The 72,089-nt window shown below is 39.0% G+C and overlaps 2 protein-coding genes across 3 annotated transcripts in view; both read right to left on the bottom strand.

Annotated features, from left to right (window-relative positions):
• LOC105042271 (T-complex protein 1 subunit theta) overlaps nucleotides 1-5,295 on the bottom strand; it is a 14,272-nt gene extending 8,977 nt beyond the window's left edge. Inside the window, exons 1-5 of one of the 2 annotated variants that reach the window (XM_010919406.4) lie at nucleotides 5,261-5,295; nucleotides 4,931-5,178; nucleotides 3,740-4,002; nucleotides 3,500-3,646; nucleotides 3,257-3,418 (exon numbers count right to left, since the gene is read on the bottom strand). In XM_010919406.4, coding sequence (XP_010917708.1) covers nucleotides 3,257-3,418; nucleotides 3,500-3,646; nucleotides 3,740-4,002; nucleotides 4,931-5,078 — 720 coding nt within the window. In that variant the 5' untranslated portion in view covers nucleotides 5,079-5,178; nucleotides 5,261-5,295. Of the gene's footprint in view, nucleotides 1-3,256; nucleotides 3,419-3,499; nucleotides 3,647-3,739; nucleotides 4,003-4,930; nucleotides 5,220-5,260 lie in introns of those variants that run through there. The other variant, XM_073253595.1, reaches the window with a different exon arrangement.
• A 33,765-nt stretch (nucleotides 5,296-39,060) lies between these two features.
• On the bottom strand, nucleotides 39,061-66,588 carry LOC140856412 (uncharacterized). The gene is made up of 8 exons (XM_073253594.1): nucleotides 66,419-66,588; nucleotides 45,421-45,483; nucleotides 40,489-41,009; nucleotides 40,207-40,410; nucleotides 40,012-40,104; nucleotides 39,750-39,851; nucleotides 39,297-39,656; nucleotides 39,061-39,195 (listed from the first exon to the last, which is right to left on the bottom strand). Exons 3-8 carry the CDS (start codon nucleotides 40,672-40,674, stop codon nucleotides 39,118-39,120), a joined length of 1,023 nt encoding a protein of 340 aa, XP_073109695.1. The 5' UTR covers nucleotides 40,675-41,009; nucleotides 45,421-45,483; nucleotides 66,419-66,588; the 3' UTR covers nucleotides 39,061-39,117.
• Nucleotides 66,589-72,089: the final 5,501 nt, after the last annotated feature.

The raw sequence follows: 72,089 nt of genomic DNA, 5'->3' as shown, positions 1-72,089 counted from the left end.
GGGTCTAGTGCCTTGAGGCAAGAGGCACTAGAAAAGCGCTCGCCTGAGTGAAGTAAGGCACTAAAATTGAAAAAAAAAATAAAAAATATGATATATAAATAAATAACAACTAGAGATAACTATTGTAACATAAATTATCACATAATTAACAATTTAAGCATAAAATATATGTGAAACAGTAAAATGCTCAACTAGTTCAAAATAAAGTATATGATAACAAGCCATAGACAACTCTAAATTCATGAATGAAACAGAAAACATAACAAGCTCTAAAATTCATTCATGGAGTCTCATAAATAAAACAGAAAATATAAACAACCCTAAAATGGAATCATATAAATAAAATAAAAAAGATAAACAGTCCTAAAGCCTAAAGTTTATCAATGGAATCATCATATTTAGTTCCTCTTGCATAGTTGTTATTACTTTCATCTTCTCCTCCTTCATTGGATTTTATATACTTCAACATCTTCTTCCGTCTCATCTGAATCAACCTCTATCTCTTTAAAACTAACTTTGCCATACTAATTGACCACTTTACCCCTTATTAGTAATGGAGCCGAGAAGTTAAATGGATGGCCTTTTAAATTTTTACCACTCTTTAACCATTAAAAAAAAAAATTAATCGTAGAGTTTACTGAGGTGTAGTGCTAGAACTAGGCTCGAACCGGCTCAACTTCTGGCTGAGCTTCAGGCCAGGCTTGAAACAGTTCAGACCGGGCTTGGGCCTATTTATAGGACTCATTTGTCTTTCGAACCGGGCCGGACTTGGGTATACCTTTGGCCCGGCCCGAGACCGAACCCAAAGTCCAGCACGATTAAAGCCCGATAACCCACGGTGGATAGCATGCCATGTTATCCATTACGGTAATGCATCCACGATGCATAACATGCCACGTTGCCCCCTATATTTCACCAGTTCTCAATTGACATTGAGGGCACAACGGATCGGGGGGGCGGGGTGGGTGTGGCGTGAAGAAGCTACTGGTGTCGGGGGGAGGGGAAACGAGGGCGAAGGGAGGCGGAGGAGCTACAGGCATCGGGGGGGAGGGGGACCAAGTGCTGCGGCAGATGGGAAGGGCAGGGGGCAGATTGAGATGGAGTTCGCAAAGTGCGAGTGCTGTGGGTTGACGGAGGAGTGCACACTGACGTACATCGCATGGTTGTGGGAGCAACACAATGGGCGGTGGGTCTGTGGCCTCTATGATGAGACCGTCAAGGAAGAGATCTGCCGCATCGGGTGGGGGATTTCCACGGTGGAGGCACTCCACCGCCACATGAGCTTCTTACAGGACTTCCGTTTGACGTCCTCGCCGGCCAACCTGATAAAGATCTAATCGCCGTAATGTGCTACCTCCTCCGACGGAGCCTCGACTCACCGAGGGCTCTTCAGTCCACCCCCGTTAGTCCTTGCAAAAAGGATGACGACCGTGATGATGACTTTGAGATGAAGCTGCGAATGGGCAAAAGAGATGCAAGTGGCGTCGGGCGCGGGGTCGGGCGTGGAGATGCCGTAGATAGAGGGAGGCGGAGCCGCGGTAGGAAAAGATTAGGGCTCGGCTTTTTTATTTTTTATTTTTATTTTATTTTTTTTAAAGATAGGGAAGTTGTTGAAAATTGAGTTGGCCCAATCAGGTTCGAGCCTGAGTTTTTTACAAACTTTCGGGCCTAAGCCCGACAAGTTCGACAAAAAATTTCGAGCCCGACCAGCCCATTTCCAACCCTACTAAGGCGCCTAAGGCAAGCGCCTTGTCTGACTAAGAAAAGCCCTAAAAGGTGCCAAAGACATGCACCTGAGTGAAAGGGCATCGCCTGAAGTATCAAGGGACGATGACATCTTCTAGCGCCTCGCCTGAGCACCTGAGGCGTGCCTTTTGGCGCCTTTAACATCACTGACTCAAATACCAAAAAAATGAACCGGATCATATCTTTATATGCACATATGCATATATATATATATATATATATATATATATATATATATATATATATAATTCTTGATAGCTCACCCAAATTGTAGATCCAAACTATTGACCGTAATTTATATTAAAAAATTGCCTAAAAATCAAAATTTATATTTCTAGATTCCTAACTTATGCATCAAGTTAGAAACAAAAATGAATGATAACAATTGCACTAGTTCAGTAAAATATGTGATACGGCACAAAACTGAATATACACTTTATCAATAATAATCTACATATGCCGCAATAGGTATATTTAGATCCACTAGGTGTTGATGATTCGATCAAAGCAAAACATAGTATCATACCATTTAGACCATCCACTTTGACACCAACTTGAAGATTAGATCAGTAAACACCAAACACATTAATTTTTGTTTGTAGGCACTTTTTATATCATAGAGCATGTTCAACGGTTTGAATCTTATATTTGGATAAACTATTATTGGTTTTGAATGGTTAATCATTTTTCAAGGGGTTAACATAAAGCACATGGTGCAAACTCATACATGTGTTTGATAGGAAAATCTTGAAGTCTAGCATATGCATGCCCGGATTTGAGGCCTCCCATATCATGCTATAAGGTCAAGAGTCTAGTGCATGCTAGAAAGCCTACTACTTAAAATCAACAAAACATGCTAGATCACACCTTTTTGTTATTTCGCTTCATGTTTTTCCACAAGTATCATTGCAAAATAGAAGTCAAAGCTTTATCTTTCTATCTATAGCTAGACTCAAGCTCCACAGGGCTTCTTCCTTGCACATGCATTGCATGCATGGGACCCTACTACGAGTCAGGACTGTAGGGTTTTGTCCCATTCTTCACAAAAAGACTTTTTTGGAACTCACCTACAGACACCTCAACCCAAGGTCTCCCAAAATGCCAAAAAGAACCTCTTAAGGTTGACAGGTAAATTTCAAATTAATTGCACATTATCTGCATCATACAGCAAGAGCATTAGGTTTTGATTGTCTCTAAAAGAAAGTTCTCATAAACTTTTACATGTCTTGCACTCTAAAATGATAAAGTTATGTAGTTTTAGGATGTTATGTGTGTTTCAAGCTTTACGTAAACAAATGGAGATATTAAACCATTTTAATCAATTACTCTAGAGAAGGAAATGATCAAGTGACAGGCATGAATAGTAATTGTTGTGTTTGGCACCCATGCCCATGGCATGATCTCAGACCAATATCACCAGAAAATAAACCACATTTCGAGAACTGCTATATGTGTAACATCAACAAAAAAAAAAAAGCAAAATTAATCAAGAAACTATTATACTATTTACCTTTGCCTTTTCCATTCTCTTTATACTTCCGATGGCATCATTTTTTAGGACCATACCGCGAACAACCGTACAATTGTGCAAGCCACCTCCAAGCAGCTTTGCAACTCGAACATTATCTACATTAAAGTTTGCTGGATTTTTTGGACAGACTTGGATGCATGCCTAACATGCGATAGCAAGTCATTCATAATAACGATAAAACCAACAAAATAATGGATGAGCTCACGTTGTTGAGGTACTCACATCAGCAATAAGAGGACACAAAGTACCCTCTTGCCCAAACTGCTTGCTAGCAACAGCCGCTTTCATTCGAGAAACAACTTCATCTTTGTTTCTCACATCCATGGTTTCTGATCCTTTTTCAACCAACTCATCTAATAGTTCCACGGTCTGATCATTAAGATATAAAATGCACATATGAGCACCATGGTTCTTAGATATATCGAATTAACAGCATTAACATTTCATAAAAGCAGCAAGAACCTTGTTGATTGCTTTTGTATAGCCACTAATTATTTCACTGGGATGCAGCCCCATCCTGATAAGCTCCTCAGCATTTTGAAGGAGTTCACCAGCAAAGGAAATAGCAAGATTAGCTCCATCACCAATCTCCTCCTGTTGGGCCTTTCCTGCCAGCACCAAAATCTTGGCAGCAGGATGCTGGACCTCAAGCTCATTCACAATAGTGGCAGCATCATTTGTTACAAAGCGCTTGTCCAGATGATTGATAACCATTTTATTCATGCCTACACAAATTATTAAAGAATTGATGGATATAACCATAAAATCAACTCATAAAACATCCATAATCAGGCCAAGAATAATCACAGAACACCATCATACATGTGCATCCACACCAAGGATGAAACTGATCGTGAAATTTGGGAAAAAAATCAAAATAGTCATCAAACCTTTTCTGCTGTACATGTCACGAAAAATTCAAGAAAACAACAAATGCAATCTCACAAAACCACCAGCTTTCTTCCCAATCTTCCAGAAAAACAGGAAAGCAATAAGGTACACTAAACCAAAGCCAAGCGTGTAGAAGCAACTAAATTCCATATGAAATGCTTGAATTGGATATTAAAGATCCAGGAACAAATTAAGAAAAATAAACATTTTTCATCAATAATAAACCATTCTCTCCACCGGCCAACCCAACAAAAAGAAAAAAAAGAAAGAAAAGAAAAGCTCCTGAGGCATCAAATCAAGCACAACAGAATTCGTTCACTAGACAACCGAAACGAACAAAAAAAAAAAAAAAATCATGTAAGCTGTTCTCGTCTGAAACTCAAGTTCCACAAGAAATGCTGGGAAAGGAATATATATACAGACCCAAAAAACTAAAGCTTACGGTATCCACTCAGGTTTACAAATAGATGCGCCAAACAACTTGAAAAGATTGTGTTTTTTTAAGAAAATATAATTTACATTATTTGGTACTCGATTCTCCTTTGATTTATTTTCATATCTTCAACTGATTAAAGACAACAGAAACCATGCAGATTACCGCGACAAAGGTGAAACCTAATCACAGAACAACCACAATGCACTCAATAGAATCACTATGAAAGTACCAATGCGACCTCGAAACCACACAAATCACCAGAAGATCAAATCTTGGGCCAAGAAAGTTGAGCATTTAATGAGATTTTAAGCAGTGGAAGCCCTCACCATTGGGGCCGAGGGAGGTGCGAGTGATGACTGAGAGCTGCTTGCAAGCATCGATGTTCTTGAGCACCGCCTCGTCGAGCCCCGACAAGTGCTTGTGCCCTTCCTTGAGCATCGCCTGGATCCCGTACGGCTGCATCTGGATCACCATCTTGCCGTCCACTCCCCTACACGAATCAAATCGAATCGAATCGAGCCGAGACGAAGAAGAGGCAAATCCTAGAACGCCTCAAGAGGCTGCGATCAAAATCCTAGAATCGGCCGTGCACGATCAGAAGCGAAGGAAGGACAGAAGAAGGCCTGGAGAAAGGAGAGGGAGATGAGAAAACCTACCGCCTTGACACTGCCTCACTTGCAAATTGGACGCCGAAGGCGGGGTTTAAGTGCCACCAAAAAAAAAAAAGAGAGAGGAAGCTATCACGGGATCCACACGTGGTGACGCGGAAGGATCCACTCGTTGGGTTCAAGCCACCTGAGGGAATTTTCGCATCTGAGCTGACCCAATTTACTTAGGATGTGTTTGATTATATTTTTTGATTTTTAATTTTTAATTTTTAAAAAAATATTTTTTATTTTTTTAATTTTTATTATTAAGTAAAAATAAAAAAATAAAAAATATGTTTGATAATTACGTTGCTATAAAGCAAAAAACAAGGTTTGGGAATGGCAGATGAAGAGCTAAGAGAAGGGTTCAAGAAAAGAAGGAGAAGGGAGTGGGAAGATGAAGAGCTCGATGAAGGAGAAGGATTCGGACTCTTTACTTTTTAGTTTGACATTTTAGATGTGCGGAAGCAAAAAAAAAAAAGAAAATCAAATTTTAAAAAATAAAATATTTTTATTTTGCATATAAAATAATTATTTTGATTATTTTGATTTTTATTTTTTACTTTTTATAGTATTACTAAATATTGCTTTTTGATTTTTATTTTTTAAAAATTAAAAATTAAAAAAATTATTTTTTCAATGACTAACCAAATGTACCCTTAATTTTTTCTCTAGTGCCAGACATGAGGGTACTTTGATAGCCGTCCATTTTTAACTCGTGCTCCAAAGTCAACCCCAGTTACATAACCCACCAATGATACAATTAAAATTATACTAAATGCTCAATCAATCGTTACATTTGCATGATAGTAGAGGGCAGGAAGTAATAATACCGTGCACTACATGCATCATAGTACACCACACCAATAACGCATCTTGATTTCTATTGGCCCTATGTATTATATGCTTGTCTCACATTACTATCCTATGTATCTCGCGGCTTGTTTTTATGGTGATCGCTAAACATCATCCTTATAAAAATTTTGATTTGGAGCTATCTTTTTTTATAACTTACCCTAAAACATAGGGGTGAAAATAGTATGCATATTATCTATTCGGATCCATTTTCATATCCGAATCAATCTGGATATAAATAAAAATTTGAGGATTCGACTAATATCCGTATCTGCATCCATATTCATCAAAAAAAAAAAAAGATATGGATATGGACAGATAACTATCCGAATATCTGAATGTACATATAGCTCTATATAATTTTATATAGTACTTATTAATTTTTTAAAAAAATATCTAACTATATAAATATATTATTAACTTGATTTATCATCTAATTTTAGTAATATCTTAGATTCTATAGTTATAAAGTTTAATTATCTAAATTATATTCGTAACTATATCCATACTTTCAGTATCTGAATTATATCCGTATCCGTTTAAAAGAAATATGCATAGGAGTTTTTGCATTCAAATAATATCTATATTTGTATTTGTATTCACTAGATAAAATAAATATGGATATGGATATACTGGTATTTGATCCATATCCGATCCAGTTTCAACCCTACTAAAACAACATAACCCTAATATAGTGGACTTTTTGGAAACTAGGCTATCGAAAGTTCTCTTATCGGAATGGTTTGGATAATGGGACCAAGATGGTAGGTTTATATGGATCCATCGACAGAGCTCTCTTTGGTGGCATAGTGGTAGCCTAAAAGCTAGATGTTGGTAATGTTCACTTCACTTTCTTTGATGGTCAAGTATTTTTTAGGATAATCTCTCCCCCATCTAGTCAGACTTGGGTGATAGGTGTGGTCTATGCTAAAATAAATGGTTTATACAGTAGAAAGTTTTGGACAGAGATCTTGCTTGCTCAGTCTTTGGGATAGTAAATCCTTTTACGTAAATATGAATGTTAGAGAATTCCAAGCTTTCCTCCGTCAAGTAGGTATAGTTGATTTGGATTTCTCTGGCCTTAAGTTCACCTAGTGTAACAATAAGTTGGGCTTAGCAAGAGTTTGAGAGAGGCTAGATAGAGCCCAAGCATTCGAGTTATGGCTCGAGATTTTTCTTGAGTCCGAAGTAGTGCATTTGGCTAGGTTCACCTCCGATTACCATCCACTCATTCTTCATGCTGATAGTTTCAAACCTAGAGGGCCTATACTTTTTAGATTTAAAAAATTTTAGCTCTTATGTCTCATGGTGCAAAATGTAATTAAGCGAGCTTGGAACATTGAAAGACAATATTCCCCCAATGTTAAGTTAATCTTATTGATGTGAAAAACAAAAAAGGGCCATTAAAAGATGGAACAAGTATCTAGGCAACATTTTCAGATGAGCCCAAACTTTGTACGACCTAATTCTCAACTTGCAAATGAAAGAAGCAGATCAAGGAGGGCTTAGTAAAGGAGAACACAAGAATCTCCTAGTACTACTCCAACAAAATCAAAAATTGCTGTATGGGCAAGAAGTTTTTTTTGGAGACAAAAGTCTCGTATTAAGTGGATCAAGGAAGATGACTCTAATGCAAAGTTTTTCCACAGATCCACTGACTGTATCACTTCCATTACTAATGATCAAGGAACGACGGTAGATGATGATAAGGAAATTCATAACTTGTTCCTTCATCATTTTCGAAGTAGGTGGTTTGAAAATCTAGAGGTACAATCTTCACATCATCCTATGTTTTACTCGTCAATTTCTCAAGCCCAATATGAGGACCTCATAAAGGCTGTTACCACTCAAGAAATAGAGCAAGCTATCAAGGACATGCATCCTTATAAATCTGCAGGATGGCTTTCCACCTTTCCGCTTTCAATATTTTTGGCATCTCATTAAAAATGAGGTCATTGATGTAGTCAAATACTTCTTTAGAACAACCAGCATGCTAAGTTACTAGGCTTAAACTTATATCACCCTCAGTCCAACAAAAGTTAATCCGGCCTATGTGGGAGACTATAGGCCCGTCAGCCTTCACAATACAATATATAAAATTATAGCTAAGATTTTGGCTACTAGAATTAAGCCTCTTCTTCCTATGCTTATCTCAGAGGAATACGGAGCTTTTTCTAAGGGGTGCAAAATTGTAAAAAATATCTTATTGACGCAAGAATTATGCACTCCTTAATGAAGCCTCCACCTTCGAAAGTCTTACGATGATTAAGTTAGATATGGAAAAAGCTTTTTATAGAACTTATTGGTCCTTCTTATTCAATATGCTTTCTCATTTTGGTTTTCATAGCACATTCATTAAATGGATTCAGATCTATGTTACTCAATCCACCTTCTCTATTCTGGTTAATGGCTCTCCTTCGACTTGGTTCTATATCTCTTGTGGCCTTCCACAAAGATGCCCTTTATCACCTTATATGTTTATATTATGTGCTCAATTTCTCTCTGTTATGTTGCAGTCGATGGTTCAAAGCAGTTTGCTTAAAGGCTATCAACCAAGTTTGAGTCACTATACATGTTTCACATATATTATTTGCTGATGATTCTTTTCTTATGGGAAGGGCTACCATCAAAAATACAACATGGTTAAAAGTAGTCCCTTACCCTTATTGCTCACTATCTGGATGGGACATTAATTCTTCAAATCTCACATCCTATTCAATCTTATGACCCCTCGGAGAAAAAGTAGCATCAAAAGCTTGTTTCAAAGGGCTGAGAAGGAGGTGGCTTTGGGAATACTTGGGAGTACTTTTGGTAGGTGTATCTCTACGGCCAGCAGACTTTACTTTCTTGATGGATAAAATGGAGATAAGGATTGCGAGTTGGAAGTAGAAGGCTCTCTCTTTTGCTGTAAGAGCAATCCTCCTCTATTTTATTTTATCTTCCATTCCTCTTAATTGTATGGCTTGTGTCGATATCCCATCACAAATTATTGCTAGAATGGAAAAACATTTTAGAGCTTTTTTATGGGATCATCCAGTTGGGAGCAAGAAGCTGCACTTGATTTCTTGGTCGTATGTCTGTGTGCCCAAGGAGTTGGCCTTGTGTCGCTTACTCAACCAAGTCAAGCTTTGATAATCAAGTTAGCAACTCAAGTCATTCTAAATCCCTCTTCCTTATGGGCTGAAGTGGTAGCGGCCAAGTACAAATTTCAGGGGACCTGGTGTAATTATTGAAGGCCACGAAAATTATCGTCTATCTGGTCTACAATATCTTCTTTGGGGCCTCTGATACAACATCAGTTCATCTAGAATATAGGGAATGGCTCTAATATAAATATGATGCAGGATCCTTGGCTGATCATGTTTGCCGGGCCCCTAGCATGTTAAATTACATTACATCTCTTTAAAGGATGTTTATAGGTTACAGTGCCAGTCTTATCATTCAAATCCAATTCTTCATTTGAAATGGGTCTGGAAACTTGATACCCCCATGAGAATCCAAACATTCTGGGGAAATTTATATGGCTCAAGATGCCTTGCAAAATTCTCCTCCCTTAAAAAGGGCACTATCAGCTAGGAAAATCAAGGATGTGATTTTTGTGGCTGGCAAACAGAAGACTGGGAGCATGCAGTTGTGTTGTGTCCTATGCTGTGAACTATTCGGATGCTTTCACTGCCTTATGCAAAACCCACTTTCAACCTTGCTATTTACTAGCTTTAGTACAACTTCTAGAGCTAAGTTAGAAATGTGGGTGAAAGCTGGATTTGCTTACATGGCTTGGTTACGGTGGAAGGCACGCGATGAATGCATTTTTCAAGGGACCGCTACATCTCCAACTCAGCTGGTGAGACAGGCTTATTACCTGCAAATAGATCGGGTTAATCCATAATCCCACTCAATTCGATTCGGTTAGATCTGATTCGGATCTATTTAAAAGACTCATGGAGCCGAGTCGGGTTTAAAAATTAGACCCATTCCTTTTTTCGGATCAGATCTGAATTTTTTGAATTTAGATCCGATCCGACCCGACCCGACCCGACCCAATCTGATTCGTAAAAATTTTTAGATTAATTTGGATCTTAAGATACATGATCTGACCCGATCCGATCCAATCCAGACCCAAATATAAGACCCGAACCCAGTTAGAGTGACTCACCCAAATAGAAGTTTGGGCTTGGACCAAAATTTTTTAAACCTTTCGGTCTTCTCCATCCGATTCCTAAATTAAAAATCTTCAAAATTAAAAATTTTTTAAACCCTTCAATTCTTTTATTCTTACTGTTGTAACATGTATAACAACTTAAGGAAGAAAGATTGGATGGATTTATGATAATTTAAATAAAGGGCATCTTGATTATTTCTTTTGGCTTCTTACTGGGCTGGATTTTCTAAATCTTCTGGTTTATGTTTACCATACCATGAGGTACAAAAACAAGAGGGCTTCTTGAATTTCAATTCGTTTTATTGACTTTAAGAAATTTTAGAGCATGCTCTAATGTGCACAAATGTTGTATTATTTACAGTATATACGGTCTCATTTTTAATCATGTATAAGTATTCCTCTTGTATGATATTTTATATTGAAAAAATTATATCACTATATAAAATTTATATTTTTTTTTATTTTGCTTCTTTTGTGTGGACTTTTGGAATCTTGACTAAAACTGCTTATTTTCTTCTGCTATTCAATAAAATTAATTATTAGAAGTTACAGTTGGAGAATTGAAGGAAAAAAAAGAAAAGAGGCATTTTTTAGTTGTCATCCAGTATTAATATTCACTGATGGTAGGTTTCAAATAAATTAAATTCATGATCCGATCCAATCCGAACCGATCCGAACCAGTTTCGCATTTCATGGATTAGGATCGGGTTATATATGGATCCGACCCGATCCGAATAATCCAATGGGTCAATAAATTCAGCCATGGATCCGATCCGATTCGATTTTTTATCGGGATGGGTATGGGTCCAATATCAAGATTCGATCAAAAAATCAGATCGAATCGAGATCACTCAGGATCTGATCTGATCCAATCTATTTGCAGGCTTATTATTATCGGTGTCCATTGGCTTCTAGTGCTCATTTATGGAATTGGCACCATAAGAATTCATCTTTTCAGCAGCAACTTTTTTATGGCAACTCATAGGAGTCATCACTAAGACACTAACATTGTTCTTTTTATGACGACTGTGTGAAAATTGTCATTAATAAGAATCTTTTTTATAGTGGTAATACTTTTTGTCATAAAATATCTAATATTAGGAATGACAACCTATGTAGTTATAAAAAAATCATCGCTACTATCTCATTTATGTTTGGTAGGTAAAAGAATTTTGATAGTAAAACCACTTTAAATGATGAATATAAAATAATAATAATAATATTTTTTTAATTATGACTTGATTTTTTATCATAAAAAATTATCATAATAGTGATAGCATTGCATACATCATTACTAATACATACGTAATAGGTTACAATAATAGCATCGTCACTAATACCGTCACAAATACTACATGCATTTGTGGTGATATATATGCATCATCACAATTTTCAAAGTATCGATGATTCATTTGTCGCCTCTAATATAATACTTAGAAGGATTTTTTTTCCTTTCCTTAAATATAGTATGCATTAATATAAAAGCATTAGTATTAACTATTATATCTTTCAATAGTATGCAATATCCTTTTGATTATGAAAACTTGTAAGAAAAAAATTATTTTCACATTGGTATAATAATCATTTTTAGTTGACATAACAATATTTATAAATCATAAATATCTTTTAAAATTTTAAATAGTTTCTTTTTTTGGATAGATCACATATATTTTATCTTATATTTATTGGTACAAATTTTTTTAGTTGATACGACTAATATGATTACTAACGATACTATCGAGGGTTCAACTAGAAAGTATTATAATCAACTAGACAATGTCAGCATTATAGGAGACAGTTGATTCACGGCAGAATTTTCAATAAGTAAATAATTGATTTATTCATACTCGCTTATAGGATTCAGAGGTTTTTATTTGATTTTCTTATTAATTTTCCACTAGAGACAATATTAAATTTTAGCCAAATTTTAATATTTATAGAAGTCAGCATGTTTTGTTATTATCGGGTATTATTTCGAGTATATTTCTCATTATGGAGTCCTAATTCATGTATGATTCTGTATAGGGTTCAATGCTCGAATTTGGGATCGGAGGCATGTACTATAAATATGTATTGAATGATGAGGAGAGAAAGCATCATGTTGTTCTTTTGTGAGATATATTTAGATCTCGTGTATTCAAATTGATTAGATTGGATATGAAATTATATATTTTTTCTTATTCTGTAATGAGAAGAATTTATTACTGAATTTTCAATCTGATTTATCGATAATATTTTTTATGTATAATGAATTTTGGATCTGTATAAGCTGATGTAGAAAAATGAATTGATTTATTTTAACTACGTGACATACCATACACCTTAATAATGGATGAAAATTTTTAGGCTGAATACACTAATTTACTTATATGGTGATATAAATTTAATAGCATACACAAAAAATATAGTTTACATAATAAATATATCCCATAATAACCATTAAAAATTTTTCTTATCTACTGAAAAATCAATTCCATGCAGTATTTAATGCTCAATAGGACTCTTTCTAACAAGAGACCTATTGAGCGCGGAGACCTATAAATTGATGCGTGGAGACCTACGATAAAACCTCCTAATGAATAAAAAAGAAAACTTATGGGAAAGAGATCTATTAAGCATGGAGACTTATGAATCACAATTTGAACTTCTATCAAATAGGAAAAACAGAGATCAAATTGATCGTGATTCTCCCTTCTCTCTCGAATCAAAAAGAGGAAACTAAAAAAGGGCCTCCATGCTCATCCCATGAAAAAAAAAAAATCTGTTGCATGTCACCATAGGTTCCCTCTTCGTGCTCAGCCCCTAGGATGCATGGAGACCTATGATAAAACCTCATGAAAAAAAAACCTATTGCTTACAATTTGGCATTTAAGTTAATATATATATATATATATATATATATATATTATGTAGGGACTTGGCGCATGATTGAGTTTCATTGGATAATAAATGGTGCCACTTGTTTTGGTTATATATTTAGCAATTGCTAATAGCTAGTTGATGCATTAAGAAAATAAATCTTAACTTATGTTATATTTAGCACTTATAATTGAAATTTAGATGAAGACTTATATTACATATATTTTAGAGATGGACGTATATGGATTTGGAGCTACATTTTTATTGGATGATGCATATTTTATTTTTTAAAAAATATTTATAATTATGTGAATAAATATAGCTTTTACAATTTATATGTGGTTATTATATATGTCGATAGAATAATTTTTTTGTAATGAATAGTATAGATAGAATGGCTATTATAGATTCATAGGTGGGAAAAAAAAAGGCTATCATATAAAATTTAAATAATAATAAATAAAATTATATTTATAGTGATGATTACTACCATCAATATGATAATTTTTTTGTTACGACATCGATATTTGTCATCACTAGAAAGTAATCCCTTTAATAGCGATAAAAATAATCACAGGTTACGATTGTATGTTAGTGACACCAATAGGCTGCCATAATTAATTTTTTATTTATTAATAAAAAATAGTATCACAGGTAAGTTAATTTATTGGTGGCATGCTGTATTGTCATAAAAAACAGGATTTATAGTGGCAATAGTTCATGTCACTACTTGTTTGCGTATCAGTGACAGTATTTGGTTGTCATAAATAGTATGTATTAGTGACAGTATTTGGTTGTCATAAATAGTATAATCTTCTGTGGTGATGAAGTATTAGCCATCACTAAAATCATTAATGATGGTTGCTTTACTCACAGTCATTTTGATTGCCACTAATAATTTTAATGACGATATTTAGTTCTTATTATGATGATTTTTAATCTTGATAAAAAGCTAAAATCTTATAACGTGGGGTGCTGTAACTTCACCGATGAACCTATTATCTTGTAATTTAATTAGTTTGTTGGCACCCTCCTCCCCAAGGAGTACTTAAAGCAGATTTCAATGCTTCTGTTACTAAAAGTAAAGCGGCTATGGGTGGAATGGACAACTAATCAAGGCTAGGGGTAGATCTCTGCCTCATTCTTCTATTCCTTATGTTGAAATGGTGGCGCGCAGCATGGTTGGGGTTTTATCGTATAATACAGATCCTTGGAAGCAGACAACTACATATGGAAGGAGATTCAAAGGTGGTGATTTTATTGATAATAGACCCAACTCGATGCAGGCATCATAAATCTCCCCTATTTCAGGACATCATGGCCTGGAAGGCTCCTTGTGAACTCTTCTTTGCTTCTTATGTTTATAGGGAAGCCAACCAAGCAGCCGACAATCTCACCAGCTCTGCTCTTTCAGGTGATTTCATTCTTGATCTAAGGGATCTAGTTCCCCTGTTTGGTTTTATTCTTATGGCTAATTCTGCGAGTGTCACTTGCTACAGAAGAGCAGCTGCAAATTTAGTGCTTCACTACTCTTCAATGTTCTCTACTCGTCTTTGTTTGTTCCACTTAAAGATTTTATATTGCTTCCCTATTCTCTTATTATCTATTGTCTCTGTCTTTATTTATATCATCACTTCTCAGTCATGTTTACAGTTAGTAGTCTCTCTCATCGTCTAATTTGTCATTGACATTGCACCTTATTTTCATTGTAGTAATGCCCTTCGTTAACCCCCCCCCCCCAACAAAAAAAAAGGAAACAATGATGCATTCCCAATTATCAATTATAGTGTTACTTTAGCATTTGTTGTTTGAGGCTTTAGTGTTGCCCATACTTATTTTCTATCTGTAATACTTGTCTGTTGCAAACCATTTTATATGTCTAGAGTAAGATATTGGCTCACTCAGGCAAAAATAGCTAAAATATAGAGAAGCTCTCTTAGTTGCCTCACAAATAATGTTCATGAGAGTTAGTGCTTACCAGCTTACTTGCGCCAAAGAATATTAATGATCTCTCTACTTGCAGGAGGCCTGAGGATCTCCAGATAAGATTTTTTAAATTTTCTACAATAATGCAGTAGTAAAAAGGATCTTTACAAATGTCACATGGTGAAATTTTTAGTTGGACTAGGTTCACCACTAAGCTGATGGACCAGTCCAACCACAAACCTACACACGTTTTCTCCCTCCTATTTCTTTTTATCCAGCATTGTACATGTCGGTTGGACTGGTCCACTACTGACCTAGTGATCCTGGTCCAGCCAATAATTTCTCTATGACATGCGGAGTTTTAAAAAATTATCTAGCTGTCTGGAAAATTCTAGAGCTGATTCTTCGAAGAGCCAAGAAATAGTGGAGATCCCGAAGGGATGGAATTACTGGATACAGCTCCGCTTTTCCACTTTTCATGGAATTCTTTCTTGCTAATGTCTTCCAGATGTTGTGCAGTAGGAGATAACATAAGAAAAAGCAAGATCTAACGGCTTAGATCTTCCCCTTGTCTCTCTTTTCTCACTTTGTTTTTCTCCCTATCAATATTTGGTTTCTAAGATGAGAAGCAATTTTTAGATTAGATTTAGATACATAAAATGCATGTGATTGTAGGAAATCTTAATGATCATACACTAGTTGCTAGAGAGTTTTAATCCATATAAAATTCTATTCAGAATCTTTTTTGAAAAATAAATATAGCCTCCAGAGTATATGGTCTTTGTTCCACCCTATCATCCATGAGTATTCTAAATTCCTTGACACCGGAGAGTTTTGATTTGCCAGGAATTATACCTGAATTTTTAAAACAAAGTTATATTAATGGTCTGGGACCCCTCCCCTTCCCTACCCATTTAAGTTTTGTTTCTTTCTTTCTTTCCTTTTTTTTTTCCCATCTTTTATGAGGAGTCTAAGAGCAGCATGTGCTTGGCATTTGAGAAGGCAACAAAAGAAGTAGGAGGAGGGAGGGAGAGAGAGAGGTGTTGGAATATTAGCTTTTTTTTTTTTGGGTTACAAGAGGGGGGCTTTGAGAGGCCCAAAAGGAAAACAAATCAAAGAAAAGCTAGCCTCTAGGAAAACGGATGCCAGCCATGCCAGCACAAACAAGCAACCGAGCAGTAAAGGGCAGCAAAGAAACAGAGGAGGAGGAGGCAGCCCCCAAAGATAAGGCAAGAGCATCCACCAGTTGATTTGCTTCACGAAAAGCATGGGAGATGAAGAAATGATCAAGAGACGAAGCGTACAAGAGAATATCTGCTAACAATGGGTGCAGCGGAGGGAAAATACCAGAACGTTGGAAGGAGGAAAGCTTGTTGCGGATCCAAGTGATAGCCGTCAAGGAGTCTCCTTCGAGCCAGATATGGTTGAACCCCACATGGTGCATGGCCACTGTTAATGCCGCCCAAGCTGCATGAAGCTCGGCCTCCGGAATCGAGGAAGCATGGGAACTGCCCGATGCCGCAAGAAGGAGAATGCCATAGTGATTTCTGATAACAAAATCCCATCCAGCTCTTCCGTTGGCCCATGAAGCGTCAAAATTTACATTGACCTGATCGCAGGGAGGAGGTATCCAAGACACAAGATGAGTCGGAGCTGAGCCTGGGTTCATAGAATCGCCGATACCCCAGTGCTGCTGATCAAAGTTTTCAGAAAAATGGGAAGGACGATGAACCTCATAAAAGAGCTGAACAAACTGTGCTTGGAGAATGCGTCTATATACATCCGATGTATGAACCTTTGGAGATGCACTGCCATGCCACAATAAACGATCCTCTAGTCGAAATGTAGGCAAAGGAATAGCATGTATCCTGACAACAATTTTTGAAGAGAACAATTCATTTAAAAGGTCACCATTCCAAGATGCATCCATGTTAATTAACTTGAAGACAGTCCAATCCTCATGAATATTGAAGGTAGAGGCACTGCGAAGCAAAGGAATTTCAGAGAGCCAGGGGTCAGTAAGGATATTAATAGTTCTTCCATTACCAATTTGCCATCGAAAAATATGGGTGATCGCCTTCGAAGCTGAAATGATGGTACGCTATAGAAGGGAAGACCCTCCTTTGGGAATATAAATCAGCCAATCATTAAAGTTATATTTGGACCTCACCAACTAAACCCACAAAGAGCTTCTGTTAATCAATAGTTGCGTCGCAGCTCTGGTTATTAATGCTTGCTTACGAAGCTTTTAAGGAGTGCAGCCCCAATCCCCCATAGCATTTTGGCCTATAAATGTTTCCTCAGGAGATAAGGTGCGGTTTCTTCTGACCCATGTCATGGCCCCAAAAAAAGGCTTTAAAATTCCGTTCCAAGTCAGTGAGACGACACAAGGAACAGGGGCATTAGATAATAGATAGACATAAGTAGAGTTCAGAATAGAGTGAATCAGAGTAAGGCGCTCAGCTTGCGATAGATGCTTCCATTTCCAGCCATCTAATCTGCTATTAATATTGCTGAACAAAGGATCAAAGTCTTGCCGAGTCAGCTTGGTACCGAAAACAGGGACCCTAACGTAAGACCACCTACCATCATTTAACTGGATCTCTAAAAGATTAACGATATATTGTTTAGTCTGAACATTTACCTTGCTGCTAAATCGAATCATGGATTTGCTGCCGTTGATCCGTTGGCCAGATTGCAAGCAGTTTACAATTGGGTACCCAAGATCCTTGTCAACCGAATGAACCTCTGCTTCCTACTTTGATTTCTTTAGAGCAAGGAGTCTTTGTGCCAACACCAAGCATTTCTGACAACATTATGCTTGCTCAGGAAATCTTTCATTCTTTGGAGTTGGCATCACCTAATAACTCTCTGATGGTTGTGAAAGCAGATATGGAAAAAGCTTATGATAAGCTATCTTGGAGGTATCTTGAAGCTGTTGTTCATCACTATGGATTTCATCAGCGATTCATACGATGGATCATGTCTTGTGTGTCCGACCCAAGATTTTCTATGCTTATTAATGGGAATCCCTCAGCTTGGTTTCATTCTTCTAGTGGTGTTCATCAAGGTTGTCCCCTCTCTCCATTCCTTTTCATCATTTGTTCTGACATGTTATCTCGATCCCTACAAAGCTGTGTCAAGTCCTGTACTTTGAAGGGCTGCCAACCTAGACAGTGAGGACCCTTGATGTTCGCTGATGATCTTCTTTTAATTGCGAAGGCTTCTAAAACGAATGCCCGAACATTGAAGAAAGTTGTTATGGAATACTGAGTATTGCAAAGGCTAACAGGCTTATAATCTTTGACTTCACAAGGATTGTGTATTTTGGGAATAAGAACCAAGTGAGTGTTCTTCCAATCCATTGGCATAGTACCTGAGTCAAATACTTCATGAATGGCTGCCAAAACATCATTTCTCACAATAGACTATAAGTGCTTGTAGAATAAAGGTTGAAATCTAGAGGGCCCTGGAGCCCGATCAGAAAGGAGTTGAGATAATACTTCAAGGATCTCATCATCTGTAATAGGCTGCACCATTTGTAGCTTCTAGGATGCATTGATAATTGTAAAGATGGGAGGGAGCTCAACAACGGGAGGATTAACATGATTATTCCAATGGAAAATGAAGTAACTCATAATAGTATTAGCAATTTCAGACTCTGTAGTTACCTCTCCATCCTGCGTCATAATCGGAGAAATCTTATTCCTTCTATGTCGAATGACCGTTGTTTGATGGAAGAATGTGGTGTAATGATCTCCCTCCTTCAACCATTTGATTCTTGATTTCTACCGTCGTTAAATCTCTTGTAACTTAAGCACCTGTTGATAGCGAGACACCTTCCTGAATATGTGATGCTAGAGCGGCAGATTGGTACCTCCACTAAGAATGTCCTCCTCTTGCATACTATGATTCTGTGCCTCCAATCTTTTAGCTTTATCAAATAGATTACCAACATACTCTCTATTCCATCCAGTCTACGCCTGCTTAGTATTCCGAAGCAATCTCAGTAAACGGACCCCATGAGAATCATCAGAAGCTCCACGCCAGGATCGCTTGACCACCTGATGAATACCCTTAATAGATAACCAAAACTTATGAAATTTGAAAGGGGACCGGAGGATGTGCGAGGGTTGAGAAGACACCTGAAGCAGTAATGGGCAGTGGTCTGATCCAATTCTAGGTAAGTGAGTAAAAGTAGAATCAGAAAAACAATTGATTCAGCTATCAGCAGCAAGTGCTCTGTCTAATCTCTCCCTAACCCGAGCTTGTCCAAACCTGTTATTACACCATGTGAAGGCACTGCCATTAAAGCCCAGATCAGGCAGAGCGGACGAATTCACAAAGTTTCTGAATTCACTAACTTGAATGTCAACAGTGAAGGCCCATCTGCCCAGCTTGTTGTTACTATTAGAGATAACATTGAAATCACCGATCCATAACACAGGATACCCAAAGCCTATGCCGACGGCTGCCATCTCCCATAGAATGCGGCACTCGCGATAACTTGTGCTGGTGTACACCACCCCGAGAAGCCAGGGTGGCAAGCCAAGGGCAGTAACAATACCCACAGCCAGCTGCCTATTAGAACTATCAAACTGAATGTGTTCAAAAATTACGGTGCCATAGAATGATGATGCCTCCAGACAGACCCACAGAGGGGATAGTGAAGATCTGCCACTGACTACCCCATAGTTCTATGGAATTTCTGAACAGAATCCCCAGAAAGGCGAGACTCCAAAACACAAAACACATCAGGCTTATGTTTACAGACTAAATCATGAAAATTGTTCAAAAAAGAGGGCTTGGCAGCACCTCTATAATTCCATACAATAATATTCATTAGGTAAGCAGAGGAACGGAAGGGGAACTTGAGACCTGAGGATCTCCCATTTCTCGTGACCTCGAGGCTACTGGATGAGCACCATTCTCCATCCTAGTGATCCCTTCAACTCCAATGCACCGGTCCACAGAACAACCAAAAAGAGGGGAAGATAGCATGAGGCTCTACCATATCACCCGAAGCGAAAGAAGGAGGGAAGGCTCCATCACCGCCATCGATTTTCTCTGTAAGGGAAGAGCCTAAGAGTCCAATGGAATTGCCATCACCTGGATCAGAGGGGAGTCGAGGTAATGACAAAGGTGTTGAGCTGGCGGCCTGTAGTTGGAGGTCCAGAAGAGGAGGGGTCGGACCGCAAGATAATAGCTGGCTTAGGATTCGGAATTTGGGTGAGTGTGCGGTCTCTCAAATTGTCCTGGGCATTTGGCTGAGCCACATGGGATGAATACGATAATAGCAGACCTTGGGCTCCGGCCGAGGAGGAGAGGGGCTGTCTTGCGGAGGTGTGTCTATATACATTGGTCTCTTCCGTTTGTCCTTTTCGGGACGGCCCCGACTCAAATGATATCAGTTGTAGGTGCAATGATGTATCCACCATCAAATAATGTGCTCCACCTTTTTGGCATGGGCGGCTGAAGGGCAAGGCCACCGAAATCCTTGCCTTAGGCCCCCGCCCCTAGGAGGCCCCTCGCCTCCGCCTCCGACATCTTGATCCCGCCTGAGCCACCCTCCAGGCCTCCGGCACTCCGCAGCTCCGCCTCCATGTCTCCGCGGGACCGCGGCTCCGCCTCCGGCCGCTTGTCGGCACTCGGCAGCGCTGGCCCGCGTCGGCCCCCGCCTCGACGAGATCCACCAGCGCCTCCCCTCCCTCGAGGCCTCCGTCCGCCCGATCCGCACCCACCGCGATGCCCTTGCTGCCGTCGGCGGCCATATCGACCGCGCCGTCAGCCCCGCTGCCGCCGTTCTCAAGGTGTTTGACGCAATGACGCCGTCCACGACCTCGAGCGGCTGCTGCGGCCCCTCCTACCCCGACGCCGACCTCCCCGGCTCCCCGGCTACCTCTCCGTCCTCAAGCGCCTCGAGGAGGCTCTCCGCTTCTTCTCCGACGGCGACAACTGCGGCCTCGCCGTCCAGTGGCTCGATGACATCGTCGACTACCTCGACGATCATTCCGTCGCCGACGGGCACAGCCGTCAGCCGTCCAGGACCACCACCGGTAAGTTTCTTCTTTTTTTTTGTTTTTCGGCACTCCCCTCTGCCCCGCTTGGTGCGCCGGGCCGGCGGCCAGCGGACCGCCGGTCTGCCTTCGTTTCTCGAAAGTCAGAGTCCGGAAGAACCGAAGAAGGCCCCTCCCTGGCGGCGGTCCACCCCCCGACCTCCACCGGTAAGTTTCTTCATTTTTTTTTATTTTTCGACACTCCTCCTCCACCCCGGTTGTGCGCCGGGCCAGCGGCCCGCCGGTCCGCCTTCGTTTCTCGAAAGTCGGAGCTCGGAAGAAGGCTCCTCTCTGGTTCCGCCTTCATTTTTAGCTTTAGACCTCCAAAGATGTTGAGCCACCCCTGTCAGTCGGCAAATCATTTCTTTTCATCCATGACCTAGCCAAAAGAACCATCTATATACTTCAGGTTATCTGGTTCTGAATCTCTTAGACTCAATGGTATTCACTATTTTGCTCAAATAATTTTTGACAAATGCATCACACCATGCAAATGATAAAAATTAAATTCAAATGGTAATCATCAAGATTAGGTGTCCACGGCCTAGGGCAACTTTTGCACCATTGCCGACTCAAAAGAGTCACTTCACCTTACCTCGATCCTCTTCCTTCTTTAGATCTTATGTTAAAGTATGTAATATGCACAAGAGTCTAATAAAAAAGAGAAAACTGTAAGATTAATTTTGAGCAATTCGACATACGTTCTGAAGATATGTAAATATTTCTTTTAGGTTTTTCAAGTATGTACCTCTGAACTTTTCAAAGTCCTTTAGTTACCAGCATATCGACCAATTCAGTTAAGATACTCTAATATTTATTCATATAATAATTTCATAAACTATTCATATGATTTAAAAATTGCTGGATCAAATCTATTAGCAATTTTTTATGCATAGTCATATCGAGCTTTTTAAGCTTTTCAATGTCCTTGATCATCGATCATGGACAAATTGCCAATCATGCATCTCATGCACTGTGCGACTCTGATCATTTTACAACTATTACAGATGAATCAGCATGTCGTTGATAGTTTACATATCCTTATGCATACATTAGATTTCATCAACTATGAAGTCTAATTTATAGCACCTAACCTAATTGTTAATGTCCAACTATTTGTCAAATATAGCTCGTTGACTATGGATTGAATAAGCTGATGACATTGAGTTAACTTGATTAAGAACATGACTTAATTTCTAAAAGCTAAGGACTATTCTTAGATTTCTAAGCCAGAATATGTAATTGATTTCGGTTAAGTGGTTAATATCTAAAATTCGAGCTAGAGTGTTGGAAGCTGAAGGATTGATCATAAAGAGTAAAGATTTAATTAGATGATTTTATTTGTAATAGTTTATTCTAAAAATTTTAAAAATAAATAAAAAGGCTCCCACTAATTTTTTGAGTCTCTCACACTCCTCGAGTGGAGAAACAGAATCCTAACGCGATAAATATTTTTAGTGGGTGCTGCGGTCCCATCGATATACAACACCTCGTCTAATAGTTATTAGTGACATGTATATCAATGTGTGGATAACTCTTTGTCCAGATGCTTCTTCAAGCATGTTGCAGCAACTTGGTCTCTAAGTCCTATGACCTCACCTAACAATTATTGGCACATTTCTTAGTTAAGTCTGACCCACCGTTCACCAAGAGTGCAAAGCCATCATTGGATCCCTCACCTAACAGTTATTGGGCCCAACCCCATCTTTACCTTGGAGCATCTGATGCTAATAGAGTAGCATGCCTTTTCGATGCAACCGAACCACTGTGATCAGTCGAGAACGATCAACATCAGAAAAGGCATCCGCATCTCTACAACGGTGGAAGACCAGTAGACTTAATATTCAGTGAGGAGATTTGGGCTCAGATCTCTTCTAATTAGTTACATACATTTGATGTAATGATTAATCTGGTTTAGATCAATATATTTCATATCTGACCAACCTAGTCAGCATGGGTGAACTCGGGTCAACAAGTACCTAATACAAAATATAATCTCCCAAGATAGTCAGGTAAGTAAAGATGAGTGGGGTCCCCCCTTGCTTTCCTTAAATACCAACGAATTGATCAGGTCAGACAACGGAACCAATTAAATAACCACCATCTAATACTTGCCTTAAATACCAAATTGATTGATTAAAATTAATTAGGTTAATCAATAGACCCGGACTCGAACCGCTGAGCCAAATTCGGTCTTGACTTAATCAATTCACATCACATGTAAATCAATTTGACCAACTATAACTAAATTCAATTTTGAGTTTCTTTGATCTAATCTCAATCAACTCTTGATTAGGTTTGATCAACCGCTCAAAATTGGAAAGGGTTCTAACTTGATCTAATCAATGATCTTAGTTGTAGTTTGGTCTCTAAACCTAATTTGTTCAATCCATATCCGAAAGTCCATATTTTATGCATTGAAATTTAGATCTTAAATTCATAATTTCAGATCTTATAATTTCAAATCTTAATTCTTAATTAAGTGCATTATATACATGGGTTTGTGTTTAGATCTCGAAATATTTTTTAATCTAAATCATTTATATCATATTTCATACAATATCACTGTTTGCAAAATCGAATCGATTCACTTTGGTACATGAATCGATTTGTCACAGTGAGTCGGCACACACTGAGACAAACATAAACCTATAGACCTAGCCTACACAATTGAGTCGGCCCATCAGCAAATAAGCTGACCTACCAAGATCTTGAGTCGACTCGAACAAAAATGAGTCAACCCACCAAGCATTCGAGTCGACCCAATTAAAAATCAAGTCGACTTCACAAGCATGCCAATCACAGTTTCATGCTCTCATGCAAACAAGCCTAGGATTTTAGATCTAGGATTTTGCAGAAATTAAGTTTTAGATCGGATGTCAAGCAATATATCAAATATAATATTAATCGATCTAAAATATATAAAAATATATGCATAATCTGATTTAAATTAAAAATATCACACATACAATTTTTTGTTTGCTGTTCATCTTCATAGAATCCATCACAGTCGGCACTCCTACACGTCATAAGAGAGAATCCATCGAATGGGCAAGAGAGAGACTTTGATCCCTTCATCATTTTATGATCGAACGGTCATGATGACTATCCCAATTCAATTACTAAGCTACTAAAAATTTAATCTAACATATCACATATATAATCAATTAAAAATCAGATCTAATTATCTTTTACATGTCAAACATATGAACAATAATATTGAGTCTATGCATGTAAAAAAAATTTCAGCAAACATACTAGATCCAAATTACACCCAAATTAAAATATTATATCTAAAATCAATTTCAGATCTGAATAACTAATAATTTATTTTAGATCTGAAGATAATTTCAGATCTAAAATAATTCTGTAATCATATTATAGTATGCATAAAAATCAGATCTAACTTTAATCGATGTTCTATATTGTTTTAGGACAACTGTTCAGCATAACAGGGGTTATGCCAGGACAACCTTATTTCAGAATGATGTGATCATCTAACTAACTTTCAGATCTAATTTCTATAAATCAGATATTAGATCTGAAGGGGTTTCATGTTTGTATCAAAACCTATGCTCTGATACCACTGTTAGAAAATGCTCTACGATTTCGTACGTGTTGTTCAAAATCCTTTTCTAAACAGATCTAAACAGCAAAAATAAATAAATTAAAATAATTTTAATTTATTCATGTACAAGATCAGATCTAAAAATTATAAAAAAAATCTTGATATGAATATGTACCCACGATCTAAAATCTGAAACAGAAAAATAAACTGTTAGAAAAATAAACGGAGATCAGATCTCCATACCTCGGATCCTGTGGATGTCCCAAATTTTGATCGTAGCCACGCATGTGCCCGACCTCTGCTGGTATCCACATGGAGCTATTTGATCAGAGCGTCAAGATCACCGATGTGCTAGCACCTTACAGATCTCACTTCTTATCTTTGGATCTTGATCTCTTCTTCTATATCTTGAAGAAGCAGATCGCTGCGCGAACTCTTTCTCGCAGATCCGATGGGATCTGAACCAAATCACTATGAAGAGAAGAAAAATCCTACTTCTTCACTTTCCTTTTCTTCTCTTAGATCTGATCTCTATCAGATCTGGATGTGAAAGATGCAAGGAAGAAAAGAGGGCATTGGGATGTTAGAAAGAAAAGAAGTGGCACAAACATATTGGATATCTCCTCTTCTCACGCTAAAAATTCTTCATGCCCCACACCATTTTTGTCGCACAACCAACCACCTTATCTCACACACACCCTCTCCTTTGATGCCCAAAATATCTCATCTAATTTAATCTAAGGCATTGAAATTAAATCAAGAATTGGAAAGGTGTGGAGATAAGGTTGCATTGCAAGAAAGAAATCTCTTCTCACCATAAGGGCATGTCCCACCTTCTCCAATTTTTTTTGTCACACAAAATTAATATTCTATATCCTAAATAGATAATTTTTATTATATTTTAAATTATATTTAAATAGAAAAAAAAATTGGATGAGACAGAGTCCCAGATAAGGTGGGGCGCCACCTATTGGTGCCCCCTCTCCTTCACGCACGTGAAAACAAAATGGAGGCACATTTTTATGCACTTCCTCTCCTTTTTTTCATGATTTCTAAAGAGAGAGTCTCAGAAGATCAGGACTTTCTGAATCAAAATTCATCTAGTTCAAAAAAAATCTCAATCGGGTTCAAATCGAGTCTGAAATGAGCCAAATTCAAAAAGTCTATCAAGCCTGATCCAATCAGGCTTGAAATCTAAATCTAATTTAGATAATTGAACCTAATTAATATTAAATTAAATTAAACTAAATTTAAATTAATTATAATTTAATTTATAATTTAATCAGTTTCAAAAAAAATTACAACACTTGCAATTAAGTCCCTGCGCTAACAATTAGCAGCTGCCAAAATGTAACGCTTACAAATTAGCAGTTTTTAATATTCAAACTATCAATCAAATTGATAATTTAAATATAATCCAAACTATTGATCAGGTCATACTCCTTTTATGTATGATCCCTCAGATTCTATTATGTTTAGTATTGAGATATACTGTGATCTCTATTACAGTATCATCGAAACTCTTTTCGATAGGCTGAAACGATTCCAACTCACCTCAACAAAGATTGTTGAATCGAAAATGATCTTAGTGAGTTCTCACGATCCACCAATGACGTCTAGCAACATATAGTGATAATTCAGTAGAACAAAAAAGTGAACCCCTAAGTACAGTTATCGTATGATACAATCTCTCTATCGAGAGTCTCGACTGGATGGAGGTCATCGAGAACTCGTCAAACCCCATCATCAGTTATATGCTAGATTGGCTCGACTCAAGTTCATTTGTGAATCCCATAAAATTTTTTTTCTAGTATCACACTTACTCTAGTCAAAGATTTTTCTGAACTCAATCTTACAAATTGCATAGGATTTCTTCTTTTCTACCAAGATTGATAGATTCTATCTAGGTACATCCTACTCCAAACAGCGAACCTGAACCTACATAGCCAACATACATAACAAGAACCCATATGGTTAGAGACCAAGAGAACATACAGTCAAACTATATAGCCTCGCTGTGAATAGCCAACACACCGCATATCAAAGGATCAATCACACTACTACAGCATCGAGAAAATCACTGATGAGTGAATAGACATCTAAGTGATTTCTCATGTTGGTCACGCTCAGTGCAAGTTATTCTCTAATAACCACCTACACTTTCATCTCAATGTCTCTACACCGCAGACTTGAGACTCATATGTCCTAAAGGGAGATGATCTGTGCACTGATCTCGAATGAATTGATCACTGTCCTCCGTGACGATCTTTCGATCAGGAGTATTTAGAAATTAACCACTAATGATGCATGTTTCAAATTTTTAACACCTTAAAAATATACAAAATCATCTTTATTAATTTTTAGAATAAATCATGGACACATAAACATGATTGGTTATTAAAACTATCTAACAAGTACAAAACATGTTCTAGAGAAAAGTATGTGTTAGTCAAGATTGGCTTCTAGGGCACATATCCAACAGTATCTTCCTCAATGTGTAGATCCTCCTTCGAATCATAATAATCAATATATGTATCATCTTCTATCTCATCGTCATTTATGAGCTGATCGTCGCCCTCTGACTCATCAAGATTAAATACATTATCAGCTTTAACTTCATTGGACGACAAATCAGTCCTATTCAAAGGTGCCGCTACAAGTACTTCATCAACAAAAAGATTGGCTAATATTTGTTCTTCTTGCTGAAAAACTTTCTTTTTATGTAAATCTAAATTTTTATCCATTTCTAATCGGGTTGGTATGTCATATACGCCTCTAGATATTATTTTTTGTATAACATACCAATTATCTTGATATTTTAGATCTTTCAAATATATTACTTATTTTGCTTGAGTTGCTAATATATATGGCTTATTCTGGTACCATATTCGTGCAAAATTTACACTGATAAAGTATGAATCGATATGAATATCGATCTTTTTATTACTAATATCCCACTATTCACACTGAAATAAGAATACAGAATTACTGGACCTATATTTCAGATCTATGATATCTACCAGTACACCATAATATTCAATTTCTTCTTCTTATTCATATCCTATTGTAGCAATCCCACTATTCTGGATCCATCATTGTATCTCAAGCTCTCTTATGTGAAATCTCATTCCTCCAATGATATAGGATGTGTAGTGATTAACTCTTCGATCGGGACTACATGCTAAATCGTACAACACATCGATCGCACCTACTTCTTTATTGAAATACTTATGTTTCATCTATACCATAACATAAAAAATTATGTTGATTCAAATAATATTATTTTTAAATAAATAAATAATATATCATTAATACAACTTACAAGATCATCAAACTATTTTATAAATTTTTTTCTATGTCGATCATCAGCATCCGTATTATTCTCTCTACATAGTATACTCTTATGCTCACTGCAACAAGTTATGATTTTTAATTTTATATCAACATAAAAAAAATTATTTAAAATATTAAACAGTGTGCTAAGATGATACTTAATAAAATTTTTAATTTTTTTATAATTATTTAAAACATAAAAATATATCTTGGATAGCTCGTTCACGTCCATAAATTCATATCTCACTACACCAATAGGTCGAACCATTTGTTTAAGTATAGACAACGTCGGTTCATTGTCACCCTATTCATAGTCTATGTTACGATCTGTACGATTGAATCTTATTTCGATATCATCAAGATACATCGAGCAGAATGTGACACACTCCGTAGCTACATAATCTGTAAATAAAAATAAATTTAAATTTTAAAAATATATTTATATCTTATAATTAATATGATAAAGTACGTATAATTTTTTTATCTTTCAATAAGATACATCCATCGATAATGTACCGGTCTGGTCAAAAGAGCTTTCTTTGAAAGATGAACAGCTAGATGCACCATAACATCGAAAAATGATGGTAAAATTTTTTTTTTTAACTTACAAAGAATGAGTATGATATCCTTCTCAGATCTCTCAAGTAAGTTAATCTTCAATTTTTGATAACACAGTTCTCGAAAGAATACTCCCAGCTTAATCAATGTAGTTTGAACATCACCATCTAAATAGCTATGCATGATCACAAGAAGCAAACGTTGCATCATCACATGGGAGTCATGACTTTTTATACCAGAGATATTGCCGTCGTTGTTTCCAACACACCATGATACGTTAGAAGTGTATACATCAGAAAACTTTACGATTTTAAACCATCCACAGAAATTCTTCTTTTTCTTATCAAATAGCGAATAACATGCAGATGGCATAAAAAATTTCTCACCTCGATGAACTAAATGCAACTCCGATCGAATTTTTATTTTCTATAAATCAAGACGAGCTTTTGTACTATCTTTAATTTTTTCTGAGATGTTCAATACAGTACCGATGATATTATCATAAATATTTTTTTCAATGTGCATTACATCCAGATTATGATGAAGTAATAGCTAATTTCAATATGGTAGTTCAAAAAAGATACTTCGCTTCATCTAATTTAGCTCAGTTTTAGTACGCTTCTGCTTGTGAGTACCCGATATTTTTTTAAATTGGATGTTTTCAATGACTTCAAGTTATTCTAAAATTTTTGTTCCACTTAACTCCTTAGGTGGCGAACGTCGGTCAGACTTACCATCAAAATATTGGTTATAACGGATCCTCCAAGAATGATTATCAGGGAGAAACCACTGATGACCCATGAAACATATTTTTTGTCCGTGCTTTAAATATAAAGAGAATGCATCCTTATTGCATATTAAACATGCAAGATATCCTTTGATGCTCCATCCAGATAAGTTTTCATTTGCAGAAAAATTATTTATGGTCCATAGAATCGAAGCATGCAACTTAAAATTATTTCGACTCACAGAATCATATGTCTGTACCTCATTTTTCCATAGCTCTTTTAGATCATCGATTAAAGATCGTAGATATACATCAATTTTATTACCTGATGCTTTCGGATCCAAAATCAACAGGTTCTTTCATGCACTTCCAACGTGACACATTATATACAACTAGCATCACAGGCCACATGCTGTAAAAGATACTCAGATTGTCAAAGAGATTAAATCCATCTGTCACTAGACCAAGCTGGATATTGTGCGGGTCACTCGCAAAGTGCGGATGCTTTGCATTGAAGTCTTTCCACACTAAAAAGTCGGTCGAGTGGCTAAGTATGTTCTCCTTCAAAACCTGCTGCTCATAATGCTATCTCATTTCTTCAGCTGTCTTTGTGGATATATACAATTTTTGAAGTCTTGAAATCAATAGAAAATATCTCAAAATCTTTTGAGGTATCTTCTTTGCTTTTCTATTATCGATTTTGTATTTAGGCTCATCACATTTCAGATATTCAGTTGCCCGTTCATTATCCTTATAAAATAATATACAATCATTTTTACAGGTATATATAGGAATATAGTGAAGTCTCAATTTCCACATGTATATTTTTGCTTCAAAATATGATTTCGAAAGTCTCTCTCTATCGGAAAGAGCTGCTTTAATCAATATCAAAATTTGATTAAATGACTTCTGATTCTATCGGTTCACGATTTTAATATGAAGTAATTTTATCAAAAACTCTAACTTAAAAAATTTTATACAATTTAGTTAGAGTAGCTCTCGTGCATCCCTTACAAGCTTTGCAAACTGTTCAGAAGTCCATTTTACCTCAAGTCAGATATTATGTTCATGATCTGAATTATTTTCAGATGCAGTAGTACTCATGCGTATACTTAAACAAGCACTCTGATGTAAATTATCTAATAATTCTCCTATACCACTATGTTCGATAGGTCCAACAGCATCACTATCATCTTCAGTATCGTCATCGTCGCACACCACTTCATTCGGATTACTCTCTCCATGCCATATCCAACAAGTATACTTCTTATCCATACCATAATGTAGCAGATGCTACTCAACAAGTATTATGTAACGATATATCATATTGACACATCTCTTGCATGGATACTTTATCCGACTAGCACTGTCAGCCTTATGCCGTGCAACTCAATAAAATCTCGAACTCATTTTCGATATTTAGATAAAAAAATATCTTTAGCATTCATCCAATTTTTGTTGATATCCATCTAACAACAAACACAAAATTATTAACAACCAAAAAAAGATTCAGTGGTATTCTGGATCCCAATTCAAATTTCAAACTGAATTGCGATCCGAATTTCAGCCAAAATCTTAATCCGGATCCAGACATGGATTACTTTATACAAAATAACACATATTAAAAAATACAGACTGAACAGTAGCACAAAAAAGCCCGAATATGGGACATCCAAGAGTCGATCTCGATGAAGATCGACTCTTAAATGAAAATCTACGGCTCAATACAATTTAACTATCATCTCTGAACATGCATTCGAAGATGGATTTCTAATTTATCAAAAAAGAATAACTTCATATTGAAATTTTTTTATCAAAAATTTCAATAATTTTTTTTAAAATAAAAATATTTTTTATATTTAATTATAATAAATAAAATATATAAAATAGTACATAAAATAATTAAATTATAATAAGTAACAGCAATGTGCATTGTGTTAGTAAAAAAATAATTAATCAAATAATTAAATAATTTCAACAACAACACTAAAAAATTTATGCAAGAAACATAATTAATCAAATAATTTTTTTGACTTTGTCTCCGTCGACCGACACCCTCCCCGGCCCCGTCTCCCCCGATCGCCCCCTCCCCGGTCCCATCTCCACCGATCGACACCCTCCCATGCCCCATCTCCTCCGATCGCCCCCTCCCTGACCCCATCTCTATCGGCCGACACCCTCCCCGGCCCCATCTCTCTCGACCGCCAGCGGCCTTGTCCCCGATCCCGTCTCCTTCGACCACCGACAGGCCCCCTCCCCGACCCCATCTCCCTCGATCGCCGGTCGCCCCCTCCCCGACCCCATCTTCACCGACCGACACACTCCATGGCCCCACGTCCCCCGATCGCCCCCCCCTGACCACATCTCTTCCATTCGACACCCTCCCCAGCCCCATCTCCATCACCACCGGCCGCCCCCTCCCCGGCCCGATCTTCTCTTTTTTTTTTTTTCTTTTTTTTTTTTTTCTTCTTTTTTTCCTTTCTTTTCTTTTCTTTTTTTTTCCCCCTTCTTTCTCTCTTCCCTTCCTCCCTCCCCACCACCGACACCCTCTCTAGCCCCAGACCCCATCCCCGCCAGCCCGATCACAATCACCGCCGGCCCGGCTCGGCCCGGCCCCATCCCCGTCGGCCCCCTGATGGCTAGAGAAAACATCAAAAAAAAAAAACCTTACCGCTGGCACGGTCACAGTCGCTGTCGGCCCGACTCGGCCCCATCCTTGCCGGCCCCACGGTGGCCCAAGAAAACATCAAAAAACAAATTCTTACCATCGGCCCGACCCGGCCCCATCCTCGCCGGCCTGGCACGGCCCCATCCCCGTCGGCCCAGCCCCATCCCCACCGGCCCCCCGATGGCCCGAGAAAATATCAAAAAAAAATAAATCCTTACCTCCGGTGACGGACGGCGACAGATGCAGCGGCAGGGAGGGGGGGAGAGCAGAGAGGGGGAGGGGGAGGAGGAGAATAGATTTCGCACAAAATAGGGAGGGAGGGGAAGAAAATGGGTTTCACGATGGGATTTGATCGGATGTGAAGTATTAGTGATGTAAATTTTCATCGCTAATAATTAATTTTTATCGCTAATAATTTAGAAAAAAATTATTCAGTAAAAAATATTTCACACCAAAAAAATAATTTGTAATGAAAAAAATATTTCATCGTTAATAAGACTATTAATGATGAAAAATAATTTTCGTTGCTAATAATTCTTGTCAAAAAAAAATACCCCATTTTCCTGCTAAAAAAGTTTTTTCATAAAATTTTTTTTTTTACGATGATAAGCTTTGCATCATTAATTACATTATTAGCAATGAAAAAATAATTTTCATCATTAATAATTTTCATAAAAAAAATTACTCCCATTTTTTTAAAAATTATTTGCGATGAAAATAAAATATTTCATCATTGATTACCTTATTAGCAATGAAAAATAATTTTTATCTCTAATAATTCAACCAGAAAATAAAAAAATTACTTACGATGAAAAATATTCATTATCAATAATCTTATTATCAACAAAAATTAAAATTTCATCGCTAATAATTCTACCAAAAAAAATTCCCCACCAAAAAATTTTTTCATCTTAAATTTTTTAAAAAAAAATTATTTACGATGAAAACTAAATTTTAATCATTAATAATCTTATTTGCAATGTAAATATAGTTTTCATCAAAAATAATTTATGTAAAAAAAAATCTCCAATAATAATTTTATAAAAATTTAATTTTAGATTTTTCTCACTAAGAAAATTTTCTATCCAAAAAATTTAACAACAAAAAATGATATTAACAAAATATTCATGATAAAAAATAAAATATTAATAAAAAAATTATATAAGTAGTTAATTTATAATTTTTTTTTAAAAAAAATTATATATAAAAAAAATTACTTATGCAAAAAAATTATGTAATCATGTACTGTCAGATAAGAAGCATTTTTCTACTGATACATTGCAAATGTTAACTAACAAGGAAACATAATTTATAATTAAAAAAATTTAACTAATTAGATTTATTTTTTTGGTGGCAACACTGCCATGAGTTGATCGAAAGATTTGAATGGATATTCGAACTCAAATTTAATTTGCGAGCAGCTAAGATCCTTGAGATCTAACGTAAAAGGAGCATAGTAGAAAGGATAATACCTGCTCAAGAGTATATCAATCTTAGAATAAATCTTGAACTGGATAGCAATAATAAGAGTTCAGCTAGTTCGAGAATATCTAGGATAAACAATCATCACATACCAATTAATACCATGAATGCACTCTTGAAAAATAATACTGAAGGATCCAGCAAAAGCCTTTCGCATACAATTTAGAAGTATATGACATAATTTAGTCCATTGAACAGTTGATAAAGTTTTGTTCTTCATACAATTGGAAGTTGATAAAGTTTTGATCTTTATAAAATCAAGTACCATGTGAATAACCTTTTTGTGGATCATGTTTTAACTTATAAAGATCCAGTATCATCTCCTTTTTATGTTCTTGGACAGATACAAGGGCTTTGTACTTTGTAACTTTTGGTCAGTCCATAAAACCAACAATCTATGCAAAATTGAGCAATGAAACAGATTCAGAAAAATTTAGAGACGAAAAGTATTGTCGCAAATAATGATCAATTTTTGATTTTTTTTCATCGTAAATAATAGACTATTTACAATGAAAAATATATTTTCATCATAAATACTAAGTTATTTATGATGTAATATTTTCATCATAAATAATCTGTAATTTTTATATTTTTTAAATATTTTATTTTTTAAAAAAATATTGATGATAAAAATATTTTTATCATAAATAATTAACTATTTATGATGAAAAAAATTTTTTCTTCGCTAATAATCTGTAGTTTTTGAATTTTTAAAATTTTTTAATTTTTTCATCTATTAACGATAAAAAATTTTCATCGTAAATACTAGAATATTTACGACGTAATCTTTTTATCATAAATAATCTATAATTTTTAAATTTTTAATTTTTTTATTTTTTTAAATATTAGCAATGAAAATTTTTTATCATAAATAGTAGATTATTTACGACGTAAAATAGATTTTCATCGTGAATACTCAAGTATTTATGATGTAATATTTTCATCACTAATAATATGCAGTTTGTGAATTTTTAAAATATTTTAATATTTTTCATCTATTAGCGACAAAAATTTTCGTTATAAATATTCAGGTATTTACGATGAAAAATTATTTTTCATCGTAAAATCTCAAATATTTGCGACGTAATATTTTCATCATAAATAATATATAATATTTAAATTTTTAAAATTTTTTATTTTTTTTAAATATTAGCGACGAAAAAATTTTTGCATCGCAAATAATCAAATTTTTGCGACGTAATATTTTGGTCGTTAATAATCTGCAGTTTTTGAATTTTTAATATATATCGATTTTTTTCATATATTAGGGATGAAATATTTTCATCGTAAATAATTTCATATTTGCGATGAAAATATTTTTTTATCGTAAATACTCAATATTTACGACATAATATCTTCATCGCAAATAATCTATAATTTTTAAATTTTTAAATTTTTTTATTTTCTTTTAAATATTAGCGATAAAAATTATTCATCGTAAATAATTTAGTATTTACGACGGAAGTTGAGTTTTCGTCACTAATACTCATTATTTACGATGTAATATTTTCATCATAAATAATATATAATTTTTAAATTTTTAAATTTTTTTTTCAAATATTAGTAACAAAAATTTTCATCAAAAATAATATGTATTTGCGATAAAAAATATGTTTTCATCGCAAATACTAACATTATTTACGATGAAAATATTTTCATCGTAAAATTTTAAAAAATAAAATTAAAATAAATATTTTATTATTTACGATGATTATTTTCGTCGTAAATAATAGGTATTTACGATGATTTTTTTTCATCATAAATATGAAACTATTTGTGATGAAAAATAATTTTTATCATAAATATTTTATTATTAATGATAAAAATAATTTTTTATCATAAATATTTTTATTGATGATAAAAATAATTTTATCATAAATAAATTTATCATATATATATATTTTTTTATAGTGCATGTAGATTGTTACGATACACACCAGAACGGTGAAATGATGCAAGGAAGAACAAATAAGCTCGTGGGAGCTCCCCTTCCAGGAAATGTCGTGCGAAGTGCAATTATTGTTACAATGTTTTCTTCTTGTTGAATCACACAGCAGACTGCTTGGATTTTTGTTTCCTCAAAACCTTGCCCCAGATTTCAGGTGGATTCGCGCGCGCGCGCGCGCACACACGTATGCACATTGCCCAATCACCATGAGGACATGAGTTTTGGCAACAAAGGGTCCATGCTCCATATGAATTAATTGATGGGGAACAATCTCTTTCGAGGCAAGGACAAGATCGCTTTTTCTTTTCATGCGAGAGGAGTCAGAGAAACATTGGCTTCATGTCTTTTAACTGTGGGTTGAGGAGGCATTTCTCCTTGGGGGATGGAAATTGGTAAACTAATTCCTCCGTCTTATTTGACCATGATGGTCCCGTTTGTTAACTTGAGCCCCATCTCTCACAGTGGGTGCAGATGGTTACAGCTACCCCAAGTTGGATCGAATGACACTTATTTAGATATTCTCGAACAATATCAGGTAACAACGCTCCAAAGCTTAATTAATGATCATTGCTGTCTTTCCCTTTCAATCTTCTACTTGCCATAGTGCTTTTTTTGCTTGAGAAGAGACAAAAAAAGGGAAGGGGAGTTCAAAGGGGGAAGGGGAGGAGAGTCCACCAAACACATCTTTCACTTGAAGGGAAAGAGAGTCTACCAAACTCCTACATCTATTCTATCTTTCTAATACATTAAAGGGGAGAGCAAAACCTCCCCTTTGGCAACATGTGTCGCCTGTTTAGAGGGGTTCAACTCCCCATACATAGTAAGGAAAACGGGAGAAGGGAAGGCAAAAAAAAAAAAAATAGAGCTTATTTATTGTGACACATGTCACCTATTTAGGGAGATTCTAAACTCTCCCATGTATAATAGAAAAGAAGGGAGGGACATGAATAGTAGACTCAATCTGAGTCCTTATATACAGTAGGAGAAAAAAAATGGTATGTAGTAGATATATGATTATACTGTAAGTGGCATTAGCTTTATTCTTTTCGGATAGTACAGAGTGAGAGAGAGAAGAAAATTGATGCATGTGGGTCGAGGAGAGAATGGATGTTACCTATGGTGGTCTATGGGGAGAGAGATGATGGACCAAGCAGTGCTGAGAAAGAGGAATGTAGTGCTGGGGGCTACGATGCAAGAAGTTGGGCAATGACGAAGAGTGCGGCAACATGGGACCAGAAAGAGAAGGCGAGGAGCACAATGTGCCAGTTGTTGGTATAGCCCATGGTAAACAGTGGTGTACAATAAAAATTAGGAATGCATGTTAAAGACTGGTCAGAATAAAAAGTGACAGAAATAAGCTAATCTAGCCCTGCTGAGATCCATAATGACAAGACTTTTTCATCAATAAAATGGCTAGGCATATGGGCCACTCTCTGTACATAGTATCTTTTCATCCCTTCTAATAAATTGTGTATGGGTGATCTCCCAATTTATCACACAAAAAAAAAAAAAAAAAATGAAAACCGGAAAAGCTAGCCCATTAGGATATACATACATACATACGTACATACATACATACATATATATATATATATGTGTGTGTGTGTGTGTGTGTGTGATGTATGTACATATATATCCATGAGTTGGTTCGGTTTAAATTGAATTTTGCAAAACTAAAATTGAAATCGAACAGATTATTTCAGTTTTTAAAATTTTCAAATCAAAACCGAATTGAATCTAGAAATAATCGATTCAAAGTGATCTAACATTAACGGTTCGGATCAGTTTTATAGTTTGATTGGTTTTCTTGCACACTCTGAAAATGATGTCAGAGAATAAACATATGGGAGCTCCCCTTCTAGCATAAAAGGTTGCCACAATTTTGAGGACCAACAATAGGGAGCGATAGCGACTGTGTGACCAAGCGAAACGATAGATCCATAAGCACATGGGATCTCCCCATCATAGTCAAAAAAGATTGTCATAATTTAGAGCACAACCATAGGGAAAGCGGCGACTATGTAAGCTAAACGACAGAAACTGCATGGTTGTGTTTGCCGAAGCCAAACGATAAACAGAAACACTCGCTCTATATATACGTAGTACATCAAGATTTACTCCAACGCTCACCCGCAGGTGGTGCTTCTAACAGATACGCAATTATGTCCACATCCCACGGCAGTTACACAAAACAGGGGCATAGAGAGGCTCTTCATCGCCTTGAGGACAAGGTGATTGGAAGGTCGTCAACTAGCAGCCTTGGTGAAGGCATTCACTTGGATGATCTATTTAATTATAGGCCCGAGGAGCTCCCCGGTGAGTTGTTCATTAATAGGCCTCGGTCCTTCATGATTTCTATTTCAGCCTAGTGTAATCCACCGACTTTTATCTTTCCGTTGCATTTCCTTTTGTGGTTGCAAATCTCTCTATCATCTGATTAATTCTAGCACTTTTTCCTGCTCTGTGTGTGTACATGCTTAAAAGTACTTGATGCATGAATTTTGATCATCTGCTTTTTCTATCTATCCATCTACCGTGTATCTATGCAAATATACAAGTATGCATTCTCCAAGGCTCCTCCTGTCCCTGTTATGCTCCACCACTGTTCCTAGAGTCCATTGCTCCATGATTCTCTCGGAGTGTTTTGCTCTGAGCTCTTTGAAAAGCTTTGCTCACGTACTTCTCCAACATGTCCACACCCCACGGTAACGACACAAAACAAAGGCATAGAGAGGCTCTTCATTGTCTTGAGGCCAAGGTGGTTGGAAGGCCATCACCTAGCAGCCTTGATGAAGGCATATACTTTGATGATCTATTTAATTATAGGCCGGAGGAGCTTCCGGTGAGTTGTTGCCTCAGCCCTTCGTTACTTCTATTTCAACCTAGTGTAGTCGACGGATATATATATATACACACACACACATGCACTACTGTGAAAATGGTAAAAGACGACGCTATTAAGGTTATTTTACGACGCTAATAAGCGTCGTAAATAACGTTTACGACGCTTCAAAAAGCGTCGCAAAAGCGTCGCCTATGTAAGAGTGGAGACGAAAAGCGCCAATCTTTTTAAAAACGTCGTTATTTTTTAACGACGCTTTAAAGCGTCGTAAAATTAAATTATAACGGTGCTTTTTAGCATCGTTAATGATAATGCGTCCTCCACTCTACCAAGACGCTTTTTGAAACGTCGGCTATTAAGTCTTTAGCGACGCTTATAAGCGTCGTTAAACATTTTTGTAACGACACTTTAAAGCGTCGTAAAATTCAATTCTAACGACGCTTTTTAGCGTCGTTAATGACTCTGCGTCCTCTACTATACCAAGATGCTTTTCGAAGCGTCGGCTTTTTTGTCTTTAACAACGCTTATAAGCGTCGTTAAAATTTTTTTAACGACGCTTATAAGCGTCGTTAAAATTTTTTTAACGATGCTTATAAGCGTCGTTAAAGGTTTTAAAAAAAAAATACAGATTTTATATACAAAAAAAAAAGAAAACATACATTCCTGTACAAAATTATATCAATTATTCAAACATAAACCTGTACAATCACCACCATTCACACATGTACAATCACCACCATTCACACCAAAAGCAAACTTAAATAGCAAATTTAACCAAATCAAAAGATATTATTTTATATAAATAAAAATAAAGTACTAATCGTCCATTACAATCAAGAGTAATATAAATAAATATAAGAATACAATAAAAATAAAATAATGTCAACCCGCAGGCGGATGGTCGTCGCTGTCTCCACGTGACGTGCCGCTGTCTCGACGGGTGCCTGATGTACTAGGAGCCTACAAGAAACATATCAAAAGCATGATTTACATATCTATAAATAAAAATATATAAATCATTAAATTAATATAAAAATATATATTTAATAATATGTGTTTACCTGAGATGGGTCATACATCTCTAATAAAGATGTAAGCCGATCAATCTGTCCCCTCATGGCCTGCATCTCGGCACGGCTCTGTCGCATCTCCTCCATCTCAGCGGCACGACTCTGTCTAATCTTCTGTATCTCTGCTTCGAGTCTGCGAACACGTGAATCCTGAGTATCTGCTGCAGCATGCTGCATATATCTACTAACCTCAGATAACTGAGTGGGGGTGACTCCTACTCCATAACCCCTCACTCGGCCGTAGCGCTCTGATCCCATCAACTCTGTGAACACCTCGGCCTCGATACGGCTCTGCTGCGTAGATGCTGCGGACTCGTCGTCACGCTCCGCAATGAGAGATGTAGCCCTCTCCTGTATTTATTTTGAAAACAAGAGTTATACATTAATAGCTAACAAAATTAAATTAAAATCATTGCAAAAAATAGAATATTAATAATGCCGTACATATAAATCTCTCAACTCATCTCGAACAAAAGTACCATCCTGATGAGTATGAGTCATCCGGTAAAACTCCACTTGACCGGGTTCCCTCCCATGCTCATCCACCTACACAAATAATTTCAATTTTAAGCAAACAGTTATAATAATTTAAAAAAATATATGAGTATCATGATACATACATGGTCCACGATACATAATGATAATAGTTATATAAATATTTTAACATAAAAATTAAAAGTTAATTATGAAAGTTTAAGGAACATACAAACTCCTGTCGGAGTCGTTCATAACTCTTCAACCCCGATGTATGAGGAACAGACTGAGCTGCTCGTGCAGCTCTACCAATAGCAGAATAAGTCTGTAAAATAAAGTAAAGAACTTGTTATATGTATAATATATAATAAAAATTAATATTTTTATAAAATATTTAGAAAAAAAAGATAATGAGCAGATAATATACCTGTGCCCTCTCGGAGAACCAATAATGAACCAACTCCATCCACTGATGAGGGGGTACATCAGGAGGACAATTCCTAGCAACCTCCTCCTCTGTCATACCCTGTCTCATATAGTCCTTCTTCAATTGTGCTCTATATTCTTTCCATTTGCGGTTGAGAGACTTCATTACAAAATCATGAGTGGATGGAGGGAGAACAAACTTGCTCTATAAAAAAAAAATTAAATGAAATAAATTATATAAGTGATTAACAATTAATATACAGTATGAACATCAATTCATTACCTCTATAACTCGGAGGAGCTCAACTTTATACGTTGGAAGCATGTCATTCCATTTTGCATAGCCCAACGGACATAGCTGAGGCCTCCGAGCAACAGTCCCCAAAAATGAAGTCAATAAGCAGGCAGCTTTCTTAATTGGCTGACCTAGCTGATTGCACTCCACAATAATTCTCTCGCCCTCACGCATCTGCCACACATCTCGTACTACTGTGGGTCCACGTCTAAGGCGTACTCTCCCGGATCCGTCTGCAAAAAGTACATAAAAGTAACTATATCATAAATATACATAAAATGAAATAAAAATAAAATTACATGAAAGACAATATATATCCTGCACGTGTATCTCATCATCTGGCTGATGAACAGGAGGATCGTGCTGTGCTGATGATGAAAGACAGGGCTCAGAATGCTGTGCAGCTGAACTGGCCTCAGGCTACTGTGCTGAAAAAGACGTACCGGCCTCTGTCTGTGAAAATTGAAACTGCACACCAGCATATCATCTCTTGCGACGCATGATGTCACCTAGTATTTATATAAATAAAAGGTAGAATCAGTTAATATATGAAATAAAATAACACAATAAGTAATGCAAAATATATACATCATAAATAATTATTACCAGTAACAATCAAGCAGTAGTGTTTCCTTCAAATTCTGTTCTAACCAATGTCGTCGTAGCATTTAAATCATCAGCTGGCACAAAATTGTAGGGCATACATTGTGTATAAGTGTCATCATCATCATCCTCCACTTGGTTTTCCATATCATATAAATCTCTAGGTTTTATTTTGATGACAGTAAACCAATCCTTATCTTTTGCGTCTTGTATATAAAATACTTGACGAGCTTGAGATGAAAAAATGAATGGGTCATCCTTCAATAACACACCAGTGTGTATCAACCTTGAAAAATTTACAAGTGTAAATCCATTTGCATCTTGTTTCAAACCCCATGGTGAGTTTATGTCTATCCAATCACATCTAAACAATACTACTTTAAATTTTCTATAATAATCCAACTCATAGATATCTTTAAGTGCATCATAATAGGATTTTCATCTGCTTCCACCATAACACCGCTATTCTGTATTTTTCTAAATTTCTTCCATTCTCTAGTATGAAATTTAAAGCCATTAATTATGAAACCGTTATATCTATTCACAATCTTGTTAGGTCCTCGAGCAAGAGCTATTAGTTCATCTGAATTATTTGTCTCCATCATCTTTGATACCTAAAAAAAATGATATGACGAAGTACTGTTGAGTTATCTGATATTAAATATGTATCAAAAATTAATGTATCACATAATTAAATATAAATCACACCTGATTCGAAAGCCACATAGGGAATAACTCGACCAACCATCGCTGTTCAATCCTTGCGTTAGGACGAATGTTATGATTGGCTCATCTCTGATAAATTAAAAATTTACTGTATAAAATATAAATATATCATTTAGAATATTATATCTAATATAAAATTTAAATTTTGATGTCATGCCTTAAATATACTAACCTGCGATGGTCAGATATTATGTCACTATGAAGTAACACATAACGATGTGCTTGTGCTAAGGATTTTTGATCAAGTACAATACTTTCAGCTCTTCCAAGAATTTTCCAGCAGTTAAGAACTTATACAGTTCTGCATTCTCCACAAAGTCATTATACCGTTGAGGTCGACTAAAAATAGTCTCTACACCTTGAAGATATCTTGAACAAAATGTCAAACATTCATCCGCAATATATGCTTCAGCAATCGAGCCTTCGGGATAGGCTCTATTTCGCACATAATCTTTAAGACGCATAAGATACCTTCAAAAATTAAATATTTATTAAAATATTAGTATGCTGTTGTTTCTAATAAAATTATCAAAAGATTTAAGGTTTGCAATAATACCTCTCAATAGGATACATCCATCTATAATGTACCGGTCCACCAACTTTAACTTCTGAAGCTAGGTGAATGAGGAGATGTACCATAATAGTGAAGAATCCAGGAGGAAAAATCTTTTCCATCTGGCAAAGTGTAATTGTAATATCAGATTCTAACTGATCAAGTTCTCGAGGATCAATAACTTTTGAACATAATGCCTTAAAGAATGACGATAATCGAAGTATAATTGTAACAACTTATTTCGGCAATGACGATCTTAAAGCTATTGAAAAATATCTTGCATCAATATGTAACCATCATGACTTTTAAGATTTGAAAGTTTTCGATCCTTTAGATGCACACATCATGAAATATTTGATGCATATCCATCAGGTACCTTGATACTTTTCAGAACTCCTAAAAAATTACCCTTTTCTCGAGCAGACATTGTGTAACATGCAGGAGGCACATACATTCTATCATTAGCAAGCATTTTAGGATGAAGTTTCTGTCGGATACCTATTTCTTTTAAATCAAGACGTGCCTTCATGTTATCTTTGCTCTTTCCATCAAGGTTTAAAAATGTTCCAAGTAAATTATCGCAAACATTCTTCTCTATATGCATGACATCAAGATTGTGCCGAATAAGATTATGTTTCCAATAAGGTAAGTCAAAAAAGATACTTCATTTTTTCCATAAATATTTACTGGGCTGTTGTGTAGATGCTATCTGTGTGTCTTCCTCATTTTCATCCTCGAAATAATTGTCTGGATCTTGAAACACCTCTGCATCTATAGTACTGATACTGACTTCCTCTGGTAACCCTTCGTGCACTGAGCTTTCAACATCATCCCTTCCTCTTTTTTTAGAGGACTTTGAGTGCTTACCATAGCTGTAATTGATGCCATCCATTTGTCTATGAACATCAGTTCCAGAAGGTGGAATAGGGGCACATCCCAATTTTATAGTACCATCAAACAAATCTTTCTGAAATCGAAACGGATGATTTGCTTCCAACCATCGACGATGTCCCATGTAACAAAATTTACCTCCATGTTTTAACCAAATTGAATGTGTTTAATCTCCACAACAAGGACATGCGACCTGTCCCTTTGTACTCCAGCCAGATAAATTGGCATATGCTGAAAAATCATTAATAGTCCATAACAAAGCTGTCCGTAGTTTAAATATTTGGCCGTTGGAAGCATCAAATGCATCAATACCCTCCCACAACTGTTTCAATTCCTCTATTAAAGGCTGTAGGAAAATATCAATATCATTGCCTGGACCCTTATCTCCTGGAATAACCATTGACAAGATAAGTGATGATTGTTTCATGCACATCCACGGTGGCAAATTGTAAGGTATCAAAATGACTGGCCAAGTGCTGTAGATAGAACTCAGAGTCCGAAATAGATTGAAGCCATCAGAAGCTAAGCCAAACCTAACACTGCGAACATCAGAGGCAAAATCAGGATGCCTATCATCAAATACTTTCCATTGAAGACTATCTGCTGGATGTCTCAACATTCCATCCTTTGTACGTCCTTCATCATGCCATCTCATTGATGAAGCTGTTTTTGATGATGCATAAATCCTTTTCAATCTAGGTATAAGAGGAAAGTAACGCAATACCTTTGTCGGTTTCTTTTTACTCCGCGTTGCATCCAATTCATTCAGTACATCATCTCGATCTTCTTTTTGTGTTATCCATCTTGAAGATCCACATATATTGTATGACTCTTGATTAGCATTTTCACCCCGATATAACATACAATCTTTCGGACAACTATGAATCTTTTCGTATCCAAGATCCAATTCCTTTACTACTTTCTTGGCTTCATAATACGATGGTGGTAAACGAGTGCTTTCTGGAAATGCATCCTTTAATAACTTGAGCAGCATGGTAAAATTCTTTTCAGACCATCCATTCAAATATTTTATATGAAATAAATATACAAGAAAAAAAATCTTAAAAAATTTCGTACAACCCGGATATAATTCTTCATCTGCATCTTTCATTAAGGTGTGATAACGAGCTGTCTCATCATTAGATGTATGTATAGGCTCCTCAACATGCATACGTTTCGTATGCGTACATCCATCAAACGTCCCAACTGTTTCTTGTATACTACTGGATTCTCCTAAATTTTGAACACCAAATCCAAAAGCATCTGTGATCAGACCCCTTATATCATCATCTCTTGCAGAATTGTCTTGTAGGCTAGTGGATCCAAAATGAGTCAGGGGTTGGTTACATGATGATGGTAACATACATTCTCCATGAAAAATCCAGTCGGTATAACCTCTTAAAAAATCATTTCATACCAAATGTTCTTCAACAATTTGTGGATCTAAAGAAGAACTATTTACACATTTCCGACATGAACATAAAATCTTTCCATTCAAACTACTTTTCTCCATACCAAATTTAATGAAGTCATGAACTCCATCTAAATATTCTTTACTATTCCTTGGTTTATTTATCCAACTTTTGTCCATTGTAGGATAAAAATGACCGAACTTGCAATTTATCTAAAAATAAAAAAAATTATACAATCTATATTAATGTAATGAGTAAAAAATATCAGTCATTTCATAAAATTCAAAAAAATAACAGCTAGATAAAGTTTACATAGTAAATGCTTGCTATCATCAACTAATAGGTAAAGAAGGTCCTATTCCATTCAGAAAATGCATTAATTCTATAGGTCAATTACAGAAATCAAATGATATGCAACAAGAGTCGAAAAAAATTTCGGCAGTATTTTTTCTTAGTTCTCCCGTATAGAGAGAACAAAAGAAAAATACCATCCGAAATTTTTTTCGAACCCTCAGCATACTATTTGATTATGGTAATGACCTATAGAATTACTCATATTTTTCAAACTGTCCATACTGGACAATCAATTGATCAATGTACATAATTCTTTTACCCGTACAAAAATAAATAAATATACGGATACAATAGAATATGTACATTAATCAAAAGATGGGTCTATATTTCTATGCAATGCAATTTTTTTAAAATTAATTCATAATTAACTTGATTTAATACCTGATATTAACTTGGGGAGTAACGGACAAAGAAACTTGGCCCAGCTTAATCCAGATGCTTAGTCTTCATCAGCCACGAAGATAAGAATAACGTAGGCCACACGATATCAGGATCCAGCCACATAACGAGTGCCACATGTCAGATAAGCAATCAATCAGGATTCATGAAACTATGAAATTATCCATTCATCAACCATGTATCACAACCTTAATTAATTGTACTATATATTTTCGGGTGAACCTCATAGAGAGATACTAAAAGGGTGTGGTTGTAAATTGATCTAACTCTATATCATTTATTTTATGCTATACATATTTACCATATTTGATAATTTAGGAGAGGTGTGGATGAGGATGATCATGACTTATACGTTCGCTCAACAAGTACATATGAACCAACCATCATTCGATATTAGATTTTTTATTTGCTTGTCATTATCTTTAAAAGATCTCAATATTATTCTGGTTATGTGCTATCATGTGCTGGTTTTCTGTTCTTTTTTATCCCTCTTTTTAGATCATGAAAAACTTATTACACCAACCAGATAGTGACCTACTCAGTGTTTTATGTAGTTAAGCCAGTTTTTATAATTAATTTTTCAAATCATGTCGAAACAATCTTTAAAGTAACTGTTGCATTGATCTTTAAAGAATCTTTAAAGAAATTGAAAATATAGAATGTTAAGAAAAATTTGGTACATTGATCTTTAAAGTAAGATCAACAAAACTAACACTACAAAATAAAGGTTAGGAAGGTCTGGTGCGTTTATCATAACACAATGCATGCTCAGCACACACCAATATAGAAAGGTACACAACATTGTTACAAGCTACACCACCAGAATGCCAAAAATGCTACTGAAAATATTTTTTTTTTCTTTGTGCACAGGCCACTTTTAATTGCTTCCTAGAAGGAAATACACAGGATCTGACTAACCAGGCATGATTCTTAAACCATCTAATTAATTTAATACATTAAACCATGCTAAGAACATGTGTTCAATACTTATAAATGGGGCATGCACATGCAGAATACACTACACAACAAAGCCTCCGATACAGATTAATATATTAGCAATGCATTGGAAATACTGCAGCAGGCTCTTCTCTTACTAAAAGCTACCTTCGCTAGTAAATCTATATAGCGAGAGTTGATGTCAAGAGGACTCTATAGACAATTGTAAGAACTCAATAATCCTACTTTGGTGCATAGAGCCAATCCATATGTATGGGAGGAATAGCTGATAAGGTAAAGGAGGGAGATTGCATACACTTGTCACAAATAGGCCTAAATATGCATAATGGATGTCATTATCCATTAACTGATCTTTTAATAAACCATAAATTTATTAAATAGTGCATCCAAGGTTTTGTAAGTTAACATTATATTTGTATCTATATTAATAAATTTATTATATTAAAATATTTATATAATATTAATATATATTGATATTATATTAATATGATAAATTGTTATGATCTAATATTTTATTAGAATAAATTAATATTATATTTATATTAATATAAAAATAATATTATTATATATAAAAATTTGGGAGCAAAAATGTATAATTTTATATCTATTAAGGATATAATGGATATTCTATATAATTTTTTTCAAAAAAATAAATATTCAATCAAACATAAATCACTCATTCCAATCAAATATATCAAAATTATATTATTAAAAAATATTTTTTTAATAATTTAATTGAGAAAAAAAATTCTGACAAATCAAACGAATCTTTAGTGATCCGATTTGGGTGATAAAACACCACTTGAATTCCTTTACCGAGCGAAGATGATGCTGGCCGCGGCACCAGTGTACCATCTCTGAGCTCCGATCTATCAACATCAGGTTTCGTGCCCCCACCAAGGTTGGGTAGTTTTCATGCCATGGACTACATTGGAGAGGCCATAACCCAGCAGCGAGGCATGGGAGCTCATGGATGAAACGAACACAAGCTTGTCAGGGCACGGCTCTGAGATGAGAAGACCGAGATGCAGCCACTTAAATCAAGGTTTGGTACTTCATGTAGAGGTAAGCCTAGGGGTTGAACCGGCCAGTGTCATGAGCCATGGTTTGGGGGATTACAGCGGAGCGGTGGCGGCAGCGGCTGTGCTAACGGACAGGAAGGGGCCGGGGGTGGAGATGATGGGGGAAGAAGGATGGCAGAGCAGTGTGAGTCCATGGTTCTAAAAGCTCCTAAGAAGAAGAGAAGAGGAGGAGGAAGAGATCTCACCTGACCACGGGAGCGAGGGAGACAAGGGCGAAAAGGCGGCTTGGGAGCGCATGGGAAGATTGGGGCGATAGGGCTGCTCTGAACCAGTGAACCGGGCACTGAATCTGGAAGCCCGTTAGATCACCGGGAGGGGGGAGAGGAGGAGGGCCGGTGCGGCGTGGACGGCGGGTGCGCTGCCGGTGGCGGAGATGGGGTCGGCGGAGGAATGGGTGGAAAGGAGCGGCAGTAGATAGATTAGGGCACGAAAAATTGGGGGTATTAAACGAACCTAACGACGCTTTCTAGCATCGTTAAATAATGACGTAAAAAAGCATCGGTATTTTTTTTATTTAACGACGCTTTTGCTAAAAGCGTCGGCATTGACAGTGCTCAAATTTTACGACGCTTTTAAGCATCGTTAATAAATGACGCTTTTTTAAAAGCGTCGGCAGGTCAGCGCAACCTGCCGACGCTTTCCAAAAGCGTCGGCAAAAAAAGGTCGGTAATACACAGTTTTCTTGTAGTGACGCGTGCGCGGTGAAAAATATTTGATTCATGATTTTTGATCATCTATCTTTTCTACCGATATATGCTTATATTCATGCAAGTATGCAAGTATGCATTCTCCAACGGGTTTTTGATTTTTCTTTTTTTTTTTATATATTTTCACGAAAAAGGAGGTTGAGCCATTCTGTTGGGATATGCCGACCGGTCCCTCTCACGCTGACTCACCGTCGGGTCCGCCTGACCAGTGCCTGACTCTGCCGACCGACGACTACCGACACCGACCGACCGACCGAATATATGTCAGTCGGGCAGACCCTCTCCGCTCTCGACTGGCCGAACTGTAGAGCCTGATATTCGACTCTCGCAATGCGTCCGACTGACCATTGGAGGGTCCCTGGGTGTTCACCCGACATTCCTCAACCAGGCACCGACATACAGTCGGTCGATCGCTTTAAATGCCGTACGACTGTTGGAGACTATCTGCCCTGACAGCGGCGTGCGGTGTAGACATCCTGGGGCATTATCCTACCTAAGACGTGGGTCAACCCTAACGATTTGACAGCCCCACGGTGACTCTGACAGTCTTCGGCGATTTGACAATTCTCCCATTGTTTGCGCCATTAATGACGGCGCCATGCCGCACCCTACTATAAAATGGGAAAGGCAACAGTGCTGAAAGAGATTCCTTTTCAAGGCCCTAATTCTCTCTCTCTCTCTCTGAGCTCCTTGATTCTTTTCTGCTGTTGCCTAGTCTCCTCTCTGACTTGACCATCGGAGGGTCCCCGCCGGAGCCACCTCCGATCAGTGCAGACTTCTTTTGCAGGCGCTCGCTCCCGACGACCAGACGGTGAGGGGATTGGCTGCAACAGATTTGGCGCGCCAGGTAGGGGGCGGCAGGAACAAGGATTGCGACCCCCATAGAACTCAAGACATCTTTTCGAGATGACAAGAACCAGAGCTCAGCGGTCGAGGGTCACCGGATCGGCGAGGCACTCTTCCCATCGGGAAGAGGCCTCTCCTCCACCCTCCATGGCGGAATCTAGCTCTCCGCATCCTGTGGTGACCACGGAGGCACAGATCGCGACGATTGTGTGGCAGATGACCGTGCTGATGGATGCGGTCAAGAGCCTTCAACAGCAACCAACCCGGTTGCCGCACTCGCCGGTAGAGCAACCGGCGGCACACCCGATGCCCTCCAGGAGCAGCCGCTGGCGCCTGCGTCAGTCTCCGTCTCCTCCTCGGGAGCAGCTGTTACAGCACTCCCACCGAGAGGAGGAGAGGCAGCCGCGGCTTGATACCCATCAGTCTCGACGATCGACTCCTTCCCAGCTGGAACGGGCAAGGAAGGAGAAGCGGCCGCGAACGCCATCCGCCTCCCTCTCAGAGTCATCGGGAGACTCCACCTCTGGGGTCTTTCAGCACCGACGACTACGAACGCAGGTTCGAAAAAATTGACCGTCGGCTTACCCAGCTGTAGGTGGACGGACAGAAGTCCTCGAACGACGTCGACTTCTAGACCATCCAACCTCTCCCCCGACTCATCCTCGACGAGCCGATTCCTAGTCCGTTCAAGATGCCCCACGTAGAGCCTTACGACGGCTCCACCGACCCAATTGACCACCTAGAGAACTACAAGGCTCTCATGATGATCCAAGGGGCGACCGATGCCCTCCTTTGCATCGGCTTCCCCGCCACACTCCGCAAAGCTGCCAGGGCCTGGTACTCCGGTCTTCATCCAGGAAGTGTGCACTCCTTTGGACAGTTTGAGCATTCTTTTGTGGCCCACTTCAGCACCAGCCGGAAGCCACCACAAACTTCGGATAGCCTTTTTTTCCTCAAACAGGGAGAAAATGAGACGCTCCGATATTTCGTGACGCGATTCAACATGGTCACGCTCGAGGTTCGGGACCTCAATGAAGATATGACCATCTCAGCCATGAAAAGAGAGTTAAGGGGGTCTCGATTTACCTACTCTTTGGACAAGACTCTCCCCCGGACATACGTCGAATTGCTAGAGCACGCGTACAAATACATGCGCGCAGATGAAGGAGCTTCCGATCGAGGTCTGACCGAGGCCATGGGTCCGAAGGAGAAGCGAAGGAAGGGTCGGACCCCTACCGAGCCTAGCAGGCCCCCGACCGACAAACCAATCTCACCCCAGCAACGGAGCCAATGGTCGCCTCGACGGTGGAGTCCGAGGCCGACGCACCCCAGGTATGACTCCTATACTCCTCTCTCTGCTCCTCGTGCATAGATTTTGATGGAGATCGAAGGGGAGGAATATCTGCGATGGCCTCCACCTTTGAAGGCAAAGGGCCTCGACTGACGAAAGTACTGTCAATTCTATCAGGGCCATGGCCACAATACCGAGCAGTGCATCCAACTCAAGGATGAAATCGAGGCCCTAATAGGTCGAGGGTATCTCGATAAATTTTGGAGGAACCCGTCGACTCTACCCGTCACCGACCGGTGACCCCAGCCAACTGAGGAAGCTACGAATAACCAGCCTACGGTCGGGGTCATCAACATGATCTCCAAATGACTGGGCCCAGGGACGACTGCTGGAGGGGAGCCGACGAAGAAGCTGCGCGAAGATGATGTAATTACTTTTACGGATGAAGATGTTTGGGGAGTCCAAACTCCTCATGACGACGCTGTTGTTGTCTCGACAACGATAGTAAATTATGATGTAAGAAAAATCTTTGTAGATAATGAAAGTTCGACGAATATTTTGTTTTACTCGATCTTCTCCCGGATGTGACTGTCGGCTGACCGGCTCAAGAGAGTTTCTACACCCCTGATAGGCTTTGCTGGGGATGCTGTCACGGTGGAAGGAGAAATTACTTTGCCCATGACGGCTGGAACCGGACCACGACAAAGCATAGTCTACTTGACCTTTGCGGTCGTCCAAGTACCTTCGGCCTACAACGCCATACTTGGAAGGCCCGGACTAAACTCCCTCAGGGCGATAGTCTCGACGTATCATCTGCTGGTTTGGTTTCTGACCAAAAATAGAGTCGGGGAGATGCGCGGGGATCAACAGCTCGCTCGGCGATGCTTCCAGATCTCTGCTCAAAGCGACGAATCGAAGGGCTCCCTGACGGTCGACAAGTTGGACCAACGGGAAGTGGAAGAACGGGGTGAGCCGCCCGAACAGCTTGTCCCCATCCCGATAACGGAGAACCCCAAACGAATAGTATGGGTCGGGTCTCAATTATCCGACCCCGGGCGACGGCAGCTAGTGAAGCTGCTGAAGGCCAATGCCGACGTATTCGCTTGGTCGGCAGCGGATATGTCGGGCATCCCCCCAGAGATGATGACTCACCGACTCAACATCGACCCAGCAATGAGACCGGTGAGGCAGAAGAAGCGATCTTTTGCTCTCGAAAGACAGAAGGCCATCGACGAAGAAGTGGACAAGCTACTCGAGGCGGGCTTCATCAGAGAGACCACGTATCCCGATTGGCTCGCCAATGTGATCATGGTGAAGAAAGCCAACGAGAAGTGAAGGATCTGCATCGACTACACTGATTTGAATCGGGCCTGTCCGAAGGACAGCTTTTCACTCCCGAAAATTGATCAACTGGTAGATGCGACGTCCGGCTATCAACTGCTCAGCTTCATGGACGCCTTTGCTGGGTACAACCAGATCTGGATGGCATCGAAGAACGAAGAGCACACGGCTTTCATGACCGCCAAGGGCTTTTACTGCTACAGAGTAATGCCCTTCGGGGCTACCTACCAACGATTTGTCAACAAAGTCTTCAAAGACCAAATCGGATGCAATATAGAGGTGTACGTGGACGACATGCTGGTAAAGAGTGCGCAAACTCCAGATCACGTGCAAGATCTCGAGGAAACCTTCCGCACTCTACGACGACATCGGATGAAGCTAAACCCAACTAAATGCGCCTTCGGAGTGACTTCGGGGAAGTTCCTCGGGTTCCTCGTTTCGCAACGAAGAATCGAGGCCAATCCCGAGAAGATCAAAGCAATTATCGATATGCGACATCCGGACAACAAAAGAGAGGTGCAGCAACTCAACGGAAGGATCATCGCACTCAGCCGATTCATCTCTCGATCGGCTGAAAGATGCCTCCCGTTCTTCAAAACTCTGAGATAGGTGAAGGACTTCTCTTGGTCGGATGAGTGCCGACGGGCCTTTGAGAACATGAAAAGGTACCTGACCTCTCCACCGCTGCTTGTAAAGTCGGAAGTCGAAGAGACGTTGTACCTCTATCTGGCCACTTCTCCTGAGGCGATTAGCTCAGTGCTCGTCCGAGAGAACGAGAGCCGAATCCATCAACCTATATACTACACCAGCAAAGTGCTCCACGGTGCTGAAGCTCGGTATTCAAAGACGGAGAAGATGATATTCGTCCTGATCGTATCTGCACAACGACTCCATCCGTATTTTCAAGCGCACGTCATTGTGGTCCTCACCGACCAACCCCTGAGGGTGATATTGCGCCGCCCCGACACATCGGGATGACTGACGAAATGGGCAATGAGGCTCAGCGAGTTCGACATCCAGTACCGACCGCGACCTGCCTTGAAAGCCCAGGTCCTGGCCGACTTTATTGCGGAATGCCCGACAACCAATCGAGGATCGGAAGACGGGAGCTCCAAAGAAGTTGTAATCTCGGAGCCTGACCCCAGGTCTACCTGGGTGTTGCACATCGACGGAGCTTCCAAGGCTCGGGGAAGCGGGGTCAGGTTCCTGCTCACCAACTCGGAGGGGGTAGTCACTGAGTACGCCCTCCGATTCAACTTTAAAGCCACTAACAATCAAGCCGAGTATGAGGCGCTCCTCGCTGGCTTGAAGATGGCGAAGGAGCTTAGGATCGACAGCCTTCGAGTCTTCTCTGACTCCCAGCTGATTGTGGGGCAGGTCAAGGGCGAATTCGAGACGCGAGACCTGACTATGGCAAAGTATCTCCAGAAGGCGAAAGATCTCGTGGCACGCTTTGGATATTTTGAGATCTCCCACATCTCTAGGTTGGAGAACGCTCGGGCCGATGCACTCTCCAGGCTTGCGACTTCAGCTTATGACGCCTTGGATCGGATGTTCGTGGAGAATCTTAAGCAGTCAAGCATTGACAGGGCCGAGGAGGTGCTACAACTAGCGACCGAGCCAAGCTGGATGGATCCGATCATTCAGTACCTGACCGATGGAACTAGCCCTGAAGACCCCACGGAGGCCAAGCGGCTTCGATGGTCGACCTCCCAATACGTGATGATGGATGGCCGACTCTACAAAAGGTCATTCTCCCTCCCCTTGCTCAGATGCTTGGGACCGACCGATGCGGACTACGCGCTCAGAGAAGTACACGAAGGGATCTTTGAAAATCACTTGGGGGGCAAATCTTTGGCCTACAAAGTCCTACGGTAGAGTTACTACTGGCCTACCATGAGGAAGGATGCAGCTGAGTTGGTTCGAAAGTGCGAGCCGTGCCAGAGGTACGCCAACATACAACACCAATCAGCCAGCCGAATTACCCCTATTATCGCCCCGTGGCCTTTCACCCAGTGGGGGATCGACATACTCGGTCCTTTCCCTCCGGCATCTGGCCAGAGGAAGTTTATAGTCGTCGCCATTGACTACTTCACTAAGTGGGTGAAAGTCGAGCCTCTGGCATAAATCACCGAGCGGAAGATGGAAGACTTCGTCCAAAAGTCCATCATCTTCAGGTTCGGATTGCCGCATACCATTATCACCGACAATGGACGACAATTCGACAACCAGGACTTCAGAGACTTCTGTGCGAGATTTTATATCACGCACCGACTGACCTCGGTCGGACACCCACAGTCCAATGGTGAAGTCGAGGTGACCAACCGGACCATTCTGCATGGACTTAAAATCCGACTGAATGAAGCCAAAGGCCTCTGGGTCGAGGAGTTGAATTCCATCCTATGGGCATACCGAACGACACCCTGTGTCCCAATCGGAGAATCACCTTTCAGCTTGACCTATGGGACAGAGGCGATGATACCGCTCGAGATCGGACTACCATCGACTAGAGTCGAGCAATACCAAGAGCCGGACAACTTCGAGTGTCGGAGGGCCGATCTGGACCTCCCACCCGAACTCCGGTGCGAGGCTCAGCTTCGTATGGCTTCTTATCGACAGAGAGTAGCCCAATACTACAACGCCAAGGTCAAACCAAAGCTTTTCAGGCCTGGGGATCTAGTCTTGAGAAAGGCAGAAGTCTTGAAGCCTCTAGACCGGGGAAAGTTAGCTCCGAACTGGGAAGGACCCTACAAGGTAGCGGACACCTACGGGCCGAGAGCTTACCGACTGGAGACTCTAGAAGGGAACGCCATTCTCCGGATCTGGAATGCCAACAACTAAAAGTTGTACTACCAATGAACTTTGTATCCCCTCACCCGGAATACAAATTCAGTTTCAAAACTTTGGAGTCTGGAATCTCGACTCTGCGACTATGGGTCGGCGCTCGCCAGAAGTACGAGCCCCGACGTCCCGACTTGAGCCTAACATTCCACTAGGGACCAACGGCCCGATCGCCAACGATGCATCAGATGCTTGCGACGGTCGGTACATCCACGACAACGGGAGTTACACTCCTTCTGCAGACAAACCTTCGGGCAAAACGATCAGCTGACTCGCCGACTCAGCCCCGACCAAGAAAGCCCAAGCGCCAACGCAACCGATGTCGCGTTCGCAATTTACTGACTAGGTTACGACCGGTCGAAGGATATTTGGCTTACCACCATTTATCACACGGTGCGATGCATGTACCCGACCCAGATCTGGGTAACGGAAACTCGACTTATCATCGTTTTCTCGATTAAATGCGTCGGTCGCCATTCGACTGAACGCATCGAATGACACTTGACTATCAGATCCTATGGAATGACCCGGCCATCGAGCTATGTACGGAGGACGGTCGACCTTTGACTCGATGTATGCACCCAACTCACGTTCGACTTAAGCTCTCGACCGTTGGGTCACGCGACAGCTGGGAGGCCGATCCAAAGTCGGAATTCGCTCTGCCTTTGCCGCAGCATGCGCTACCGACTATCTCAGATCGTTATCTGGGATCCTACCGAACGTCCTAACTGGTACGTTGCGCTTGCGACTTAAGCGTTCAAAAAGTATTTCGGCGAATCACACAAGACATATCTCAAGATACATACAGAGGAAAAGGTCAAAGTTAAAAAAACTTTGATTTCATTAAAGTTCGGGCTAAGTTTACAAAGTTAGGCCGAAGCCTGATTACAAGTATGATTGAACAAAAGTGAAAACAAAAGACCGACTAATCTTCGGAGTCGGCTTCCTCCACCGAGCGAAGATTGGGGACAGTCGGCATATCCACTCGGGCTTCAGGAGTCGGAGCCACTTCGGCAGTCGGAGCCACCTGACCTTCGGTAGTCTGGTCTGCGTCGGCTTCGGCTTCCACTACGGTGGTGCGATTTTTCGATGACGGGTCAGCCGTCTCCTTTTCAGCTTGAGCCTCCGACTCTGGCAGGACGATGCTACTGAGGTCGAGCTCCGGATACAAGTTTCGGATGGCTTCCCGAGCATCCTCGTACCCCACTCGGTACGAAAGGAAGCCGCTCTCCAGAAGGTCTTCTCGGTACTCCTCGGAGTCGCGAAAGTCCTCCACGGCCCGACCCATGGCTTCCTTCGCCGACTCCGCCTCCGCCCTAGCGATGTCCGCGTCGGCCTGAGCGGTGGACAGGTTCTCTTCAGCCATAGCAAGGATCTCCCAGATTGCGGCACGTGGCGACATCTGGGCCCTCTTTCGGCCCGACGGTTCGACGCATCTGCCCTCAGATCGGGCCACGTCACCTCCATCCGCCTGAGCGGACCCGACCCAATGGCCACCTGTCACGCGGCGAAAAGACCGTGGCATTTCGCATTCCCGAAAGGACAGCGGAAACGGCGGTTTCCATTCCTAACGGGACGGGATGCCTGACACCGATGGGACGGGACGTCCGACCCCGATAGGACGAGATGCCTGACACTGATGGGACGGAACGTCCGCCCCCAACGAGACGAGATATCTGACACTCGTAAGTCGCCTGACACCCCACCAACCAATGGTACGGTCGTCGGAGTGAGAACTTAATGCGGTGGATATCCACTCCTTTCGCCCGACGCCGTCGCCCGTGCAAGGATGCTGGCCAGCACACCATCCAACTCAGGGGTGGAGGGGGGCAACTGTTGGGATATGCCGACCGGTCCCTCTCACGCCGACTCACCGTCGGGTCTGCCTAACCAGCGGCCGACTCTGCCGACCGACGACTGCCGACACCGACCGACCGAGTATACGTCGGTCGGGCAGACCCTCTCCGCTCTCGACTGGCCGAACTGTAGAGCTCGATATCCAACTCTCGCAATGCGCCCAACTGACCATCGGAGGGTCCCTGAGTGTTCGCCCGTAATTCCTCAACCAGGCACCGACATACAGTCGGTCGACCCCTTCAAATGCCGTACGACTGCTGGAGACTATCCGCCCTGATAGCGGCGTGCGGTGTAGCCATCCTGGGGCATTATCCCACCTAAGACGTGGGTCAATCCTAGTGATTTGATAGCCCCGCGGTGACTCTGACAGTCTTCGGCGATTTGACAATTCTTCCATTGTCTGCACCATTAATGACGGCGCCATGCCGCGCCCTACTATAAAACGGAAAAGGCAACAGTGCTGAAAGAGGTTCCTTTTCGAGGCCCTAATTCTCTCTCTCTCTGAGCTCCTTGATTCTTTTCTGCTGTTGCCTAGTCTCCTCTCTGACTTGATCATCGGAGGGTCCCCGCCGGAGTCACCTCCGGTCAGTGCGGACTTCTTTTGCAGGCGCTCGCTCCCGACGATCAAGCGGCGAGGGGATTGGCCGCAACACATCCTTTATTTTATTTTATTTTATTTTATATTTTTTGAAAGATGAGCGATCTTTAATTTATTAATAAAAATATGTACAAGCTGGGTTAGTTGCCAGGGAATAAAAACATCCAGGGAAAGACATGATGCCAGAAAGGTTGGAAAGTACAGATAGAGGACAAATAGCAACCACGTAAGCAAAGATTCCCCGGATTCTTTAATTTTCACGCATATCCTGCACGTGGCCGCGTGAGGCAAAACGCCTGCGACTGAAAGGCATCGCAATATATACTAGATTGCTATGGGATTTTCCCAATGGTCAGATATGTATTTTAATTTTTTTAATTATATAAGATAAGTAGCATATATGATGGATTATATGAGTAATTTATGAGATGGGCTTATATAAAAATAATAAATTGGTAGGATTAAAATAAAATATAAGTAAATTGATGGTGATTTACGAACACACACACACATATATATATATATATATATATATATATATATATATATATATGTATATATATATATATATATATATATATATATATACATACATACATACACACATACATCAGTTTGATTTAAATTTGATTTTTTAAAATCAAAATCAAAATCAAATCAATTTTTTTAATTTTTAAAATTTTTAAATCAAAACCAAACTGAATTTTTAAAAAAAGATCCAAATAAAATTGATATTAGATATTCAAATCATTTTTGTAGTTTGATCGATTTTCTTGCACATTTTTTTGTTAGTCTCAATAAAACTAAATAAAGTCACCTCCTTTTGTTAGTCTCCATGAGATATGTAAAATTAACTTTTATTTTCTGCCATGATTTTACTTCTAAAGAATAATCTTTACTACAACTGATTGACGTTGAGACAATTAGTTTGTAGTTGCATCATGCATGTATCTACCATGTAAGATTTGTGGAATAAAGATTGATGCAGAGCATTTTAAAAAAAATGAATAAAATATTATAACTTAGGACTCTACCCAAAAAAGTAATGTTGTATGTATTATTCAGATTTCTGGATCCTTACGTGCCTCTCCTATTTAAATCCTAATATTCTCGTCAAACTGAAAATCTAAATTAATATAAATCCAATCACAGATGTCATAATCATTTCGTGCTCAATTGTAATGGACCTATATTATAGCGTTCCCTTGATCCATATAGTTATGGATCGGACCGGCTCTAATACTTCTGTATAAGTATTTAAGATTATTCTAATAAATAACTAGCATAAGACCAAACATACAAATGCATGGATCCTTACGTAAAAATAGCAGGATTCATCCATTGAAAGGAAGGCGGGCTGCAAAGACATGGATGAGAAGGCTAGAGAGAGAAGAGGCTTGTGTCTGTGTGTGTGTGTGTGAGAGAGAGAGACAGAGAGAGAGACATGGGATGGCCCCCCATCGTTGGAATTGTTAGATGTTTTCTTTTCAAGAGTTCACCGCACGTTTACCCATTCTTTTGGGTGTTTTTTTTTTTCCTAAGATACGTAATATATATACATGTATATCTATATATACATACACATGTACAGATTTAAATTATATTTTTCAAAATCAAAATCAAAATCAAGACAGTTTTTTTAATTTCTAAAATTTCTAAATCAAAACCGAATCAAATTTTAAAAGAAGATTCAAATCAAATTAAAATTAACGATTCAAACTATTTTTATTGTTTGATTGATTTTCTCGCACATCCTGAAAACGGTATAAGCTCATGGGAGCTCACCTTGCAGGACAAGGACCGGCGGTGACCATGTGACTAAGGTAAACGATAGACTGTTGACCATGTTTTGTCAAAGCGAAACGATAGAAAGAAAACTCGCTAATATATATCTAGTTTATTCCAACACTCACCTGCAGGTGCTTCTTCTAATAGGGACATATCCACGGAAACACAAAACAGGGGAATAGAGAGGCTCTTCATTAATAGGCCTCAGTCCTCCACTACTTTCTATTTCAGCCGAGTATAATCCCGAGTACCAACTTCAATCTTTCCGTTGCATTTCCTTTACGATTGGAAATCTCTCTACCATGTGATTGATAGTAGCACCTTTCCCTTCTTAATATATGTAAAGAACTTGTTTTGGTCTTTCTTCTCCTCCCCTTTCTATCTATCTTTCTAGATGCCATTAGCTATGGGTTTTCCATCCTTGCAGCTAGCTAGCAAAAGAACTGAAACATGAGTGTCTGTTTGTGTGTGGAAATTAACGAGGCAGGTGTTCCAGACAAAGGAGAGAGAAGACTTTACTTCACCACTCCCACTTGGGTTAATAGAGCACGCAAACGTAGCAGCAAGTCTGGTCGCTGGGATGCACGCGATGGGAAGCAGGAGATAAGTGACCTCGAAGGCAGGCCGCTTGGGTTCGTACAGTCTCTAATCTATATGCAGGGGCGATCCCCGGAGAAAAGAACCAAGTGGGCAATGAAAGAGTATACGCTACACCCAAGCCGCATTCCATCTGGGGTAAGCGAGTAGATAATTAACTTGATAAGCCTTCATTATTCAATAAATTAAATAATGAGTTCGTGAAATCAATTATCTACGAAGAGGGATGAACTACATGATCTGTAGTGTTTCTATCGATGCAGAGGCTAAATTAATGATGCTAGTTATACAAATATAAATATCAAAAAATGAATAAATTACAAGATTCTATATATAAACATTTAATAAATCAATCATATTTAATCTAGGTATATATTTAATAAATCAATCATATTAAATCAGACGTATGCATCAAGTTGTTTTAAAACAAACAGGTCCCTAGAAGCTTGCGTCCTAAAAAATCCGAATGATCTTGCAACAAACGACTGCCAATAATTTTGATTTCCTGCAGGTGAAGGAATTGGTTCTTTGTGTGATTTATTGGACTAAAGATTATAAAAGGAATGGGACCACATCCGGCGATGTAGGGCCGAGTAATAATCTTTCTTCGGAACCGGTCATGCAAGGAGAAAATCAAGTGGCGGAACTCACCGACCGTCCTCTCCCCAATCCGTCCGCTGAATTTCCAATGGATTCTTACTGGGAGCTTAGGAAAGATCCATGGTATTGGCTTATTGCAGAGATAATCAAAAATGAGTTCTAAATTACTGAACATGAAGAAGTGTTGTCTCCTGAGATTTCTTAGAAGCAGCAGTTTCAGTTTCTCTTACGATTCTATATATTTTTGTAATTTTTACTTCTCTTCTATGTTGTAACTTGTGCTATTTGTACTCTCTTCTCTTATTTGGTTTCTGAATAAAATTTGGTAATTGATGGGATTCACCCATTAATCTCTTTCCTCTTAAAAAAAAAAAACTCAATAATGTCATCTCCTTGTTCTTACCCTCCATGAGAGTACTCTTGGTACAATTAACTTTTATTTTCTCCCATTATTTTACTTCCAAAGAGTAAAATCTTTACTACAACCCATTGAGGTTGAGAAAGTTAGTTTGCAGTTGCATGCATCCACCTTATAAGATTTGTGGAACAAAGACTGACACAGAGCATTTAAAAAAAAAAAAAGACAAATAAAATGTCATACTTTACCCAAAAAAGTAAGGTTACCTGTATTACTTGAATTTCTGAATCCTTACATACCTCCCCAATTTAAATCCTAATATCTTAAATTTATATTAATCCAATTACAAATGTCATGTTCATCTTGTGCTCAATTGTGATGAATTCATGCTGCAGTATCTTTTGATACATATATTCAGGAGTGAGATCGGCTCAATACTTCTAGTTACAATTCAGAACTTCATCCAAAAAAATTAATTAAAAAATATTATTTTTATTTTTTGATTTTATATAAATATTTGAAATTTTTTTAATAAATAATTAATATGGAACTGGATATAAAGGAGCAGTCCTCGTATAAAGGTAACAGGAATCATCTGATGGAAGGAAGGGTGGGCTACGATGATGAGAAGGCTAACACACACAAACCTAATAGGGCAATCGGTCAAGCTCATACTGTGACAGGTAACTAAAAAGAATTAAAAATTATATTTCCAGTAGCACAATAAACTTGCGTGGCATTCGAGAAAATAAAACCTTAAAGAATACATGTCTCAGCTGAATAAGGAACATAAGACAAACCGATGTACATTTGGTACCAGACAAATAGCTACACGTTGGATAGCAACAAAAATTTAAAAAAAAAAAGAAAAAAAAAGCAAGTTGGACTGACATGAATTTTGGCAAGTAAAAACGATGGGAACATGTTTCTGCCACAGTAGTCATGTATTGAGATTAATCATCAGATTGAACTTAAAAGAAAAAGAAATGCAAAAAATTAACAGAAGTGTAAATTTTTTATAGAAAAATTATATATAGAAAATAGATGACACTGCTTATTACATACTCGTCCAAGAGATAGTTTCATTAAATGTATACCACATTCCACGATAAGACTACAAATGGATTAGATTGGTTCGTGATTTGATTTGAGCCGTTAAGATCCGATTCGAATCACTTTAAAACATCCATAGAGTCAGATTGAATTTTAAAATTGAATTATTTTCTAGGTTGAATGTAAGTTTATTAAATTTTAATTCAATCTGATTTAATTATTTATTTTTATGGATTGATTTGGAACTTTCGTTTAATGATCCATTCGAACTTGAACTGTACCCAGCCAGACCGGCCGAATTCATACCTATTATTCATATAGTGGTTCAAGTGAAGGAATATATGAGAAATAAGAGAGCCAAAAGGATTTCTCTCTTCCCCAAGCGAATCCAGTAGATGTGTTTGCCGCCTCCTCTTCATTTAATTTATGTCGTTTCTCTCTGAGTTAAGGAGGCATTTCTTATTACTGAACGAGTTCACTCCATGGCATCTGACCATGATGTTCTTTTTTGTTAAATTAAGCTCAGTGGATTTAGATAGCTAGACCTTCTCCAAGTTGGGAGGAATAATCGCCAACCGCGACAAAGTTTTTCTAGCATAGTTTTGGATAACACCAGTCCAAAACTTGATGATCATGACTAGCCTCTATTACCTTGGGGAAGAAAGTCCACACTGTTGTAGACTACTACCATACACACCAGAATGGTGAAATGATGCGAGGAAGAACAAGTAAGCTCGTGGGAGCTCCCCTTCTAGGAAATGTCGTGGGAAGTGCAATTATTGTTACAATTAATGTTTGCTTCTTGTTGAATCACACAGCAGACTGCTTGGATTTTTGTTTCCTCAAAAACTTGCCCCAGATTTCAGGTGGATTACACACACGCGCACGCACGCGCGCGCACACACACACACACACGAATGTGCGCTACGTGTGTGTGCAATGCTGAATATGAGGCATGCTGAATATGGCATGCTGTATTTGACATGCAAGAATGATTCACATCTTCTTTTATAACATCAACCATTTGATCAAATCTTGCATCAAAGTACTCCAACTTAATCTTTCCCCATCTAAGTACCCCAACTTTGTTGTTCCCCATCTAGAGATGGACTTTGAAGCATCTAGGGTGAATTATTCTTACAAGCCAGCCCCATCTGATAGGAGCTTTTCCTTCTCCCTTGCCTGTTGGCTCCCCATTGTCAAGGCTATGGCCTTAGAGACACACACTCTTATATATATCTAGGATCTAGAGGTAACGCCACCTCTCAACACACTCACTTGTGCTTCTTCTAAGGCATACACCAATTCACCAAAATGCCCAATCCCCGCGGCAACCCAAAACAATGGCTACTTAACAAGCATAGAAAGGCTCTTCATCTTCTTGAGGAGGTGATCAAAAGGTCATCATCACCAAGCAGCCTCCACATCAACGATAAATACTTGAATGATCTATTTAATCGTAGGCTCGAGGACCCCTCTGATGAGTCATTCGTTACTAGACCTCATTCCACTGTTTCTATTTCAACCTAGTATAAGCCACCAACTTCATTCTCTCCGTTGTATGTCATTTATGATTTGAAATCTCTCTAACATTTGATTAATACTATGAGAATCTGTGAGGATATGTATTTGATCCTACATCCGTTATTTGCTAAAAATATCTTAAATACTTATAAAGTATAAAAAAATTAAATAATATCTTTCAATTAGTTTTTTCAAATAAGATCCTAAATTATTATAGATACTACAAGCACTTTTTCCTCCTTGACATGCACCTTCTTCAGCTTTTATATGTGTGTGTGTGTGTGTGTATATATATATATATATATATATATATGCTCGCGTGTATTGCTTATCTCTTATTATATGCATGGATATACATACATACATATATAAGTATGTGTGTACATGCGCTCAAAAGAACCAGGTGATCCTGGATCTCAAAAGAACTTGGTGGCCTTTGATCTCCTCTCTTTTCTATCTATCTATCTTTCTAGATGCCATTAGTTATATATTGCCATCCTTGCAACAAAAGAACTGAAACATGTGTTTGTTTGTGTGTGGCGATGCAAAAGGTACATGGTACGTCGCTCATCCCGTTCCAATTAGAGGAAGATGGAAGCGTAGCAGTGAGTTTGGTCGCTGGGATGCACGCGATGTGAAGGAGATAACAGACCACGAAGGCGAGAAGCTTGGGTTTGTACGGCGTCTAACCTATATGCGGAGAGGATCCTCAGAGCAAAGAACCAAGCGGAGAGGATCCTTAGAGCAGAGAACCAAGTGCGCCATGAAAGAGTATACGCTAGACAAAAGCCGCATTCCAACGGGGGTAAGGGAGTACGTGAGTTGATAAGCCATCATTAGTTTTTGTGAAATCAATTAATTACAGAAAGGGATGAAGTACCAGTGGTGTCTTTATTGATATTGAGGCTAAAAGATGCAAGTAATAAAAATATAAATATCAAATAAATAAATAACAGAATGCCTTGCCTTGCCGTGCTGGCAAGGCATCATGCACCGAGTAATTGGCATGCTCCCTCCATTCATACATACACTAAAGCACCAGTGCATAAATTAAGCTCAACGAAAAGGCCATCTTTTACCGAAAAAGTAAAAGAATAAAAACGAAAAGGCCACGCAACACTACCGTGCATCTGCAAGCTTAAAAAAAGTCCAAGAGACTTTATAAGTTGTTCAGCCCATGAGACTTTATAAGATTTTGAACGGCAAATCTTGCAACAAACGAATGAATTGGCTCAAGCCTAATTATTTTGATTTCTTGCAGGCGAATGAATTGGCTCTCTGTATCATTTATAAGACTAAAGATTATAAAAAGAATGGAACGACATCGAGTGATATAGGACCGAGTAATAATCCTTCTTCAGAACCGGTGTTGCAAGCGGAAAATCAAGTGGTAGAACTCACCGACCTTACTTTCTCCGATCCGCTCGCTTCCATGGAGTTTGCAAGGGATGGTATCATGGATTGGTCCCCCAATCCGTTCGCCTCCACAGAGTTTGCAAGGGATTCTATTATGGATTGATCCCCCGATTTTTCAGATATATAGTCTGGTTTTGAGAACCAAGAACCGCTCTAAACTATTGAATATGAGGCCGGGTACATAAATTGAATTCAATGACGTCACCTGCTTTTCTTAATAACCTCCATGGAACTTTAGTACAAAATTTACTCTTAGCACATGGCTTAAGAATGGCTTAAGCATTATCATGGAGATATATGCTCTGTATTTTTTTTTTTCACTATTTTTTTCTCTGTTTTCTGATGTAATCTGTTTACTTTCTGTTCTTCTGTCTTACCGAACAGTACCCCATAAACAAAGGAAAAAAACATTACCAAAACTTTTATAGAAAATAAGGGTTTGCATGGTGAAACTAATTCTTCAAGTTGGGTTAAAGAATGAACGTGTAGACTATGTTGTACGCAGGGCTCTTTTCGTCAATTAAAGTGCGAAAATTGAAGCATAAAATTAATGAATGTAACAAAACTAAACAAAATTATGGGTGCAAAAATTTTCTAATCAGAATCATCTAAATTTAATGCAACATATAAATATTAAAAAGAACTTACTTGGGGTTTGTTTAGGAACTTTAGCTACCTTAGATTCTATCTAAAAGCTCAAACAAATCCCTGAGTTGGATTGTCCAGCTTCCTTGTTGAATCATCAATGAAAAACTAGGTGATTAAATAATTATCTGACCACAAATTTGATCGATTTAAAATGATTCTTCGATTAATTTTCATATTCGTAATCATGATTGTTGGAACATTCAACGGAAAAAATGTAATGCATCTGAAATAAAAAAAATTAAGCAAGCCTCTATAATTCAATAACATCCAACAAAATGGTAAGTGTTTCTAAAAAATCCTGCAGCATTCACGGATTGGGATGCTTATTAAAGTATGGCTCAATCAACCAAATACCTTCCGAAGGAAAAAAAGGTCTGTGAGCATCTTTTTATTCTTCCCATGGCCCAAGGCTAGGATTTAGGCAGACCCAAAGATGATGAGAGCTAAATGATCCAATAGGCTCGATTTTTGCAGGATCTTCAGTCTAATCCTTTGAGAATATCCAAACAAACACATAGATTTTAAAAAATTATATATATATATATATATATGAGAAGATTTGAATAAAGTCGATTAGATTTAGATTCAAATTCGATTAGATCAAAACTAGATAATGAAGATCTTACATCGATAATTTAAGCTATTGAATGCAATCTATCATCTTAAAACTACTTATATATTAAAAATTATATGATTTGAAGACTCCTAACCTATACATCAGATAATCAAAAAAATATATCTAATTTAATTTTATTTAAATTATCTAATTTTTAACTATCTCGATACATAGGTTAGAGATTTTCAGATCATATAATTTTTTATGTACAAATAGTTTTGAAGTAGTAGATTACGTTTAACGACTTGAATAATTGATATAGGATCCTTATTATAAAATTTTGATATGATTGGATGTGAGTCTAAACCTGTCAATCTTATTCTAACCTCACCCCCCCCCCCCCCCCACCCTCTCTCTCTCTCTCTCTCTCTCTCTCTCTCTATATATATATATATATATATATTACATACACCATCATGCTACGTGGGTTCAGCCACAAGCGTTGGTTATGGGCCGACTTGGACACAGTCTATCGCCATATTTTAGTACACAAGGAGTCATCAAAAAAGGACCATAAAATTGGGCATAATTCCGTATCATATGTACCATCTTAATAAATATACTCCCTTAGCATAAAAAACATACTTCATAGTTAGTATGAAAATAAGGGATGGATAACAGCCATCCACCAAATGCTTGCCCCCAGAATTTTACACCGGAATTTCCTTTCAAACCATCGGAAGCGCCAATTAGATGCAACAGAAAAACATTTCAAGCAAAATAACTCTCTACCGAATTGTAGGGCTTCCTAGGCTCACGTAAGCAAATAAAGAAATCGATCAAGAACCACAGACAGATCAAGATCGGCGTGAAAAGAGAGAGGTTTTGCAAGCACAGAGATTGGAATGATGGGGGCATACCAAGTGGTCCTCGGCGTCGTCCCGGACACAAGCAGAGTCGACGAGGAGCCCGTCGACGGCCTCGAAGGGGCCGTCGTCCCGCACCACCGAGCTCGCCACCTCCGCCATCGCGCTCTCTCTCTCCACCGCCGTTCCGGTCATCTGGTGATACAGACGTGCGAAAGGCTTCGGCCCGAGATGCAGAAGGAAGTGTTGTGACGACTCGTGCCAGTTTAAGGCTGCGTGGACTTGAGTCAACGGCCGGGTTCGGATGACGGGTCGGATGTGAGTGTAGTAATCGAATAATCCGACAAAGCGTCACCGTTAGATTTATGATGGCGTCTCCCTGGGGCATTTCTATATGCCTATCTTGCCGTCCGGCGGATGGTCCCACACATTGCCAGCCAACCAATTCACGCAACCACATGTACTAATTAGTTGAGTTGGTGAAGGACATGGTTGTCGGATACCAATGATTCCGGTAATCCTCTGCACTAATTTTTTCTGAAGATTAGTCCCAAATTTCACGTGGATTGGCAATCTAAATCGGTTAAGGTTCCAAAAACGATACCTAATCTATTTCTTTGTCATGTATAAGTACTGCTTGTACAAAAATTTTCTTAACTTTTCTTGTACATACGCTGTACCACATATGTACATGCGCATTTGCATACAAATGCAGGACGAGAACCTATCCGTTCTCTATGATGAATGTGGCCTCCCTGATATGGCTAGTGGCCCCTGATCAGTGTCCAAGCAACGCGGGCCTTAAATAGGTGGGAGGTGCTACAGTATTATTTAAATATTTAGATAAATTATAAAAATATTTTTTTAATTTCAATTCAATCTCATTTATATTTTTTAAATTTTAAAAATATCAAATTAATCATTCTAATATTCATATATTCTAATATGATCTAACTGTTTATTTACCAACAAATAATATTAGCTTTCTTTCTCAATGAATGAAAATACCCCTCACCCATATGAGTGAGTCGTATAAGAAAGAGATCGAAGCGGAAGAAGCAATCACAGAGGGAGGGTGTAGGATCATGGAGGTCGATATAGAGGGAGAGGATGGTGTTGAAGGTCTCGTGAGTAGGATTTAAGGAGGAAAAGGAGAAGAAGGGATGAGAAGGAGAGGAGGTGGAAAGAACTACCAGCAAAAAATAGGTAAAGGTTGATAGAATCATCGTGGAGGGAGGAGACTCATGGACGACCTTGAAGAAAGTATATAACAAGAAGGAGAAGAAGGAAAGGAGAAAAGATGGATTATCGGTGAAAAGAGATGAAGATAGAGGGGGCAACCGTCGAGGGATAGGGCTCATGGATGGATTTAGAGGAGGAAGAGGATGAGGAGAAAAAAAAGACGAGAAGAAAGGAGAAAAGAGAGAGACTGCCAGTAAGGAATGGATGGAGATGAAGAGAACCATCTTGGAGGCAGAGGGCTCATAGATGATCTTGGAGGAAGTGGATAATAAAAAAGAGAAAATGATGCAAAGGAAGGGTAGGGGAAAGATGGATCTCTGACGAGAAAGGACAAAGATAGAGGAGGCTGCCATTGAGAAGAAGGGCTCATGGATGGTTTGAAGAAGGAGAATAAGGAGGAAAAATGGATGAGGATGAAGGAGAAAAGGGGGACAAAAGCAACATCGATAAAGAATGATTGGAGGTAGAGGGAGCCATCATAGAGGAGAAAGGCATATGGGCAAGCTTAGAAGAGGAAGAGGATGAGAAGGAGGAGAAGAAGTGGGTGATAAGGAAGAGAAGGAGGGGGAAGGGGAGTCACTGGTGAGGAATGAGTGGAGATGGAGAGATCCATCATGAAGGAAGAGAAGTGGATGATGAGGAATGAAAAGAGGGAGGAGGAGGGAGAAAGAGGGACACTGACGATAGAGGATGAGGGGATCAATCAGAGAGGAAGGAGAAGGTGATAGAGATAAGTATATTTTCGTCATTTTATAAGATAATGATATCATATGATGGTCATATGACGTCATTCCATTAATGAAAATAGATAGTTGGATCATATTGGAATATATCGATAATTAAAAAGATCAATTTGATATTTTTTAAAGTACATAAGGTATAGATGAAATTGGACTAAAGTTGAGAGAATATTTTTATAATTTATTCTAAATAAATTTATCTAAATAGTAAGAATGGTTTTAACCATCCATTATAGGGGTAATTAAGAAATTTTAATTTAACATATCAAGGAACCAAATATTCTTGATTCCCCTTTCTCATGAAGGTTATATTAATCTAAATAAATTTTATACTTCATAAAAAAATGATGAATCTTCTTCCACAATATCAACCATTAGATGCCCAAAAGATGCAACCCGCACCCAGCATCCGAAGCCAATTTTAAAATGGGTCCTTCCGCTCCTGGTAATCCAACCCGCACGTCTAACCGAGGCATTCAACCCATTCCTAAAGGTTGTTGGAGTTTATTCTTTTCCTTACCTTCAGATGGTTTGGTCTACGTTTCTTTTTCTAATTCAATTTTATGTACCATCAAGGTTGGCAGCAGCCTTTTAATTTATAAGGCCTCTACACTTTTCTAATTTTTCTGTAGGATGGAAAGTGGTTCGCTTAGCCGCATCCTCTTCCTTAATGTAAATATCTCCCTTTTTGAATAAAAGCTGAGTGGCAACCTTACCTCTCATTTTCATCACAAAAAAAAGAAAAAAAATATTGAGTTGAATATAATTTATTGTGAATCGAATTTACGATTATATATATAAATATTCAAAAAATATTAATTCTACTAGATTGGTAAGTGAAAACGAAATTAATTATATCTTATACTAATTCATGATTATTTTATTTAACTATTATATCTTATATTATTATATAAATTATCTAATTAAGATATTCATTACTTACTGAACTATCGAGCGTATTATCTCTTCTTTTCTTTTAGATTCGGATATCTAATTATGGATTAGAAACTACTTTAGATATGACATTAGAAGTGAGATTCGACAAAATCAATATAGTTTAGATTTAAATTTATCATTATCTTTTTATAAGACTATTATTTGAGTTTAATTAATGTAAAACTTTTAAATTTTAATTGTTAGTTAAATTTGTTAATAAATTAAATTTTAGATTTTAATTATTTAATATATCAATGCTTCGATGCATTTAATATTATATTAGAATGCATTATATATTTGTGGAGAGAGCATTCTATAAATATGCACAATCCTAACTAGCGATCTCAGGTTGAGGGGCAGTATCCAAAAAAAAAAATCATACCAAAAATTTTAGAGAAATAAGGGTTTGGATAATGAAACTGTTGGGTGGATGTCTGGCCAGGACACCACCTCCCAAGATCCTTTCAGTACCACGCGATGCAGTAGAAAGAAAGAAGAAACAAAACAAAAGGAAAAACAATCAAAATACGTGGATCAGCCACAAAAGGGCTCGCCTCCACGGGGCATGCAAACTTCACTATGAAAAAAAAAATTTACAAGAGGAGACCTCACCCTTAACCCTTGTACACCCAATTCTCTCTCACATGAAGTTTCCCTCACAAAAGCTCTCTCTCTCTTGGAGACCCCCCTGAACCCCTGAAGAGCCTGGCGACCGCTGTCCAGGAACCTCCTGCTCCTCTCTCACAGCGCTCTCGCCCCTCTCTCTCTTTTCTCGGTTCGTACGGCCTTCGTACGGTGAGAAACCCGAGCACACCTTCTCTGTTCGTCTCAGGCCTTTTTAAAGGCTTAAATAGAGCTTAAAACATGATTAGAGAGGGATTAGGAGTCCTAAACAAAGCCAAAAAACCCCCTGGACCGTCGGATCAAGACCGGGATCTCTCTGGACCGTCCGATCGTGCTCCGGTCCACAAAATAGTACCGTGGACCGCGAGAAACGCGTGGGAAACGCCCACGCGGTCCACAGACCGCTCCGTGGACCACCCGGTCCACGGTGGACCGGGGCAAGGGGCCAACAGGCCGCTGGGTCGCGCGTCCCGCGCGGGCCTGGGTCCCGTGTCCCATGCGGGCCTGGGACACGCGTCCCGCGCGTCGCCGCCTGCGGCCGCGCCGCTGCCGCCCGCCGCCGGTCGCCGGCGGTCCTCCACCGCCTCGATTTTCGTGCCGACTTCAAAAGCTCGTATCTCCTCCATCCGAGCTCCGATTCAGGTGATCTTGGTCTCGTTGGACTCCATTTTTTGCCGCGAACCTTGCTGTGGGATCAATGTGGGCTGAATCTTGAGGCGTCAGATCCTAACAATCTCCACCTCGACTCGATATTCGGCCTCCTCCGAACTCCGAGAGCTTCTGGATCTCCTCGCCCCCATGCCCTGGGGTAATCGCCTGCTGATCATGGATGGGAAAACATGGGAGTCGAGTCAGGCTGCTCGATCCCATCTCCGTTGTATGCTGTGCTCCTCCTGACCTGAGACCTGCTCGGGGCATCATCCTGCGGCAATAGGAATCTTACCTTGCGACGTCGCCTCTCGTCCTCCCGAGTCTCCTGTCTCGTGTCCGATCCGCCTCCTGGAGCTCCACCTCGCTCTGGGCTCCGCCTGGCTCCCGATGCTCCACCTCGCACTGGGCTCCCTGCCAGATAATAATGTCCTCTGCTCCCCTTCTTCTCCTCCAGCACAATCCTATCACCGCGTAGCACCCTCAGGATTCCTCCACCAGCTACCATCCTGTAGCCTCTCGAATCCAGTCTGCTAAGTGAGATAAGATTCCGTCTGAAATCGGGTATGTATCGGACCTCCCCCAATCTCCTCACTGCACCGTCATGTGTCCTCCAGCTGACCGTCTCAATGCCTCTGATCGCACAGCTCGATCCATCCGGCAGATATACAGTGCTCTCACTGTTCTCCAGGGAGTCAAACTGCTCCTCTCTGCAACACACATGATAGGGGCATGCAGAATCTAATATCCACTGCTGGGAAGAAGTAGATACCTCGTCAGATATCTCTAGGACATCTCCAATTGACTGGGCCCGGGGACGTCTACTGGAGGGGAGCCGACGAAAAAGCTGCGCCCGGACGATGTAATTACTTTTACAGATGAAGATGTTCGGAGCATCCAAACTCCCTACGACGACGCTGTTGTTGTCTCGACAACAATAGCAAATTATGATATAAAAAGAATCTTTGTAGATAATGAAAGTTCAACGAATATTTTGTTTTACTCGACCTTCTCCCGGATGCGACTGTCGACCGACCGACTCAAGAGAGTCTCTACACCCCTGATAGGCTTTGCTGGAGATGCTATCACGGTGGAAGGCGAAGTTACTTTGCCCGTAATGGCTGGAACCGAACCACGACAAAGCACAGTCCACTTGACCTTCGCGGTCGTCCAAGTGCCCTCGGCCTACAATGCCATACTTGGAAGACCCGGACTAAACACCCTCAAGGCGATAGTTTCGATGTATCATCTTCTGGTTCGATTCCCGATCAAAAATGGAGTCGGGAAGATGCACGGGGATCAACAGCTCGCCCGACGATGCTTTCAGATCTCTGCTCAAAGCGACGAATCAAAGAGCTTCCTGACGGTCGACAAGTTGGACCAACGAAAAGAAGAAGAACGGGGTGAACCGGCCGAACAGCTTGTTCCCATCCCGATAATGGAGAATTCTGAACGAACAGTCTGGGTCGGGTCTCAATTACCCGACCCCGAGCGACGGCAGCTAGTGGAGCTACTGAAGGTCAATGCCGACGTAT

This window comes from Elaeis guineensis, chromosome 3 (assembly GCF_000442705.2).
Source record: "Elaeis guineensis isolate ETL-2024a chromosome 3, EG11, whole genome shotgun sequence".
In the NCBI taxonomy this organism is placed as follows: Eukaryota; Viridiplantae; Streptophyta; class Magnoliopsida; order Arecales; family Arecaceae; genus Elaeis; species Elaeis guineensis.
This window is presented reverse-complemented; position numbering and strand designations above follow the sequence as displayed.

Excerpts from the sequence above, each read along its gene's own strand:
- LOC140856412 (XM_073253594.1), bottom strand. The coding sequence starts at position 40,674 with ATGCGTGAGGGCGAGAGAATTATTGTGGAGTGCAATCAGCTAGGTCAG. Across the intron at positions 40,411-40,488 it reads AGCTCCTCCGAGTTATAGAG|AGCAAGTTTGTTCTCCCTCC; the intron begins GTAATGAATTGA and ends TTTTTTTTATAG. Across the intron at positions 39,657-39,749 it reads ATGAGTTGAGAGATTTATAT|GAGAGGGCTACATCTCTCAT; the intron begins GTACGGCATTAT and ends AAATAAATACAG.